The sequence below is a fragment of the Musa acuminata genome, chromosome BXJ1-7, assembly GCF_036884655.1.
Source record: "Musa acuminata AAA Group cultivar baxijiao chromosome BXJ1-7, Cavendish_Baxijiao_AAA, whole genome shotgun sequence".
Lineage (NCBI taxonomy): Eukaryota > Viridiplantae > Streptophyta > Magnoliopsida > Zingiberales > Musaceae > Musa > Musa acuminata.
The window spans coordinates 28,492,042-28,564,130 of NC_088333.1; the positions used below are offsets into that span (position 1 = coordinate 28,492,042).

General features: G+C 36.5%; 1 protein-coding gene across 2 annotated transcripts; it reads left to right on the forward strand.

Moving 5' to 3' along the window:
- Positions 1 to 20,750: 20,750 nt before the first annotated feature.
- Positions 20,751 to 53,624, forward strand: LOC135679006 (phospholipid-transporting ATPase 3-like). 2 transcript variants are annotated; one of them, XM_065192334.1, is made up of 27 exons: positions 20,751 to 21,281; positions 24,527 to 24,592; positions 24,727 to 24,788; positions 24,982 to 25,063; positions 25,151 to 25,261; positions 27,479 to 27,556; positions 27,694 to 27,790; positions 29,787 to 29,893; positions 34,741 to 34,806; positions 34,927 to 35,048; positions 37,872 to 37,956; positions 38,037 to 38,114; positions 38,207 to 38,323; positions 41,707 to 41,856; positions 41,964 to 42,077; positions 45,318 to 45,460; positions 45,709 to 45,810; positions 45,883 to 45,946; positions 46,036 to 46,248; positions 47,012 to 47,177; positions 47,383 to 47,462; positions 51,085 to 51,321; positions 51,770 to 51,991; positions 52,068 to 52,235; positions 52,344 to 52,706; positions 52,778 to 52,884; positions 53,142 to 53,624. In XM_065192334.1, exons 1-27 carry the CDS (start codon positions 21,069 to 21,071, stop codon positions 53,440 to 53,442), a joined length of 3,714 nt encoding a protein of 1,237 aa, XP_065048406.1. In that variant the 5' UTR covers positions 20,751 to 21,068; the 3' UTR covers positions 53,443 to 53,624. The 2 variants fall into 2 exon arrangements, with proteins under 2 accessions (XP_065048406.1, XP_065048407.1); XM_065192335.1 differs by having other exon boundaries at positions 21,225 to 21,281; positions 24,514 to 24,592.
- Positions 53,625 to 72,089: the final 18,465 nt, after the last annotated feature.

Consider the following 72,089-nt stretch of genomic DNA (forward strand, 5'->3'; position numbering starts at 1 on the left):
CTGCAATAGCCAATAGAATTCTGATGGATTTTAGCATTGCTACGGGTGAGAAAGTTTCGTCGTAGTCAACACCTTGCCTTTGACGATACCCCTTAGCCACTAGCCTTGCTTTATAGGTCTCTACCTTTTCATCTACTCCGATCTTTTTCTTAAAGATCCACTTGCAACCGATGGGTATAATACCTTCGGGTGCATCAACTAGGTTCCAAACCTTATTGGAGTACATAGAATCCATCTCAGAATTCATGGCTTCTTTCCACTTCCCAGAGTCTATACTCATAATAGCCTCCTCGTAGGTCTGAGGATCAATATCCTCTACATCCTCTGCTCTAATATGTCCCACATATCTCTCAGGAGGATGGGATACTCTATCAGACCTGCGTAAAGTTGAAACTTGTGTATTAGATACCTGAACAGACTCGGGCTGTAGAGTGGTGCTTGAGCTTGGTTCTCCAACCTCGCTCAATTATATCATTCTCCCACTGTCTCCGTCAAGAATGTGTTCCTTCTCAAGGAACACTGCTCTCTTAGCTACAAAGACCTTTTGGTCCTCGAGATGATAGAAGTAATACCCACAAGTTTCCTTGAGGTATCCCACAAATTTACATCGCCCTGTCCTTGATTCTAACTTATCGGGGTTGTGTCTTTTAACATGGGCAGAGCAGCCCCAAATCTTAACAACCTTAAGATCAGGCTTCTTCCCTTTCCATATCTCATATGGTGTAGACACCACCGACTTAGTTGGAACTCTGTTCAGAAGGTAAGCTGCGGTTTCTAGGGCATATCCCCAGAATGAGATGGGTAGGTCAGCGAAACTCATCATGGACCGTACCATATCTAATAACGTACGATTTCTCCTTTCAGAGACACCATTGAGCTGAGGTGTGTAAGGAGGTGTCCATTGGGATAATATCTCATGGTCCTTGAGGAACTGAGTAAACTCTGTACTTAAGTACTCACCTCCTCGATCTGATCGTAGAGTTTTAATACTCTTTCCAGTCTGGTTCTCCACCTCATTCTTATACTCTCTGAATTTCTCAAAGGCCTCGGACTTGTACTTCATTAAGTACACATATCCATACCTTGAGAAATCATCAGTAAATGTAATGAAGTAGGAGTAACCTCCAATGGCATGAGTTGACATGGGTCCACATACATCACTATGTATGAGTTCCAACAACTCAGTGGCTCTCTCTCCAGTTCCACTAAATGGAGAGTTGATCAGTTTTCCACGAATGCAAGGCTCACAAGTTGCATATGACACATAGTCGAATGGATCTAGATATCCATCATTTAGCAACTTTTGAATCCTTCTTTCATGGATGTGACCTAGCCTACAATGCCACAGGTATGCACTGTTCAACTCATCTCGTTTCCTTTTGGACACATTTATATTCATGATATGTGGAGTGGTGTCTAACATAAATAAACCATTATGCAATGTTCCTTTCGTGTCTAACATAAATAAACCATTATGCAATGTTCCTTTCGTGATGATCTTATCATCTAATAATATTGAACAACCATTGTTCTCAAAAACAAATTTATATCCACTAACTGTTAAACATGAAATGGAGATAATGTTTTTGATAATAGAAGGAACAAAATAACATGCATCTAATGCAATAAAAGCTCCACTAGGCAGATGTAGGGTGACCTCGCCAACAGCTAATACAGCAACTTTTGCTCTATTACCCATCTTGAGGTCCATCTCGCCTCTCTCTAGTCTCCTAGGCCTTGCCAGAACCTGCAATGAATTGCATATATGATAAGCACTACTGGTATCTAATACCCATGTGTTATCATAAGAGTCTGACAAATTGAGACTGATCATGAATGTACCTGAAGCTTCATCAAGCTTTTGTTTCGCCCTTTCTGCAAGGTACTCTTTGCAGTTTCTCTTCCAGTGCCCATCTTTACCACAGTGGAAGCACTGGCCTTTGTCCTTTGTTGGGTCTTTCTTAGCAACCTTTGCTTTACCTTGTTTGCCCTTGCCCTTTCCCTTCTTAAGGGACCTTTCTGCTTTCCTTTTCTTTCTGGTCTCACCAGTGTAGAGAACTGGCTTCTCTTTCTTAATAGTACTCTCTGCCTCCCTCAACATATTGAGGAGCTCTGGGAGAGTCACCTCAAGCTTGTTCATATTAAAATTCATTATGAACTGTGAAAAGGAATCTGGTAGGGACTGAAGCACAATGTCCACACACAAGTTATCCTCTAGGACCATTCCTAGACCTGTGAGTTTCTCTATCCACTCAATCATCTTTAGGACATGGTTCTGAACCGGTGTCCCCTCAGTCATCCTAGCGCGGAAAAGGCTCTTGGATATCTCATATCGTTGAGTCCTTCCCTGTTCCTCAAACAATTTACGGACATGTAGGAGAATGGATCTGGCATCCATCTTTTCATGTTGTCTCTGTAACTCTGGAGTCATAGAGCCCAACATATAGCACTGAGCAAGAGTGGAGTCATCAATGTACTTCACGTAGCGAGCGATCTCATCCTCGCTTGCCCCTTCTTCGGGCGTAGGCATCACTGTATCAAGGACGTACACGATTTTCTCCACTGTGAGAACAATTCTCAAGTTACGGAGCCAATCCGTATAATTTGGACCAGTGAGGCGGTTGACATCAAGTATGCCACGTAAGGGATTTGAAAGCGACATTTTCTGAAAATAAAGATGTAGCAAAAATGAATAACATGCAGATTTTGCAAGAAATAAACTATCAAGATATGGACTTCTATCTTAATATGCTCCCACTATTTTACTAACAAGTCACGCGACACCCTCAACACGTGAAACGGAAGTCTCCGGCAGACTTCTAGTGGGGATCAGGATCCAATCAGCGTCTTAGTGTAACCTCGAGGGACTCGACCAATCACACTAAGCCTAAAAGGTAGACAACTCTTGCCGATCACAACTCCTTGTGATTCCCGTCCTGTTCGGCCTCCGAATCACCATGGCCTCGAGGAACTCGACCAACCATGATGCTCGGTTAAGTCAACACCTTCGTTACAAGATGAGTCTGATTTGATGATATACCCTCGAGGGACTCGACCAAGCATATCATGCCCTCAGGTCACCGGTGACATCTCTATGTCGTAAGCAAGATAGCGAATCGCGATATAGGTGAGTCTCGAGGGACTCGACCAACTCAACCTACACCGGGATTCGGTTCCTACTCATAACGATGGAAGGCCACGTGGGTCAATCTAATTGCCTCACGTTTACCGACTTAATATTATCGAGAGATGTTTCTATGATTTGGTCTCCTAATATGACATGTCACACATATGCATATTTAATATATATCTACATCGCATGCAAATATATATACATATCTAGTATGTGTATAAGTAATCACACCAGATAATCATGGACCACAACCTAATATGATTAGGCCCAAGCCAGTAGGCCTAATCACTCACATCAAGATCTATGTGTGCAACGGTGCATCTCCATGCCTTGTGATCGTCCATCTCGTCCTCGTCGGTTCCGTCGACATCTTGATGCATCTCCATGCATCACGATCGTCCGTCTCGTGGGTCCCGCTATGGCATCCACGCTCCCGCTGCGCCTCCTCATGTGATTACAACTTAATCATAGGCACGCAGGCCCGACAATAAACGAGAAATATAATGGAGGTTCGCAGACCTCAATAATAATAATCACAAGTACACACATCACACGGTCCATGATCATCCGTCCACTCATCATACATCACATGTATAAATAATCATCATCATGTAGGACTACTAGATAATAATAAAAATAATAATCAACTAAACCTTTTAATTAATTAATATTTTCTGAAATCAGGGATATATAGGGAATTTCTCAATTCCTAAGGGTATTTTCGTAATTTGGACAAAAGACAGAAACTGGAATTTCTCAAATTCCGAGGGGCAAAACTGTCTTTTGATCAGAAAACCCTAATGCCCTTTCTCCTTTCGCTGTTGCCGCCGCCGCCACCCTACCGGCGGCGGCCTATGCGGCGGGGCGAGGGCGCTGGGGGGTTTTTGCCAGTGGGAGCAGCGGCCACAGGCGCCGCTGCCCTGCGGTGCCTCAGCCCTCGCTGCTGCCCCGCGGCGCCTCTGCCCGCGGGCTCAGCGGCTGCAGGCGCCTCTACCCGCGGGCTGCCAGCCCCGCCGGCCGCAAGCCTGCTGCAAGCAGGCCGCCGGCCGGCTGCTGCAGGCACAGCGCTTGCGCATGCGCCGGCGCTGTGCTGCCTGGCTGCGGCTGCGGATGCCGCTGCAGGTGGCTGCAGGCATGCAGATCGAGGGCAGCAACTGTTGCTGCCCTTCCTCGCTTTTGCGTCAACTATTTTGACGTCAAAATTCTTCCTAAACACAATACACGCAGTTCAAAACCAATCATTCGCACGATCAACCTGGCTCTGATACCACTGTTGGGAAATCATAGGGGGGGCGACATCATATGCGCAGCGGAAGAACAAGAAAACAAAAATCCCCGATTCCCAAAAAGATGTTCATCGTCGTGCGAAGATTGGTGCGCAAAATCCGCAAAAACACAAAACTGCGTATAGAGATTGTGTTACCTAGGGAGATCGTATATCCCTGTTTCCTTGCAGATCCTTAGGAGAGGGTGAAGGAGGTCAAGCGTCCTCCTCTCTAGCGGTGATCCACACAGCAGGGTTGCGACGACGCTCCTCAAAACTCCAGGCCTACTCTGAGGTGGAGAGGGAGAGGAGAATAGGAAGGGCAAGCAAAGACTCTAGCCTATGAGGCTGTGAATCCCTCCTATTTATAGAGATCCCGTGTCAAAACCCTAATGGGTCCTTTCCCTAGTGGGTATTGGATCTGCATCCAATAAGACAAGGGCTCCGTCGGATATCTCATATCCGAACCTCTACTCATCGCAATGCCTACCATATGTGTGTGACCCTCTAGGCCCAATATTGAGCTGGCCGTGAGTCATACCTGTCAGAACTCCTTCTAACTCAGTGAATTATTATCTCTGTAATAATTCACTCGACTCATCGACTACGGAAGTACTAGGCCACTACGCCGTAGTCCCCAGACGATACAGGGGAATCCAATCCATTGGACCTGTCTGTCCTCAGTTACCATGTACCTATAGTCCCTCATCCATCTAATATCCCAGAGACCGTATATCGAGCATGGTGCTGTCAGACCCATACGGTTTCTACTCGAGTCTCGCTCTAATCGGATTCTCCCGGAGAACTCTTTCTCTCTCAACCCGAATGACCCTGGCCAGGGATTTGTCTGAGCAAGAACACATAGGATATTCCTCTCATGATACCGAGAGTGGATGATCCTCTATCGACACTCAATAGCCCTCGTAAGGTCGACTACCACTCCCAATGACCAGCTGTACTAGATCTGGGAACAGCCAAACCTATAAGTCTGGTATCAAAGAGTGGAGCACTCATACAGGACATCCTTGGTGTCTCAAGTCTAAGAACCAGATACACCACTAGGACTGCGGAATCGTTGTCTGACAATAAGGCATCATCAACCATCCAGCATTCCGTAAGCGGATCAATCAGTGAACTCATTCTCCAATGAGCACCTGTACTGTATCCCTAGTGTCCCTACACGAGCAGCTATGAGACCAGCTGCATCCATCATATGGACGGGTATACAGCACACCAGTCTATCCGGTTATCACGATGTCCCTCTCGAGTAACCTATGACCGGGATTATTTAGGATATGTGTTTAAAGGTGAATCGATCTCATTATCGTGATCTCATCACGATCCGATTCCCATTGCACAAATCCAAGGACATCACAATATATATGCATTTATGCAATAGTTATAAAGTGATATACGCCAAAATATAATAAGCAAAAAGATTCTGTATCAAGTCACACGTGCCATCACTCACGTGATTGGCTTGCTGGGCACTTATGACTAGCACCACCGCCTAGCCTGGGCGGTACCACTTCCCAGAAATCCTGGGGTGTTGTTCCTTAGGCGGTGCCACCGCCAGCTAGGGTTTTAACACCTTAGTTAGGCCTTGAATCCGGCCCAAACCAATCCAACTTTGGACCCAGTTGGCCCCTAACAGAGTTGATGGGATTATCTCCTAATCACAACTCTAATTATGTGCTAACTATGATATCTGAGACATAATCTAAGCAAGATAAGTTTGGTTTCTTCCGAGCTTCCGACGATCTCTCGGCAATGTTCCGACGGACTCCCGGTAAGCTCCTGGACTTCACGACGATCTTCTTGGCGAGTTTCGATGAGCTTCTTTAGCAAACTCCAAGACTTCTCGGCCAATTCCGGCAGAACTTTCGACAAACTCTCGAACTCCCAACGAAATCACATCCTTACTCCGGGACTTCATTTTGCTTCATGCCTTGCTATCATAGTTAATCCTGCATATGTAAAACACACTTCGATCTAGATAATTAATACTAAGCATTAATCATGTTGTCCAGCATGTTATTGGTCCCTCGACGCTTCGTCTGATTCTTCGGCCCATCGTCCTCTTTTGCGGCCTATTGCCCAATCGGCCTGTTGACTCCATAACTCTAATATCCTTAGCGCAATATCTGCTCTTCTTGGCCTGATGCCCGAATGCATGGCCCGAAGTCTTTTGTCGATATGTCGACCAATCCTCCAACTCGACGTCCAATCTTCTGACATATTTTCCTCCAGCACAACATGATTCTTCCTGCTTTAATTATCTCATCATGATCGAAGCATCCTACATCACTCAAAACATAAATTAAAATATAAATACTTTTATCATCAAAATTTGATATTCAACAAAAACATGATTAAGTTGTCAATGAAAAACATGATATTTTCATATTGTGGCTTAATTACTAGGCTAATATATGCACATGACATAGTCATTCTACTAAATAAAAAAATTATGAAACTAGACAGATTCAACATTATCAATAGAAACTTATTAAGAAGATTAAAATACAGAGTAATGAACCATGTTTGGACTAGATTACTTAGGAGAACTGATCCTCCCCCACTTAAGCTAGAACCAAAAATACCTATACATATGGGAAGTCAATCTCTCCCTACTAGTCCCTTTGAGATAGCACCCTCCTCATCTGCTGATTCCAATAACAACTCGACTGGATCGAATTGAACTTTGTTAGGATTCAATTTTAACTGAGATACAACACATTCATGCTCAGTTTAATATGTTATTTAGGCATTTTAGATTATCACTACCTAAGTAGCTTATATATTTCTCCTTTTTGTTGATGACAAAGGGGGAGACGTCGATTGTTTCTTAATGTGTTCATTGTTTTACATTCTTTGGTCTTGTACTCTTTGATGTTATAATGTACCTTTTAATGTCTTGCACTCCGTGATGTTATAATGTACTTTTTAATGTTTTGCACTCTTTGATATTATGATGTACTTCTTGATAATATTATGATGATATATATATAATACTTTTGATATTATGTTGATGCAATGCATATAAAGTATAAAATGATGAATTTTATAAATAAAATGATTAAAATTATTTCGACTTGAATTCTAAAGTTATCATTTTCTGAATTCAAGTTTGTATTATCTCAATATGGCATATAGATAAGGAGAGTTAAGTTAACTTCATCATCAATTGGTTATCAACATCAAAAAGTGGGAGATTGTTGAATCTCATATTTTGATAATGAAATCAATTGATGAATTTACAATCTAATCCATGTTTTGAGAAAAGTAAAAGTAATGCGAGACTAACTACGATATGAAAAGGTAAAATAATTAAAGCAAAAGAATCAAAAGTTGGGTTGGAGTTAAAGGTTGGGCATCGGGTTGAAAGAATCAAATGTTGCAAAGAATCAAATGTTGCATCAAGATCAGACGTCGCAGGAGTCAACATATCAACATGTTAATGGATTGGGCGATACACCAAAGGTTCGAGCGATGCACTGGAAGTTCGTCGGGAGCTCGAATGAACAAATGATAAGCCGGACAACTTAGATTTACTATTTTATAATTGTTTGTCTTAATCATCATAGTTAGGTCTTAATTTGAGGTAGGATTAGGTGTAAGTCTACTAACTCAATTAGGGACCAATTAGACCTGAATTAGGATTGAATTGGACCTGCTATTTGACCCAGTTAGTGACTTGGAGCTACGTCAGGCAGTGGCACTACTAGGGCTGGCGGTGGAACTAGTTGAGGCTCGGCCTCCTAGAACTTGTGCGGGCGATGGTACTGTCAATAGTTAATGTTGTCAGGTGGTCGTACCGCATTGTTAGGTATGGTACCGCTAGAGCCCAGTCTCCAAGGCTCTATCAAGCGGTTATACCGCTCAAACTAGAGGTAGTACCGTTAGTTGTCAGAGGAGCAGGCGATTGTACTGCCTAGTACTAGCGATGGTACCGCTAGTATCCCGAAAACCCGAGATGAGACACTTTTTTGCTCTATTTTTGAAATTATTTTGGACCTATAAATATCGTAATCTTTTATGCTTATTAAGTATAAAAAAGTGAATAAAAGTTGAGATTCATAGTTGTAAAAGTCTTGAAAAAGTGCTAAGTGTCCTTTTCCTAAACCTATGAAAAGAAAAAAGAATTATAAGAGGGTAGTTGGTCTTCGCCCATTGAAAGAAGATTATTAGTGAACATTGATGGCCTCGATAGAAGAGGAATCGAGAGTAGACATAGGTCACGACGAAAGAACCACTATAAACTCGGTTTGTATTTCTGTTTATTGTTTTATGCTATTACTTTCTGAGTTAATTTCTTAGTTTACTTACTTTAAGTCATTCACATTTTCGAAAAACTTAGTCAAAAATGAAAAATAACACATAGTTCACAAGTTGAGTATTTTATAAAAATATCAAAAAAAATTAAAATGAAAACCAATGACATATATTCATTTGGGTCAATTTAAGTCTTTTCTAAAATTTTCATCTATTATAGTCCTTCTATTCAATTTACTATTTTGGATTTTGGGTAAAATTTGCATTGCATTTTATGAAATATTTTCTATGACCCAAATTTTTATTAGGTATTTTGGACTAATTTAGAAGCTCAAATATCAAAAAATATTATATGAATCCATGATATTTTTGCGGAAATGAAAAAAAGAGTGGTAAAAAAAAATGACACATAGCTCACAAGTTGAATAATTCATAAAAATATCATTTCTTAACATAAAAAACCAGTGATATATGCCCATTTGCATTTATTTAAGTTTTTTTTAATTTTCAGGTCTATTGGACCAATCCTTCTATTTTATCCCATTATTTTTTATTTTGAGAAAAAATAATACATCGTATATCAGAAAATATTTTCTCTAGCCCAAATTTTTACCAAATGTTTTGGACTAATTTAGAAGCTTAAATGTCAAAAACAACATTGCATGGGTCCATGATATTTTTGTGGAAATAGAAAAAAATTGACTAAAAATAAAAAATGATGTATAACTCACAAGCTGAATAATTGTAAAAGAAAAAAAAAATCTAAAATAGAAAAGTAGTGTCATATATCCATTTGGGTCCAATTTAAGCTTTTCATAAAAAAGAAATTAGATATATTGGTCCAGTCCTTTTATTATGTGATAGATTACTTTTGGATTATGGGCAAAACTAGTATCACATATTAAGGAAATATTTTCTCAATCCCAAATCTTTACCAAATATTTTGAACCAATTTAGAAGCTTAAATATTAAAAAACATTGCATAGATCCATGATATTTTTATGAAAATTAAAAAAAGGTCAAAAATAAAAAAAATGACACATAGTTCTCAAGTTGAATAATTCATAAAAATATCAAAAAAATTTCTAAAATAGAAAACCAGTGACATATGCCATTTGGAGACAATGCAAACCTTTTCTAAAATTTTTTAAGTCTATTAGACCAGCCCTTCTACGCAATGCACTATTTTTGGATGTTGGAAAAAACTAGTGCATCATATATTAGGAATTATTTTCTCTCACCCAATTTTTTATCATATATTTTGGACCAATTTAGAAGATTAAATGTCCAAAAATATTGTATGGATCCATGTTATTTATGTAGAAATGAGAAAAAATTGATCAATAATTGAAAATGATAAATAGTTCACAAGCTGAATAATTTATAAAAATATCAAAAAAATTCCTAAATGGAAAACCAATGAAAATATCAAAAACAAATCTAAAATAGAAAAACACTAGAATATGTCCATGTGGATTCAGTGTAAAGATATCCTGAAATTTGAAATTTTTTGACAACTCATGCTATGTGATGCATTATTTTTTTATTTTGGCCAAACATCTCATATAAGGAAATATTTTTTGAGGGCCAAATTTTTACTCAGTGTATGTGACCTAATTAGAAGCTCGAATAATAAAAAAATATTACATAAGTGCATGAATTTTTTATAAATATTTTAAAAAACTAAAATAGAAAATGCACACTTATATAAGAACTGAATAATTTATAAAAATATTAAAAAAAATAAATAGAAAAAAAATCCAACAGTATCCTCTATGTTTCAAGATATTTTTTCAAATCTTACTATAATGCACTAATTTTGGGTTTTGGTCAAAAATAGTGCATCACATATTAGGAAATATTTTTTTATGATGAAATTTTTATCAAGTGTTTGAGATATAATTAGGATGTCAAATGTCATAAACTATTACATAAGTGCATGATATTTGACTATAAATAAGCAATGAATTATTACTCAATTTACTCTTTCAAATAGAAATGACACGCTCAAATGTTCTGTTTTCAACAATATTTACTCAAGCATAGTGTCATGCACATTAAAAAATACTTTTTACTATCTTTAAATACTGAAATATATCCATGGTTTGCAAATTCTATCTGCATAGTGTGATATACATTATAGAAATGCTCTTTACATTATCAAAACTTTAATTATTTGTATAATTTTAAAATAAAAAAAAATTGGAGAATCGTATACTCCACAAAATTGAACCTGTATAATGACATATTGTATAAGATTTATAAGGTCATCTGTACAATTTTGACAGAAGATATCGACAAAATTGAACTTTGCAATTTACAATCAAAACCACTTTAAATGCCGAGAAAAATGACACAAGATATCCAAACAGTAAATGGTCGATATATTTTATAAGGAATATAGAATAATCATTCTTGGAATATATAAAAGTTATTAATTAGTTAATTAATCAATGATAAACTATTTATGATATTTCATAATATTTATAGTAACTTACAATACAACTTGGTTTGGACAGACTATGTTTTTTGTCTGACCATCCCTTTGATTTGATGATTGGCATAATTCTATGATGTAATAATTTTATATTTATATCACTCGTATTATCAAATGATATTATTGATATTATTGTATTAACTATTTTCGAATGCAATGTGAGAATAGACCATGTTTACAATCTTAAAGAACGATATGTGCTCACAAAACCATCCCTATCAAATATCAAATACATGTTAGGATAAAATCATATTATACAAAAAAAATATGATATAATAATTTATAAATGATATACCTAATGTAAGTTACCTGCAATACTGATAGGTAACCTTTTAAATAACCAACTGTTGGAATCTTATTTCTTTTGAATCTCCATATTCTCTCTATCACTATTAGAATCATCTCAAAAAGAAATGAATGAACTATTGTTAGTCAATTATACTTATTTAAATTTTTTAAATCATCAATGGTTGATAGTAAGAACCACTGCAATCTGTAGTTGCTTTAACAAAATAATATATAGATAAAAATATATAACATATACATCTTACAAAAGTTTATCTTTGATTCCTTATCATCACTTATATGTAAATTTATCATCAATATTTCTAAATCCCTATAGGTTAGTCCTTCAAATAAAAAGTACTTGTGATCTATAAACCTTTAAATCAATGACTTTCTCCGGTATTTGGTAGATTAAATAGAAGAGATATATTAGAAACAAAAAGATAGTGCTACTCCATTTGTTAGGAACTTATTATTCTCATACCATCATTCTATAATTGCTAATATTAATCTACGAAATACAAAAATATCAAGGATATTCTGATCAAATATAATAATCTTTATAATATCCAAGTGATAGTGCCTTGATATAATGAGACTAATTTTACTTGACTATATTTAGTAGGTTCCACAAGGAAGTGACGAAAATGACCTATAAAGCTTTATCCTAAAACTATCCAACCAAAATGGTTTCTTATCCATCTTCATCATCAGAATGACCTGATCATGACCTGATCTTTAAGTACCATTAAATGAAACTACCAAGATAAATTTAAAAATTATCAATAATAATTAAACAAAAATTAAATAGAACTTTATAAAAATAAAAACATATCTATGCTTAAATTAATATTCTTGCTAATTGGTTTTAGACATTCTATGCATATAATAAATGTTTAATGACATGATTATTTCTTGTTTAAAGCTAAGAGGGATTTGAGTTAATAATTCATAAAAAATTATCTAACTAGAGAAAACATGGAGAAAATTAAAAAACTGACACACTATTCAGATACTAAAAAATTCATAAACATATCAAAACAAATTAAAATAAAATATCAGTAACATATGTCCACAAGTGTCCTATTGAAAGCTATTTTAAAATTTTCAGATCATTTTGAATAGTTCATCTATGTGATGCATTATTTTTTATTTTTTCTAAAAAATAATGCAATACTTATTATAATTTTTTTTAGACCAAATTGTTTACATATATCGTTGATCTATTTAAAATCTCAAATGTGAAAAAAGTATTACATAAATGGATTATAATTTATTAGAAATATAAAAAAATGACAACTATTCAAATGCTAAAAAATCTATACCAAAAAAATAGAAAACTAATTATATATATATATATATATATATATGTGTGTGTGTGTGTGTGTGTGTGTGTGTATATACATATATATATATACATATATATATATACATATATATATATATATATATATATATATATATATATATATGTATATATATATGTATATATGTATATATGTATATATATATGTATATATGTATATATATTATATATACATATATACATATATATATACATATATACATACATATATACATATATATACATATATACATACATATATACATATATACATACATATATACATACATATATACATATATACATACATATATACATACATATATACATATATATATATATATATATATACATATATATATATATATACATATATATATATACATATATATATATATATATATATGTGTGTCCTATTTAGAGTATTTTCTAAAAATTTTATATCATTTTGAATAGGGCATTGAGGAGATACACTATTTTTTATTTTTCTTCAAAAACAGTGCATTACCTATTAGATTTTTTTTAGATCAAAATTTTTATATATATTGTTGACCTATTTAGAAGCTCAAATGTGATAAATACATTATAATTTGTTAGAAATATAAAAAAATAAAAAATAAAAAATGACACATTGTTTAGATGCTTAAAAATTTATAAAAATGTCAAAAAAAATCTTTAAAATAGAAAATTAGGGACATATGTTTATAAGTATCCTTTTCAAAGCTGTCCTAAAAAATTAAAATAATTTTGAATAGTATATCTATTCAATTCACTATTTTTAAATTTTTTAAAAATAATGCATCACCTATTAAAAAAAAATTTCTCTAAATAAAATTTTCTATATATATTGTGGACCTCTTTAAAAGCTTAAATGTGAAAAAACATTATATGGATAAATAATAATTTGTTAAAAATAAAATAAAAAAATAAATATAGCACACTATTCTAGATTAAAAAAATTATTTTTATTAAAATACTAAAAATATTGATAGTAAAACAATAAGTTTTCATAATATTGTTTAGAATAGTAAAGACCCATACAACCTTAGAACCCTAGCTAAATAATAAACTAAATTTTGAATTTTTTAGTAAATATTTATACAGAAATAAAAACATACATTAAAGAACCCTCGAAGCTCTATTGCAAATAACATTGGTCGGCATTGTAATCTTGGAACCCTAGAAACTAGAAATGTTCGAACCCTAGAACTCTTCCTGTGGCAAAGACGGAATAAAAGTTTAAAGGAATCAATGTCGTCAACAATGAAACTATAATGTATAATGTTTGGAGGCTATAACGTATACCGAGACAATTATAATGAAATAAGAAGTGATTAAAGATGAAAGATTATATAGCATAAGTTGCATCGATTAGTAAATGTAAAATAAGGATATATAGTGTATGAGAAAAACATTCATTCAAATTAAATTAATTTTTTTATCTGATTTAATCTTGTTAGTTTGGCAAGTCTCATAGTCCCACATCAGAAAAATCAGGCTTGTTATCTCCTATTGGAACTATAAATAAGGGTTTGGGCCTTAAAGTCAGATACACCACAATGCACTATAAGAAAACCTAATTGTTTGTTTTAGGCTTTTCTTGTTCAGTATTTTCGGGTGTTTTATGGCATAGGAATATCTTCCTAAGTCATTTGTAATAGTCTCTCTTTTATAGTAGTGATTTGTTCCTCCTTCGTCCATGGATGTAGGTCAATAACTGGTATCAGAGCCTGGTTTCGGGATCTTTTGGCAACAATGACAATAACAAAGATCGTTGTTGAGAAACTCGACAGAAATGTCAACTTCCGCATGTGGCAACTCAAGATGGAGGCCATTCCGATTCAAAACGGAGTTGAGAACATTCCAGATGGCACTACAGGGAGCTGAGAACATTCTAGATGGTACGTTAAAGGAAGATCTTGTGGGTATGGATAAGAAGGCCTCTCTTTGATGAGGTTTTACGGGAGGTAGCTACGGAGATTACGACTAAGAGTATGTGGGACAAGCTTAAAGCCTTGTATATGAAGAGGACAATAGAGAATCGTCTCTATTTAAAGCAGAGTTTATATATGCTTCGGATGACTGAAGGTACATCTATACTCTCACATCTTAATAAATTTGATTCCTTGGTTATGGATTTGGAGAATATAGATGCAAAATTTGATGATGAGGATAAAGCTCTGTTATTTTTGTGTTCTCTTCCCTAATCTTTTAAGCATTTCCGTGATATTATGATTTATGAAAAAAAAATAATTTCGTATCAGGATCTGCACTAAAATCTAAGGAGCAGATAGATAGAGATATCACTGAGGAAAGTAGAGAGAATCAGGTTGAGGGTCTAGTTGTCAGGGCTAGAATAGATAAAAGAGAGCTAGAATAGATAAAAGAGAATTTGACAGTAGAAGATTTAAATCTAGATCTAAATCCAGACATAGAATTTTGGAATGCAGATATTATCATAAAATGGGGCACATTAAGGCTGATTGCTTTAAATTGAAAAATAAATTAAAGCAAAAGGAAAAAATTATTGAGAAAACTATTGAATCCGTTGAAGCTAGTGCAGCAACTGATGAGAATGTTGGAAATATTTTCTCTGCTATTGATGACAGGATGAGGTCTAAAAATGAATGGATTTTAGATTTAGGTTGTTCTTATCACATGTGTCCCAATAGAGATTTGTTTTCCACATATGAATCTTGTAATTTTGGAATTATTTTGATGGGCAATAATGCAGCATGTGATGTTGTTGGTAGAGGAATAATCCGAATTAAAATACATGATGGTATTATGAGGATGCTCACTAATGTTAGATATGTTCCTGATTTAAAAAAGAATCTCATCTCTTTAGGCATTTTAGAGGCCCTTGGGTGTAAATACATAGCTGAAGGTGGAGTTATAAAAGTTTCTAGAAATGCCCTTTGTTGTTATGAAAGCTTGTAGGTCTGGTAGCTTGTATATTTTGCAGGGAACTACTATCACAGGCTCGGTTGTAGTCTCGTCATCATCATTATCTAATTCTGACATCACCAAATTATGGCATATGCGTTTAGGTTATATGAGTGAAAAAGGTTTGAGCATATTAAGCAAAAGGGGTCTACTTTGCGGATAGAGTACTGGGCCATTGAATTTTTGTGAACATTACATTTTTGGAAAGCAAAAAAGAGTCAGCTTCAATTCTTTGGCAGTTCACAAAACGAAAGGTACTCTTGACTATATTTATTCAGACCTTTGGGGTCTAACTCATATTCAGTCTAAGGGTGGTGCCAGATATATGTTGACTTTCATTGACGATAATTCCAGAAAAGTTTAGGTTTATTTTCTAAAGCATAAAAATGATGTTTTTCTAACATTTAAACAATGGAAGGCTTTGATTGAGAAGCAAACAGGTAAACATATTTAGCGGCTTCGAACAGATAATGGCATGAAATTTTGTGAAGGTGACTTTAATGAATTTTGCAAAAATGAAGGAATCGTTCGGCATCGCACTGTTAGGATGACGCATCAACAAAATGGTGTGGCTGAACGTATGAATAGAACACTTTTGGAGAGAGCAAGGTGTATGATCTCAAATGCAGGGTTGAAAAAGGACTTTTGGGCAAAGGCGATTAATATGGCTTGTTACATTGTCAACTGTACTCCTTCTGCAGCACTTAACTTTAAAACTCCAGAGGAAGTTTGGTCAGGTACTCCTGCTGATTACTCTAATTTAAAAATTTTTGGGTGTCGAGCATACATGCATATAAATGAAGGAAAATTAGAGCCTCGAGCTAAAAAATGTATTTTCCTTGGGTATGCTTCTAGGGTGAAAGGATATAGATTATGGTGTTCTGATCCCAAATCCTCAAAATTTGTAATCAGTAGAGATGTTACTTTTGATGACTTGACTATGTTATCTTCCAAAGAGGATTCTACTAGTTGTACAAATGATAGTGTGCAGAAACAGTTGGAGCTTGAGATTGGTAGTTCAGACTCTTTTAAGTTAAACTCTTATACTTAAAGAATGCCAATAGGTGGTCCTGAGTCTACTGACGCAGATGATCCAAAGAAAGAGCAATATTCCATAGCTAAGGATAGACCATGGAGAGATATTCGACCGCCACAAAGATATGCAAATTTGGTTGCATATGCTTTGTCTGTTGCAGAAGAAACAAGTGAAGTTGGTGAGCCTACTTCCTACTCAAATGCAGTTTCTTGTAATAATTCCACTAAGTGGTTGATCGTGATGAATGAAGAAATTGAATCTCTCCATCGGAATAGAACTTGGGATCTTGTGAAGCCACATTCGAGTAAGAAAATTGTTGGGTGCAAATGAGATACTATTGCTGAGGGAAAGGTCTTTGTTCAGAAAATTCATACGAAGGACAATCCAACTGATATGTTTACGAAGCCTCTTCCGATTTACAAGTTCAAACAGTGCTTGGACTTGGTCGGTGTTCATTATTGGTGATTGTTTGTTAGGGCTTTTATGAAGAAAGTGGAGCAAGTTTTATTGGGACATGCCAAGGTGGAGATTTGTTAGTTTGGTAAGTCCCATAGTCCCACATCGAGAAAATCAGGCTTATTATCTCCTATTGGAACTATAAATAAGGGTCTGAGCTTTGAAGTCAAATGCATCATAAATTCTTCCGCTTTATTGTCTTTGTTGGGTTGTCAAAATTACCCTTTGGTAAATTTTCTGGGGCTAGCTCTAACAAATCTTACGTGAACCTAAACGATTTTTCAATATTAATATTATCTTTAAAAAAAATAAGAGCATTGGTTATATATTTTTTAAAATAAGAATAATCTACGAGACAAAGCCAAACTTAAAAGAATTTTTCAAAAATTTACTTATATATAATAATAATAAAATAAATAAATAAAATAAATAATAAATAAATAAATAAATAATAAATTGACTGACAAATTATGTCAAGAATTTGGTTTTCCAAAACTTTCCTGATGATGTGGACATCCTCAACTGCGTCTCCGACCTTTTGCCTTGCTTCCATACTTGGCGTGGTCAGAAAATGATTATTGTAATTAAAAGTCCAAACAGAAGCTGAGATGCCGTGCTACAATCGAAGTGCCGAGGTAGAATTTAATTATTAAGGTGGAGCTCCTGAATAACTTACAGTGAAAGACGATGTAAGCTTATGTGAGTGGTCTGATAGTCCAGAAAGAGAAGAAAGAAAAGAATTTATTCTTTATAGTTAGAAACTTTATAATCAATTAAAAGAATATATATTTTATAATCGAACTTTCTTAACCATAAAACATTATCCGATTCAACAAATCTTATTGTTGCTTATCACATTGATGTTCACATGTTGAGTTTTGAATGATAGTTATGTTCCGTAATTGGAAAAGAGAGCTGATGCAAATAAATTGGTGGCAATCCAAACTGGCTGGAAATTGGAAATTGAGTTTGATGATGAATTTTCTGTTAAGATTTTGTATATAGGAGTATATGGAGTGACTGGTACGTGCATTACGGTGGCAATAAATCAAATAACATGAGATCAATCAAATGTCTATACATGTCGATCAAATTATTACTAGTTACTAAATTTCCTCTACTGCAATTTAATGCTTATGGAATTGATTTCCCAAGAAAGGTAATCTTTAGTTAGCAAGAATTAAATCATTCTTTCTTAATTCTATTACTTCTTTGGATTGACATGATTGCAAAGCTATTTTCTTTGGATTAGCACTGTTAGATTGATACTTATGCAAATCGAAATAGGGAAAAGAAAATTTTTCATTTTCTTGCATAAAATTTACATGTGTTATCCTTTTTGGAGGTTGATTCTCTATCACTTGAGTTCCTTTATCTTGGCCGGTTCATAGCATCATATGTTGTCAGTGCAAACAACCCAAGAATGTGGAATTTGATTGCATGTCCAAATTCTTTTTTATTGCATTGCCCAGGAATTCATTTCTCATGCCACAGTTTCCTCACTATGCCAGGTTGTATGCATCGGTGGCCAGCAGAGAGAGCAGATGCAACAACTCACAAGATGGTGGAGGAAACATTGCTGGACCAAACAGAGTGGATGATTTGTCATGCTTGGTCCTCATGTACTTCAATCCATACGGTTTGCAGTATTTCCAATGGTATTAGAATAGATATATTTATGTGAGAATTCATTTTTCACTATAATTGATCATCTGTTTTTCATATGAACTTTATCTTGCACGAATTTTCCAAAAAAATTCAACATTTTAGTTTTTTTTTCAGAAAATACTATTTATTTTTAGAATTCTCTAACACCATCTTTTTTTTCTTATCTAATGCTTGAAATACCCCTAGACAGCACCAATTTTTTTTTCCTCCTTTTTCATATGGACTAATCTATAGGAAACTAATCTTGTTATAATGTTTTTACGCCATGTTATAGTGTTTTTAACAATATTAGAAAAAAACACTGTAGCATATTACAAAAATGTTATAATATTTTTTACAGCGTTGCTTTAGTTTCTTTGTATTACTGAAAATATTATAATATAATATAAAATATATAAACATATTATTTTTATAAAATTTATATAAAAATATTATGTTATAGTATTTTTCAATAATAATAGAAAAATATTGTAACACAATACGAAAATCCTATGTCATTTTTTATAATATTACACATTTTCCTAGCATTACTGAAACCATTGTAATACAATGTAAAAACACTATAGATCTATTCGCCCTATGTTTTTATAATAATTCTACTATTACTAAAAATATTATAACATAATATAAATATACTATTATTATCTCTATTCATCCTATGGATTGATCATACTTTAATTCAATAATAGTATGATTTTGCAGACAATATTTGAACGAAACTTTCTGTAACTTCTAATCCAACTTACTTTTGAACTGCATCTGATCTGGTCGACTTAGAGCCAATAATGGAACAATGCATTCAAACGAAAACAGTAAAAACTCGAACACCACTTGCAGAATCATTTGCTGACGCAAAACAAGAATTGATTTTGATCAAATCAAACTGCATGGGTTTGCTTGTGGAACCGCTCACTCCTCTCCTCTTACATGGTTTTATACTAGTCACTATCAACCAAAATTCATCAATGAAAACTAAAACTAGGGATTCATCTCAAACAGAAGGAGACTCTACTTAATAGGAAAAGGAAGGAAGAATGATATTTCAGCTATTAAGCATAAAAAGGTATCATTAAGGAATTATGAAAATAGAAGTGTGCCTCTGGAAAAAAAATAAAAAAAAACTTTTTCAAAAATTTATCCAATTATTTTTATATAAGATTGAGTTATCCTTTTTTATTATATGATACAAGAGGGAATTCAACTTATCATGGTGGAATCTGATTTTTAAAGTTTTGATAGATATTTTGAGTAGAAAATGTGCCCCCTTCTTAGTTTTGATAGATATTTATAGTTTGCTATTAAACATGCTCATAAAAAGGGTAACCTATTGATTAACTCTGATCTTCTGCTGTCGACTTCTATTGTTTTGGTAAGTAATACATTGTGAGATGAGTAATGCATAGCGATAAAATAAAGGAGCAACTATAAACGAAGCGTTCGCATGCGCGTGCGATGCGAACTGCGTCCAACTTGGGCGGATATGCGTATTCTCGCCGTCCTAGTCTCTTCTCGCACAACTAACGGCGCCACCACGCCGTTATTTTTATTAATATTTTCTACCCTTTTAGTTTCACCCGTTTATATACCTGTCTTTCCATTGGAAATGACGTGGCTCCACACACAATCAGATCTTTCAAGTCACAGGGTGGCGGCGAATGGTCAGTTGGCATGGTCGTACCAGACGACCCGCCGACTACCCAAATTCCACGAGACCACCATCATCATCATCATCTACCGGTCACGAGTAATCAGACGGCTCCAGTTCCACGCGGTTCTCGCAGGTTAACGCGTTACACGATTTAATCCTCAAGTACCGTTGTGGCAACGGAACACCCCCGCCCACAAACCCGCAGACCCACCGCCCATTTCCTTCGCCCTTTATCACTTTCTTGGCGTAATATTTACCCCCAGACGACCTTTCTCTTCAACAGAACGATCTTGTATTATATTATTACAACGGAGGGGAAGATCGCCACATACCTCGGCATCGAATCCCCAAATCTCCTCCTCCTAGCGAATAGGTGATAGAATGAGATCGGAGAAGTAGAGTAGACTGTTCGGAGATATCTTCTTGATCCTTTCTTCGGCTGCTGTGTTTCATCAATCAGAGAAGGGGAAGACGAAAGGAGATTAGGGTTTGTATTTTGGGAGGTGGAGGGAAGGATGGGCGGAAGGGGTTGGGAGAGGATGCAGACGGTGCGGCTGGGTGGCGCTGGGGCGGCGTCAGCGGGGGAGGCGTCGAGGAGGAGAGAGGCGGCGGAGCTCCGGCAAGTGTCGTCGCAGACCGTGCGGCTCGGCCGGGTGCAGCCCCAGGCTCCCAGCCACCGCACCATCTACTGCAACGACCGCGAGGCCAATAACATCGCCAGATTCAAGGTCAGAGGATCCTTCCCCGGGATCTAGTTCATCTTTTTGCGTTTTTTGGTTCTCATGTTTCTGCCTTTGATCGGACTCACGCTGTAGGAAGCATGGACTATTTTGATGTCTTGTTGGTGTTTTTTAGTCGACAAGAATTTTGGGCTTGGACGATGAACTGAATCCCAACTTCTAACTTCAGTGTTAGATGCAGGGAATTTGAATTTAATAGTGTTATGTTCTCATGGTTTTCATTGAGAAAAATATCAATGCTGATTTGGGCCTTATATCTGTGGGATTCAGAGCAGATTATATGCCCAACTGGAGCTTGCTCCGTGCAAAATTAGAAGGTAGGTCTAGGTATGTAATTACTGCGGAGACTTAAAAGATCATATTATTTCCTGCTGGTGAGAGAAAACGAAGATTCTTGAGTTATAGTTAAGCAGTAGAATTACTGCTGAACTCTCATTTAGTTGAAATTAGAACCTGGCTCACAATCTAGTTCAACTTTGCTCAAGTCTCAAGAAGGAAAAATCTAACTATTCATTTTTGGTCCTCTATCTTAGGTTAGCGTCTTCATGTAAGGCCCACAAAAGCTATGCAAGCCACCAGACAACAAAAAGGTGTTCTTCTAACATGAGTCCTATGGTAGCTGCTCCTTTATAATTTCTATAGCATAACCAGCTTTCTTGTCTAAAGGAGTGTTAGAAGTGCTCCAATTCCTAAGAGTGGCTTGACTGTGATGACTCTGGGAGAAATCATAGGCTTGTTGTAAATTTTATATTTTTGGTCTAATTAAGGAGCCTTGGCTTTATCAGAATAAGTGGCTGGTTAATTCCTACGGAGTGTTGACATTAGTTAACTTAATGAAAAATATTTCTTTGGATGGTTGACCAAATTATTTCTTTATTAGATTTCCTTTTTGTCTCTTCCTAGGTTGTTGGGATTGAGATCCTGTTCGTATCCGTGAGTTATCTTATTTTTGGAGTGGAATGGACCGGGTCATATCTCACTACTTTATGGTTGTAATAGAACCAATATAGGACATGAAATTCTGGGAATAGTGAATAAAATAAGAAATATATGTTGATGAACTGATGATCTTTAGAAAATAATAGTTGAAATCTGTAAGTAGAATGCCTTTTTTTTATACAAGTGTTACTTCTGCGAGGCAAGATTCAACGAGGAAATTAAAAAAAATTGTTCACTAAGTGAAGTACTTATGCTAAATTTAATGAAGATCTTGTTGTTGGTTGCTATTTTCAGTGATTGTATGTCTCCTTCTTTGGGGAGTAAAAAGTTGCTGACATAAGAGGATTTGCCTGATTGAAGGAGCTAAGGGGTCCTTGGCATGATGTCAATGAGCAACTTGATGAAAGTGGGTCAAACAGGCTGCTTAAGAAAGGGAAAAGTGGAGATGTAGGAGGCCTAAATTGAGATGATTGTGTGAGATGGATAGATTTTAGCCTTAAACTAATGTTAAATAGATAGGTACTGTTAGATGTACATTTAGTAGGAGGCCTAAATTGTGATGATTGTGTGAGATGGATAGATTTTAACCTTTAACTAATGTTAAATAGATAGGTGCTGTTAGATGTACATTTAGGATAATGTTAAATGAATCAAAATAATTGTGCTTAGGATGTTGATATTGTCATCAGCCAATTGAATGCTTTATATATATATATATATATATATATATATATATATATATATATATATATATATATATACATAAATACATACATACATACATACATATATACATATATACATATGTGTATATATACAAGGTTCGCATTTTTCTATCATACTGGCTTACCGAGCCTTGCTTGATACGGTATGTAACGAGGCGTACTAAGCGGCATGCCTAAAATAGGCATAAAACGCTCCAAAAATACTTGAAAAATAGAAAAAAAAATTTGGATAGAGTTTTTAAGTTAGAAATAAATATACATTTAGTATAATTTTAGCAAATCTAATTTAAATTAGGTAAGAATAGTGTAACATCTTTTTCGGGCTTTGAGTTTAGGAGAGTGGATCCAATCCACAAATTGTTGCTTTGTTGAGTTTAAGAGAGTGAAATTGTAAGAATAAGAGAGAGATTGTGAGTAAAAATAAGTTTATGTAAGTGTGAGAATGAAATGAATCGAAAGAGGGAGGAAGAAAGGGTTTAAAAACCCTTTAGGATGCCTCCAATGGTTAAATTGACCATTTGAAAATAGATATAAAATGGTAACAGTCGGTTTCGATCGTTATCGCTTGGTACAGGCCAGTAAAGGTTGAAATCGATCGGTACTGCCCGGTACAGGTCGGTAACGATCGAAATTGCGACCGATAGAGTCTTGTATCGCTAGATATGGGGCCAAAAAATTGGTACCGCTCGGTAGCGGGCGGACCGTGTGTCGAAGGGCTATCGAACTGGTACATATTGGGCGGTATGAAATTATAATCCTTGATATATATATATATATATATATATATATATATATTTTTTTTTTTTTAGATGGATGTCCAGGGAACTGAAGGAACACAAACCTTATATGTATAGGTGTAACAGGATGCATGCAAAGTACACACTAAAAAGATTTGTACTTTGGCTGCCACTAATCCTAGAAGTTTGGGCTTTTATAAGGAGCCCAATCTATAATTATGACATTTGTACTCACCGTAATCTGGATTGGGGTTGACATGTGAACCTGAACCCACGTGCAAGATGGTGAAATCTAAAAGAAGACTAATGATAGAAAAACTATTTATTACACCTCAAATAATAGGGGGGTGTAATGCCTAGGAGTAACTCATGACCTTCTCCGATGCCATGATAAATTTGTAAATTGAGTGACCACTAATCTTATAATGTTAAGCTTTTCAGAAAGGGCATAATATACTTAAAACTCTTAACACTTAGATCACAAAAGTATTATGTTCTGTTATGTTTCGTCTAAGTTCTTTTGGTTTTTGTACTTAAATGTTGTATAATAATGTGAAACTCATTTTGAACATGGGTGTCTGATAATGCGAAACTCATTTTGTACTAAAATGTACTTTATGTTAAGTGCTATCTGAAACTAGGGTGGCTACCTTCATTCTCTATTGCTATTCCTAGATTAATTTGTAGTTCCATTAATTTTCATAGCTTTATCATGTCAATTCTTTTTTTAGCATATTTTTTAGCTGAAAAAGGGTTTGACTATGATAATTGATGATCTCTTTTTGCTATTATGATTGTAAGACAATGATCTTCCTGAAGTGTTGTTTTTCAGGGTAATTCCATATCAACAACAAAATACAATGTTTTAACCTTCCTACCCAAGGGGTTATTCGAACAGGTACTTTGGTCATTAGTGTTTGTGGAACTAGCTATGTTCCTTTACCAAAATTATTTAAAATGTTCATGTTCTTTTACATATTACATCAATTTTTTGTCTTATATCCTAAAACAATTCTATGATAAAACTTACAGTTCAGGCGGGTTGCTAATTTGTACTTTCTCATGATTTCAATCCTATCTACTACACCGATCAGGTAATCTTCTTGAGAGTTTGATATAATGTATTATGATTTATGTTGGGCATTGAGTGTACAACTAACAGCTTATCCTTTAACTTGTTCTTGAAAGTTTGGATAACTGTTGTGTACTTTTAATATATCAAGTGATATTAGCCTCTAAAATGTATATATATTATCCACTGTACTAAGCTGTGTACTGTTCTTGCAGTCCAGTGTCTCCTGTAACAAATGTTGTTCCTCTCAGTTTAGTTCTTTTGGTTTCTCTTGTTAAGGAAGCATTTGAAGATTGGGTTAGTAAAACACGTAGACCCTAATTGTCTCTTTTTTATGGTTCTTTTGTCTCTGTACTCCTAATCTTTTTCCTTGTCTCTCTGCAGAAGCGTTTCCAGAATGATACAGCCATCAACAGTACTCCTGTTGATGTGTTGCAAGGTCAAAGGTGGGAAAGTATTTCTTGGAGAAAGCTACAAGTTGGAGACATTGTGAGGGTAGGATTCAGAGTCTTCTATTTACTGTATAGATGACTATATGACACATGAGAGTTTGTGGCCAATGATTCTTGGTTATTATTTTTATTGGAATGTTCTTTAAGTTTTGGGTTGTATGCTTTTTAGCACAACAATCAAGTTTTATCAAAAAGAGAACTTGTGCATAACAATATGTCCATGACCAAGTAGTGAAATATATTTCTTAATTCTTATGTTAGTAATTTGACTTGGTAAGCATTTTATTTAACCATTTTATTCATATTTTTATTTTGTATTTGGTGGATTAGACTTTTGATGATTATTTAATTTTAAAATTTAGCTAGTTTTTAGTTATTCAGTTTATCTTTGTGATTACTTCTTCATGTTTAGATATTTTTAATGATTATTTTTAATTTTAATATTTCAAAGTTAAAATTCTAATATTTACATAAACATATTTGTGAAATAAATTTTAAAATATTTTACATAAGTTGATGTGATATCATCTGTTCTACATAAATGTTAAATAATAGGATTGGATGTTTGATTTGCTACTTCCCAAATGGAAGTAGGAAATGATCTGTATGGGGTTTGGGTTCGATGATCTGTCGATTAATACCACCTCTTGGATGGAAGTTTTGGCAGAGAAGAAAGACTCAAATGAAAGAGTGATAAAATAAAAAGCGATAAAAGACTCGAATGAAACCGTTAAAACATAGGTTGTCTTTGGACAATCCTTGGGTGCTCTTGGCAGGTTGAAGATCACTGTCAATTTCGATCTCTCCTCCTTTCTTGCTACTGAAACCTCCTTTTGAGGTTTGGACAGCGAACAACAGGGATTCTAGACTTCTTACAATAGTTGGATGAAACTTTAATGCAGGGCTTTGGCTATTGGAACTTGAGGAAGAAAGAAATGCGGTTGGAGGGCAGAATCCTTTTCTGAACTCTTATTTTGGTTCTCGATGTAAGTTGGAATTAGGGCCAGTTGTGGGACTTCTTACTACTACCTTGGGATCTTTTGAAGGGTGCTGCGCCTCCTTGGTTTTATAGGTATAGGGACGCCCAAGAGTCCTACTCCTTTTAGGACTTGGAGAATGCCCTTAGGATTAGGAGAGTCCTAATGCCCTTAGGGACTTGGAGAGTCCTATTGCCTTTTGGACTTGGAGTTGGACCTAATTTGGTCAGACCTATCCTCTTTGGATTCGATTGAGCTCAAGTTCTATTTAGCCACATTGGATTTCAATCAGAGTTTGAGTTGAAGTTGGGTTGAGCTAAATTGGAATTCGACTGGAATTCAATTTAAGCCAAATTTCAGTGAGGCTTGAGCTGATTTGAATTCAGTCTTTGAGTTCAGAGTCCAGCTTGATCTTGGTTTGGTTTAATCAGGATTGAATTGGAGTATGACTAGAACTCTAGTTGAGCCAAATTGGAGTTTGGCTTGAACTCTGCTAGATCATCCCTGATCATGGCTTCCCCAATTAGATGATTCAACTCCTGATTAATCTTTCTTTGAGGTTTCTTGTCTCTTGGTTTTGTTTTGGTCTGTTGATGTGAGGGCCATGAGTTTTCGATACGCGTATACTTTCTTTTTGTCTGGCTAGCGGATGTCAAGTCTTCTGTCAAACCCCATATGGATCAGGAAATGACTGTTTGATTTAGTTTGATAATCCTACAAGCTACTCTTCTGATTTATACTATGTTTCCAACTCTGGTAAAATTGGTATTTTGGTGAATGAGCAGATGAAGTGCACCTTGTCTAAATTTTGCACAAATGGGTGAAGTGGCCCTGGCCCATCTTGACCCTGGTTGGAATTTAGCTTGTCACTTCTTCTGAATCAAATGTTCCCCTGTGCAATATCCAGTAGCAAGTGTTACTGCCTGTTTGAGTTTAGAAATAAGAAGATTCTTCTCTTTGCTGGTTATACAAAAAAAAGGAAAAAAGAAAGAGAAAGAAAAATCTAAAGCAAAAAAGTTGTATTTTTTTTCAAAGTCAAACAATTTGTTTTACTCTTGCTCAGTTGTTGGAAAACACCTAAGATCTAAGCTTATCCTCTAAGAAAACATTTTTCCACTTGATCTCAGTATGACAACCCACCACTCAAATACTATCACTTGTGGTTTGCATCTGATATTTTTAGTTATGAGTTTGATGTATTTAGATCAGATATTCCTTTTAGGATTTCTGGTTTAAAGCCGTACATGTTATTGAGCTTATGGTTGTGTGTTGACTTGGAGCAGGTCAAGCAAGATGGGTTTTTTCCGGCTGATTTACTGTTTCTCGCTAGTACAAATGCTGACGGAATCTGCTACATTGAGGTTTTCTTTTAGCCTTTAGGATTTGAATACTTGAATACTGTGTTTTGTATGTAAAAATGATTTTAACAACTAAAATGATTTGAATTACGATACCTGATTTCATCTAATAGTTTAGCATTTTTTATTTGTGATTTCAGACTGCAAATCTAGATGGGGAAACAAATTTGAAGATTAGAAAAGCATTAGAGAGGACATGGGATTACTCACTTCCTGAGAAAGCTGCTGAATTTAAAGGTTTGGTTGGTTCATTGATGACTTCCAACTAATTGCTTTTCCAGTGAACTGTTATTGGTTGAGTCAGAAGGAAAGGAACCTTACAGTTGATCCCTAATGGTTGAGATGCGAGGCTTCAACTAATATGATACCTGACTGAAATATTAGGTTTTTATGTTCTATATTTTTTGTGGATTCAGCAGCATTGAACATCTGTGTAATTATTTTATCATCAGACATGTTTCCTTCATTAGGTGTCAACCATTATCTGGTGCATGCATTTGGCTAATATTTGTAGAATGATCTAGTTGTTGGTTAAAAGAGCAAGATAAATTATTATTATCCTTGAAAAGTTTCATTTCTTGCTTGCTTTTAGTTTGTTCTCTATGCTTAATGGTCTAAGATCTTCATATCCATAGATCTTGTGTTACTCTAATTTGAACTTCTTCTACATCATGAAATCATAGTGATTCTTTTAATGAAACGTTCCATTTTCTACAAAACATGCTTGAGTTTCTGAAATTGTATCAACTAAATTTAGTTTCTTAAATCCTGTAACTACTTCCTCGGATGTTTTGTTGGTTAATTTCTTTTAAACACTCTTCTATGTAATCCATTTGCTATTGTAAGTCTCATGGGATTTGTTATTTGTCTTATAACTTCGTAGGAATGCCTCCTTAACAATGACTAGAAGCATGGTTGCCAACTTTTTCTGTTAAGCTATAAGCATAGTTTACATTTGGGTTTAAACTTGCTTTTAAACAATCAGTTAAGGTTCAGGTCTTGGCTATGTTGATCTGATCCTAATCTGGCTTATGTGATTTAATTTTACTATGATGTTCAATAAGGATGGAAGGTGAATGTGAGTGAGTTAATGGCAGAGAAGATGACTGATAACAAGGTGAAAACAGGAGTCAACATAGTTAAGTAAAGAAGTATTTTGATAATGGAAGAGGAGATAATGATAAACAGGGTGAAAACAGGACAGCCAACAGAGTCAAGTTAAAGGGTACAGTTGGGCCACGGAAGAAATAGAACATAGATTTAGACTTGGGATAGTGAGGAGTGTGGATAGTCCTCTCATGTGATTTAATGAGGGGGTTTTTCTTTGCTGAAAGTGCTAACTATTGTCACTTACCAGAGTAGAGGCAGAAGATTCCTATGCATTTTTAGGATCATGAGATTTGCATAGTAATTCCTTGAAGGGAACTAGATTTAAACCAATTCCCATATATTTGTGATAGGAATAAAATTTGGGTAAGAATCATTTTATATTATTACCAAACCAAGACTGGAACAATCTAACATAATGAGACATTAGACCAGGTGCGCTTAAGCTGTTAAAAACTCTGGCTTAACCACTTATGGTTATAGGTATTCTTGCCATTGTTTTGCATACTACTGAGTAGTGATGTAAGCAGAGACAGGATGTACTAACATAATATTGATTAATGAGACTAATCATCCAAATTTTGTACAGAAGAATGAGGTTATTAAAACTCAAATAATGGATCAAGCTACTCAGTTTAATGCAACCAAGAATATTAATATGGAGCCAAAATAGATTCAATTATATGATGGCTTTCGAAAGTTATAGCTATATCAAAATAGGGAAGTATGTCAAGTCAATTTTATCCTCTGTGATCCTGTACTGCATACTTTATGATGTAGTTGCATTTGATTGGATGCATTTGAAATCTCACATTTTTTTAGTTTTGATCATGGATTTTTGGCTTTTTTATGCAGCCTCTGCACTTACTGTTGTTCAAAAGCTAACTGATTAATAGAATTTGTCTTAACACTTTACATGTTTCCACACAATACATCTGATTGGATGCAATTGCAATCTCACATTTGTTTAGTTTCAATCATGGATTTTTGGCTTTTTTATTAAGCCTCTTCACTGACCATTGTTAGTAAATTAACTAATTAATGGAATTTGTGCTAATACTTCACATGTAAAATTTACCTGATCTCCAACTAATGCTTTGACACACTACCTTTAATGCATCTACAGGGGAAATACAGTGTGAACAGCCAAACAATTCTCTGTACACATTTACTGGAAATCTTGTCATTGAAAGTCAAACTTTACCTCTTTCACCAAATCAAATTCTACTTAGAGTGAGTTCAAGCCTTGCATTTCCATGAATTTTCTCCAAAATACTTGATAATGTATACCCTCTTGTATGTCTTAGTTGTAGTCATACTTATTGTATTTTAAAAAATCACGTGCTTGTTTACTTTGATAATTTGTTGCCTTTTTACTTATTATTACTATGGACTTGTCATTTTGAAATTTGCTGATTGAACAATATTTCTTCTATCCAATGTGTTTTGATATGTGTTGTTTTTATGTTTTGTGAGCTTGTAGTTGTTTAAAGGGAAGCTCATTGCATGTGACTGTTGCCAATGTGGGGTTTGGGACAATATAGTAATTCGGTTTATATGGTAGGGATAAAATTTTCCTGTTGGCTTTCATATACCATGCCAATGGGTAATCCAATATAATGTCAAGGAAGCCTTGACAGTGAGTGCACTGCCTCATCTAAATCACCGTGCCACAGGAAAACTAGCAGTATGTTCTGGAAAGACTTGGATAAGGTCTCAGATCTCGACCATAGTAATGGATATGGCCTAGTAAATACTGGATGACAAAGTATTGCCATCAAACATATAGCTCAATAATGGTATAATTTTATTTATTTTATTATTGTATTCAATAATATGGGATGATATAAATCAATATACCATCTTGTCACTAACTTAATTGGAATTGCCTAAGTTATGGGGCACCCATGCATTATTCAACTACAAAGGATCAACCTAGTTATAACCTTGCGTAGGTCTCAAAGGACTTATAAAAGAGTAAATTGATTAGTACTAGCGATTTAAAAAGGCGCTCGGGCGCTCGCCTAGGCGCTCGGGCGAGGCGAGGCGAGGCCCGAGCGCCTCGCTAATCTCCCAGGCGGCGCGCTTCAAACAGGCGTCGCTTGGGAGCTCGCCCGAGCCCAGGCGCTGGGCGCTTCGGGCGAGCGCCTGGGTTAACCAAGGCGACCGAACCAGGATTTTAGCTCTGGTTCGGTCCTGGTTCGGTCTCCGATGGTTAGTTGGTTCAATCGAACCAACTAAAACTGCTATAAGTGACAACCGAACCCTAACCCACGCCGCTGCTGCTCTCGATCCCGCTGCTCGTCGATGTCGCTGCTCGCAAATGCTACCGCTATCGCCGTTGTCGCTGCTCGCAAACGCTGTCGTCGCTCGCGCCTCCCGCTGCTCGCCGCTCCTGCTCCCGCTCTCGCTCTTGCTCCTGCTGCCGCTGCTCGTCGCTGTCGCTGCTCGCAAACGCTGCCGCTGTCGCCGCTCGCGCCTCCCGCCGCTCGCTGCTCGCGCCTCCCGCCGCTCGCTGCTCGCCGCTCCCGCCTCCCGCCGCTCGCCGCTCCCGCTGCTCGCCGCTGTTGTTGCCGTTGTCGCCGCTGTCGCTGTCGCCACTGCCTCCTTACACTCCGCTGCCGCTGCCGCTTCCTCTTTTCTCAATCAGCAGGCTCAGCACCCCCTTACACTTCCTTCTTCTCCTTTTGTTAATAGTATATAGTATACTGTTAATATTGTTAGGTTTATTTGAAATTATTAATTTTCAATACTGTTAATAGATTTTCTTAATTTAATAGCATATTTTAATTTAAAATTTTAAATAATTATATTTATTAATTATATTATATTTTTTTTCTATTTTAGCGTCTCGTTTCGCTCGGGCGAGCGCCTAGCGTCTCGGGCGTTTTTGGACCTTGGCGCCTTTTGGCGCCTAGCGCTTTTTAAATCACTGATTAGTACAAATAATGAACGACAAATAAGTCCTAATGTCTCACAAAGAGGGTAGCTTTACAAGCAATTCAACATGCACTTAGTGTGCAAGAGAGAAAAGAGAGAAAGGAGGAAACAAGGACTTTGGAAAACAAAGTCCCTTAAGCTTTACATGCCAACTTTACCCAGTGGTTCTAGGGTACTGAGATGGCTGACGTTTCACACTGCACCGCAACCTGCAGAATACAAACCATGACACATGAAAATTGGGCTATTTTGAGGTAGTTTTGCCCATTCTAGTGAGCGGTTACTCTATAGCCTTACTTGCTCATTGTTTTCAAGCAAAAAAAAGAAAGGGCAAAACACGTTGCCAAATTGAAGTACCCATGTACAAGTAGACAATAGCGACGAATGGTCCGTTGACGAAGGTGTTGCAGGTGCGCAATGGCCATCTATGACAGTCCGGGCATATTAGTACCATATTGGTCTCATAGGTTGTTGAAACTGGAATTGGATCAAGTTTTAATTCCTAGGACATGGGTAGTTCAGTAAGGCATGCCATGGTTATACTAGTTCAGTAAGGCATATACAAGTTCATTAGTCTCTCAGTCATCAATGTCACTGTACATTTTTGAAAGTTATCATAATGAATTTTTAAGACATTATATTTTGTAATTGTGTAGATTGAACTGATTCAGATGAACAGTCTACATGATTATTTATAATATAAGTATAGGCGCATCGAAACCATTGTGTGTGTGTGTGTGTGTGTGTGTGTGTGTGTGTATGTATATATATATGTGTATATATATATACACACATATATATATACATATATAGACACACATATATGTATGTATAGGTATGTATGTAGAACCGTGTTTGCCAAGGGAAATATGACAGATACATGCACAAGGTTAGCTTAGCTTTTTACAAGATTATATCTCATATTTGCTGCCCATATCCTGTAAGATAAAATTTTATTTTTCTCTGTAGGATGATGAAACATCCTGTATAAAATTAATTTATATTTCCTTTAACGTGCTATATATGTTGGTCTCGGAAGATTGACATTGTTGGCACATGCAATCCTTGCTCTACATATACGCAATGTCTTGCTGAGACTCTGATGCACTCATGTGCCATTGGCATGCCACAAGGTTCACATGTGCTAGCACAATGGGCCTGTTCTTTTACTTAATTGTGTAGTCTCCTGTCTGTTTATGACTGTCTCTATCCATATATAATGTTGAAATTATAAATTTCATTAAGATTTCATCAATGTTCTTCGCTGATCAATTGATTCATTTATTTTCTTGGTTGATCAACTCATATTGGTTATTCTTTTACCCTGTAAGCGTAGAAGTTTTTGAGTATAGTGCATCACTAGTCCTTGAACTTTCGGACAAATTTCAGTGGTTTTCTATGTTTTTCTGTTAACTGTCTGCCCAAACGTCAATTATTGACTAAATCAAATCCCATTATCAGCTTTTGTTTATAAACCTTGACTGACAGCTGATCAGGCTATACAGTTGAACTTGACTTGCCAACTTGTTCATTAGTGTGAGCAAGAAAAGTTATTTGGTCTAACCAGTAAGAGACAAGTTTTCAGCTACAAACAAATAAAGGAGCAATACAAAGGATTAATGAAAGGAGAAAAATTAAGAGGAATCTCCACTTTTGAACACTGTATGGACTATGGAGTATGGACTGGATTGCTTGGACAGACCCACATTCAGGCAAAGTTGGATTATATCAATTGTCCATATATTTATGTTTAAAAAAATAGTATACTAATATAACAAAGCTTATGCTTGGGGATCTTAGTATTGATTAATGTTGAATGACAGAAGCAATTGTGATACTTGCAAATATTCAAGGTTTTGTTTTCTTAGGTATTCTAGAAGTTGTAGGAGAGAACCATGTTGTAGACCTTTATAAATCAAGTTTTACAGATCACGATTAAATTAGGAATTGATGCTAGAATATTTGATTTGGATCAGACCTTGGCTGATATTGTTAGATACTTTAATGGGGCCATTTTTTTCTGAAATTGACCACACCATCTGCAATTTCCTTAAGCAATGAAAGATTACCTAGATTAGGTTGAAAGTTGGTAGTAGTTATTGGCTAAAGATAGACCAGCAACTGGCTGGAATTGTCAGGAGCCACTAGGACTGACAGGAATCAACTCTCGACTGACACATGGCTGAGTTTTACTGACTTTGGTCATGTCCATCTGAACTTACTGTTTTTATTTTGTCTCATCATCTGTAAATGATTCAGTTCTGGATTGATGAATCTTATGAATCATATTGGTATATTCAAGGAATGCACTTTCGAATAATACCGTCCGGTACAGGTGGTACGTATCGGTTCGTCAGCTTATTGGTACACGGACCGTCCGTTACCGGACGGAACGATATATATATATATATATATATATATATATATATATATATATATATATATATATATATATATATATATATATATATATATTATAAAAGGCGACGTTGCGTCGTCGTTGTCGACGACGTCGTCGAGGCGACGCGATGTCGCCTTATATATATATATATATATATATATATATATATATATATATAAACGAGGCGACGTCACGTCGCCTCGGCGACGTTGCCCCGTGTGGGAGTAGGAAAAGGCCACGTCGCCAAGGCGATATGACGTCGCCTTTTAAAAAAAATATATAAATATATATATATATATACCTCTCGATATGCAATTTCGTACCGTACCGAGCGAACGTCGAAACTCTGGTACGATACGAAATTGCATACCTTGGGTATATTGTTGAGAATGTATGAAGCTCCAAACTTTTGGATATATCATGTTAATGTTCTTGATTTTAATGTGGATTTTCCTTTATTGTATTTCATTTTGTTGTTGTCTCACCAAACTATTGCTGTTTATGTTTAATTATATGAAGGTTTGCATGTGAAATTTGGTGCCAATGTGAATCAGTGCATGTGCATGCTTGCTTGTGTGTGTTGTATTTAATTATACCATGCAGGTATATATCATTATATGTATACGTGAAATATGTATCTGAAGTTCTGAACCCATGGAGTACTTTCACTTTTATTTAGAATGTTTCTTTCTGAAATTGTGATATTCTCTTTTTATATAACTGTAAAAATGTAATACAGGGTTGCAGCCTTCGGAACACGGAATACGTTGTTGGGGCAGTTATTTTTACTGGCCATGAAACAAAAGTTTGTGTTCTTAAGCCCCCATTCTAAACAATTCCTTTTCTTCTTTTGGTTGTCTTGTTCTCTAAAGAGTTAGGTTAACTGTTCTGCATATTAGTTATGGCTTCTACCTTCACATGACAGGTTATGATGAATTCTATGAGTGTTCCTTCTAAAAGAAGCACATTGGAAAGGAAATTGGATAAACTTATACTTACCCTTTTTGGTGGATTGTTCTTGATGTGTCTGATTGGAGCCATTGGAAGGTGATGTTAGACTTTTACTTAAGCTGCTTTATTGCTCTCTGCTATGTTATCATATGGCATCAAGTATCTCGAACGTATTAATATGATCCATAAACAAAACTAGAGTGATAATTTAAATGACATTACACTTGCTGGTGGTCAAATGATAAATGAATCTCATTTCTGAGCAAAAGTTTGTTGCAGTACATATTGTAATACTTGTAAGCAAAATGTTAAAAGGCATTTCGTAGAGCCTTTTGCCAACAGTCAGTAATTGACTACTTAAGTAGGTCATATATCACCACAAAAAGAACCCATCACTTCGTGGGTATTTTATAGGTGGAATATTCTTTCTAAGCAATACTAATCTGTTGGGTTAAGTGTAAATCTAATAAATAGATTAGAAAGCTATGGTGTGGATTATGGAATATCCATCTTGACAAGCTATTTAATAGACATATATTTGTTAAGATGTCTATGACAAGGGCTATAGGTTAGTTGGTAGAGTATCTCGTTTACACATGCACCAATGCTTTTCAAGGGAGCCCATAATGCAATGGACATAATTGATCATATATGGAGAAATCGATGTCTTACTCCATAGGTTTTAGGGAACAAGAGAACAATAGCCTGAGAAATATTTGGTTTGGTTTGATTCAATTGCCAAATCAAATAGAACCTGCCATTGATTTCATAGTTGATACGGTAAATCAGTGATTTAAAAAGGCGCTCGGGCGAGGTGAGGCCCGAGCGCCTCGCTTCACTTCCAGGTGGCACGCTTCAAAGAGGCACCGCTTGGGAGCTCGCCCGAGCCCAGGCGCTAGGCACTTCGGGCGAGCGCCTGGGTTAAACCAGGCGACCGAACCAGGATTTTAGGTCTGGTTCGGTCTCTGGTGGTTAGTTGGTTCAATCGAACCAACTAAAATCGATATCAGCTATCGCTGCCCAACCCTAACCCTGCTCGTTGCCGCTCCCGTTGCTCGCAGTGATTTAAAAAGCACTAGGCGTCAAAAGGCGCCAAGGTCCAAACACGCCCGAGGCGCTAGGCGCTCGCCTGAGCGAAGCGAGGCGCTAAAATATAAAAATATATAATATAATTAATAAATATAATTATTTAAAATTTTAAATAAAAATATGCTATTAAATTAAGAAAGTCATTTTAAAATTCAAATAAACTTAATATTAAGAGTATACTGTGACGGAGAAACGAGGAAGCAGCGGCGAGTGGCAGCAGTGGCGAGCGGGAAAGGGAAAGGGAGCAGGAGGCGCGAGCAACGGGAGGGCTCGCGGGAGGCGCGAGCAGCGGGAGGGCTCGCGGGAGTCGCGAGCAACGGGAGGGCTCGCGCGAAGCAACGGCGAGTGGCGGCAGCGGCAGCGAGAAAGGGAGCGGGAGGCGCGAGTAGCGGGAGGGCTCGCGGGAGGCGCGAGCAGCGGGAAGGCTCGCGGGAGTCGCGAGCAGCGGGAAGGCTCGCAGGAGGGCTCGTGAGAGGTGCGAGCAGCGGGAGGGCTCGCGGGAGGTGCGAGCAACGGGAGGCGCGAGCAGCGGGAGGGCTCGCGGGAGGCGCGAGCAACGACAGCGGCAAGCAGCGGCAGCGGGAGCAGGAGCGACGAGCAGCGAGATCGGGATCGAGAGCGGCAACGACTTTTTACGTTGTGTTGTCGAGTTAAGAAAACAATACAAAAAGTTTGTGTTGTCGAGATGATAATGTTGAGATGGATATGTGGTGTTGCTAGGAAAGATAGAAAATAAATACTTTTATTCGTGAGCAACTAAGTATCTATTCAGTAGAGGATAAGATGAGAAAAAATAGTTTAAAATGGTATGGGCATGCGTTGAGGAGATCTCCAGATGCGATAATCGGAAAAGGTGAAATAATTAATCTTAGTGATACAAGGAGTGAAAGAAGAAGACCTAAAATGACTTTAATAGAAACTATAAATAAAGATTTAACTATCCTGAATTTAATTAAGTATATGACTTTTTACGGATCTCAATGGTAGCAAAAGATTCATATAATCGACCTCAAATAGTTTGGACTTATGGTTTTGTTGTTATTGTTGTTGTGTAATCATATGTTTAGATATATACTTTATTTATTAGCCTACTTTTTTGTTAAATAAATAATTTAATAGCAATTTTTTGTATATACCAGCTATTTGTCAACTTATTATGAACCTTCACTTACAAGTCTACAAGAAGCTTGTTCATGAGCCTGGAAGTGATTTTATTCATGAGTTTATGAGCGGGAGGTAGCTAGAGCCATTTAAACCATTTTCAAGCTTGACTACTTGAAAAATTGAGCCCTTGAATTAGTCTCAAGCTTAGTTCTTTAACCTTGAGCTTGAGCCTAATTCATAAGCTTGGCTGCTTGCATACAAGGTCAAGTGAACCTTTCAAGAGCCGAGTACTTAGCTGCTTGCAAAGAACTGACTCGTTTGCAACCTTATAGCTATGGTCCTTGGATTAATAAAAGAAACTTATGCAACACTAGAACTTCTTATCTATTGATCTTCATTTTATTTCTTTGGCCTTTATTGTGATCAAGAATGAGTGGCATAGGTGAGAAGTTTTAACAATTTTTTGCTAAAATACAATTATTCACAGTATTTATATAATAACTGAAATATATTGCTTTCAGGCAATTTTTGATCGTTTAGATTGCAAGAGAAATAAGATGCTACCAGAAAAAAAAAAAAAGAAACACAGATAGCATGATCAGACTTTAGTTTTGGCCATCCACATGTTGTTGTTAGGTTGGAAGTTGAACTTTGATTAGAGTGCAGTATTTAAATATCTGTTTATTTATGACTATTGACAGATTTTAATTGTCTGATGTGTTTTAGCGGAATTTTTATCAATCGCAAATACTACTACCTTGGGCTTTTTGGAGACGTGGAGGATCAATTTAATCCTAACAATAGATTCGTGGTAACTGCCTGAAAGAATTTAAGCACAATAAATGTTCTATATGATAAATTGTTGCAGTGAATCTTTTATCCTTTTTGTAGGTTGCTATTCTGACAATGTTCACATTAATAACATTATACTCAACTATCATCCCTATTTCTCTCTATGTCTCAATTGAGGTGGGATCTCCTTTTTTACTGCAATCAGCATTTGAGAATATTTATATTACCTAATATAACTAGCTTTTTCATGTGATTTTTTTCATTTTCAGATGATTAAGTTCATTCAATGTACTCAGTTTATCAATAAAGATTTGCATATGTATCATGCTGAAAGTAACACCCCTGCATTAGCACGGACATCCAATCTGAATGAGGAACTTGGGCAGGTATGCTTACATTGTTTTATTGTTGTTTGGTTTATCTAGCTAATATTTATTTGTTATTTCGTAACCTGATATAGATATATTTAGATGAGCTTGGATACATGAACATTGATGAACTTTAAAGTTTTATATCAAGTATGAAATAATTATACTCCATGTATCACTTTCAATTAATTATAATCCATCATCATATTTACAATGAGCAGTGATGCGCATTATGTTATTACTCACGTGGCATTAGCATTGATGCAACTGTGTTACCACTTTTGGTACACTAATTTGTTTTCAGGTACATAAAGTTTGGTATGTCTACCTTAGATGTTTTAGTAGGTGATGTAAGTTGCGGTCAGTCAGGCCATGCTTTTGTTAACAGCCTAGGCCTTCGTATTTTTGATTCGTTATGTAAGAACATGAACAGAAAAGGGTTTATCACAATCATGGCCACAAAATTATATGTGAATAAGTTATATTGCAGTTGGGTCTATATTGTCATAAAAAACAGCAGTGTACTGTTATGACTTGTGACCTTCAAAAAGTGTAGTACAATTGTTGTTTGTCTGCCATAACATAATAAAGCAGGGAAGGGGAGGTAGAAGGCTAAGGAATTTGAGGTAAAAGAACAAGGATTTCTTTTATTTAATTATTAAGTCATGCAGCACTCTGTTTTGACAGCGGATATGGACTTTTATAGTTCAGTTTTTTCTGACTCTGGAATTGAATGAAATATAAGTTACCCATATTTTCAGTCAGATTAATTACTTACTCTTGATACTCCTGTAGTAACTAGTGATCTTTGAATAGCCACAAAATTTATGATGTGAATGTTCTCAAAACACCTGCCTAGAATCTTGATTCAACCATTCCTTTCTCAGATTGAACACAATTGAACTTAGCTGTTCTGTTCTGAATGTAAATCACATTAGTTCCTTTCTGTAGTGCAATTTGCTTTCTTATGATTTATGACAATCTAGTGTTCATCCTCTAGTGATGAATGCCAATGCTTGATCTTAGAACAATTAGTTTTTTGTAACCTGTTACTTCACTAACATTATCTTCGCTGTCAATATTGATGATGACTGATATTGAAAACTGATCTGCACAGTTTGATGGTGAATGTCATCCTTTCTTGCAAAACTTGGTTAATATTAAAATTTTTCTTGTAACCCAGACTGATTTGGAACTTCCTGTGATTGCTCATAATTAGGCACGAGAATTGCAATTCAATGCAATTCAAACAATAATAGAGATGCTTCAGGGAGACAATCACAGTTGTTCATGACATGGGATGTCTGTTAAATCATTCCAAAGAGTTTTGAGATTGTTTGGTCTTCAAACATGGACGACACTGCTGCTGCATTATTAGTTTTAGTAAAACATAAGAGCAAGGTTCTGAATACCGTACCATCAATCGGTGTACCGATCAGTTGTCGGTATGGTACGTACCGAGTTGTACCGAGCATGCCAACACATGAGACACTAAGGTGTAGCGATGTACCACCCATACTGGTCCTCTATCGGATTGGTATGTACCACCCATACTGAGTGGTATGGTATGGTATTGCAAATCATGCATTTGAGTAACAGAGAGAGATAGAACAAGAAAGTCAGAGGAGATGAACAGAAGGGGCTAAAGCTATTTAATAGATCTAAAATTCTGTCTTTCTTAAGAAAATGCACTTTATTTATTACAACTGGACATATATTTCTTTAATATTTTCGGAATCTAAATAAATACTGAGAGGGGAAGGAAGTTACTTTTTTTTTTTAATAAGGGAAGGAAGTTTCCCTATTAAGCCACCCAAACATACCAGTTAACTTCCCCCTAATTGAGAAAGTGTGAGCGAATCTAGATACTTCTATGTAATTTTTCTAATTTCAGAATAACAAAATATATATATTTTATTATTCATACATCCATGCATTTCCCCTTTTGACTTCAATTTAATTTTGCAGCTGATCTTTATTTGGTTGAATTTCTTGGTAAATCAACTAATTCTGTTGTGCACTTAGCTTTATAATTGCTGCATGCTTTTCTTTAGAAAATTTTATATCTTGGTATTAGCGATGAGAGAGGAAAGAGAAGAAAAAACAAGACTTATCGAGATCAGGCAATCACAAATTCTGAACTCTCCTGGGATTCGATTTAGTTTGAATCATCAACTTGGATTGAAATTGCTGAAATTTCAAAACTGCTGAAGCTGCCAAACATGCTTGTAAATTTCAGTAAAACCATAGGAATTGCCAAAATGATCAAAAGTCAAAACTGTTCTATACCTTATCAACTCGAAATATAACTTTTGTTGACTAGTTGTTCAATAAAAGTAATGCTCTGGATTCGGATTAGCTAAATTTGTAAAAGCTGAATACAAGTTACTGAAAACCCTGACATAACAAGGCTTCTGCATGTTCCAAACTATGAAAATTAAAGATTTTATAAAGAGGCCAAAACCAATATCAAAATTGATATTGAACCATTTATCTTTTGCTTTTGCAGGCTGTTGACTTATCTTTTTTTTTTGCTTCCACTCTATAGATATTGGGTTTGTTATCTGCTTTTCATGTTTTAATATCTCTTGGCAATTATTTTTCATCATACTTGAGTATGGAAATAGCTTAAGTGGTTCTCAACCACTTGACTGTTGCACCTTTAAGCTATTGCCTAATATCTGTCTGACTGCTCCTTTGATTTAGGAGTTCAAGCTAAACTTTTATAATGTCTACTCTACAAGATGAGACAAGTTGAAGCATACACCATGGTAATTGGATCTTATGTAAGGGTAGTCACAGCAGACAGATTACTGCAAAAGAAAGAAATAACTGAAATTTAAAATGAGAACAGAAGGCACAGGAAGGAAAAATGAGGGGAAACAACTGGCAATCATGCTAGATCCACCAAACCTTTTGCTTTCTGCTTATGTCCAGCATTGTCGAATAAAGAGATAAACGAGACTCCAACCTGCCTTTTCTTTTATTACTGCTTGAATAGATCACTGAAATGTAGGATGCAATTCTTACTTTAGATCTTCTATTATTAGCAACTGAAACAGAAATAACTAAAGTAGAACTAATATTTACCTGGTTCATTTATATCAAATTCGTATCTTTCCCTGATAAACATTATGGAAAATGAAGAGAACATACTCTGATTGGAATTTCCATGTCCTTTATGGATAGTTAGAACATAGGAAATTTTGCCTTGGTATGCAATGAAAGTCGAGATGCACCAGAATAAGCATAGCTAAATCATAATTATATTATAGCATTTAAATCATGTTGGTGAACACACAACAATATTTGACATACAAACAAACTTTCATTGCATTTTTATCCTATTCATTAGCTTCTTGACTGTTTATGATGCTAAATCTAAGTGATTTGTGGTGTAGGTGGAATACATATTTTCCGACAAAACAGGAACATTAACTAGAAACCTGATGGAGTTCTTCAAGTGTTCAATCGGTGGAGAGGCATATGGAACTGGTATTACCGAGATTGAAAAAGGACAAGCACAACGCACTGGAAAAAAAATGAATGAGGTATGTGTATGTCATTCTTGCGAGATGGCACTAGTAGCAATTACTTTGAAGCATTTAGAGTTCTAATTCAAGTTACTGATGCATATTTTCTTTATTTCTGCTTATAGGTTAATAGGTCAGAGTCGTCAGACACAGCAGTTCATGAGAAAGGTTTTAACTTTGATGATGCCAGGATTATGTGTGGTGCTTGGAGGAATGAGCGTGATCCTGAGATCTGCAAGGTAGATTCAAGGATCTTTACAAAGTTGTTCTTTTGGTATTTGGTTACAGAGAATTATTTTGATTGATTTTGTAAACCAAGTTCTGTTACATGAATGAGTTGTAGAATTTCTTGTCACATTAAAGTGGCCACTTCTTTACTTTTCCCATATGTATGATTCATCATTAAGGTTCTTTTTGTTTACCTTTATCTTTCTATTTTTGTGTACCCAGACCTTATTCACCATTAAGGATCTTTTTGTTAGTAATGTGTACCTATATCGGGGTATTTATTTTCCACCATCATCCAAATTTAGATTTTTGTGTATGATTAGTTTATTCAATAATATAAGTTAATCATTCTAACAATTGGTTGGAACATACTTTTGTACCTCTACTTCAAGCTAGTTCATATAATAAATTTTGTTTCCCTATTTGGATGGTAGTTCCCTTCTAATGTATTACGGATGCTTATTTAGTTTGATTTATTTGCAATGGAAAGTTGAACTTGGTGATTATTATATGACATGCTTTGACTTAGCTGTGGACATAAATCAGTTCTTGTGCTTTCATGTGTGGCAGTGTTGTTAGGATGAGTCTAAATACTAACATTTGATGCCTCTTAAAGAACAATTGAACTATCGAAGTGCAAACATCTAAAACCACGGTTCTAACTACTGTGGCAAATTGGCACATGTACCAGTCTTTTTCTGGCAGTTTCGTCCATTTCAGCCTTCTTTTCATTTAGGGTTCTCACTCATGGCCTCTCTATTTTTATTTATCGCCTGTGGCCTCCCTCCCTCCCTCCCTTCCTCTCTCTCCCTCTCTCTCTTGTTCAGCTTCCACCCTTCAATGCCGTACCACTTGCCACTGTTGGCCCTGGTACTCCTCTCCTCTAATCCACCTTTTCCCTCTATCTTCTCTTCATATCTAAAACCTTGGTTATGTGAATTGTCAGAATTGTAGGAAGGAGTAGATTCCTAACATATCCTAATTTGAAAGATTTTTCTGGTGATTCGGATTTTAATGGGTATATATGATCACAAAATTGGTACATTTTATATCAAATCCAAGATAAATATGGTTGGTGTAAGAAGGTCATCTGTCCAGCAAGCCTCTCTTCCCTCTGATATCTTGTATCTTGTAGCTAGCATCTTGGTGTGAATACATACGGAGACGTGCACAGAGAACAAGGAAAACAGGCATGGGGCAATTGGAAAAAACCAACTTAGGTGATAAAAAAAATATTTATATACTGTTGTTTTAATCATCACCTCACAAACAATTTCTAGCATCTGAAGATTATTTTGGGTTCATGGTGTGGGGATGATGTTTAAGGGGATTCTTAATTTGGGACGGTTTCAAGATCATCCCATATAGTGATGATTGGTAAGACTGATTAGTTGGATTACTGTCTAGTTGCCCTTTCAATGAGAAAAATAACATGGGAAGAAAAAAAAGAAAATCACTATAACAAATCAATAAAAAAAAGAATCCATAAAAAATATTTATAGAACTAGTTGAGACCATTTGGAACCTCATCAAAACCAGTGTTTTTAAAAGCGCCTAGGCACTAAAAGATGCTAAGGTCTCAAAACACTCGAGGTGCTAGGTGCTCGCCTTAGTGAAGCGAGATGCTCTAGAATATTAAAATATAAAAAAATATATTAACTAGTGCTAAACAGTTCCAAACAAGGATTAACCACTCTAAATAGCTTTAAAGAGGGACTAAGAACAGTTCTAAAGAGGGATTAACCAGTGCTAAACAACTCTAAAGAGGCATTGAGAAGAGGAGTAATTGGCTTGTAGAGGAAGGTGGGGAAGGAGAGGGCAACGACAGTGGAGGAAACTTCAAACGAAGGTGGCGGCGGCAAAGGAAGCTTCATACGAAGGCGATGTAGGTGGATGGAGCTTCGGATGAAGGCGTTGGTGGCAGAGGGAGCTTCAAATGAAGGCATCGGCAGTGGAGGGAGTTGTGCTGAAGGCAGCGACAGCAGAGGGAGCTTTGGATGAAGGCATCGGTGATGGAGGGAGATGTGTGCGAAGGCAGCGACAGCGGGGGGAGCTTTGAATGAAGGCGTTGGTGGTGGAGGGAGTTAAGGCAGTGGCGACGGAGGGAGTTGCGCACGAAAGCAGCGGTGGCGGACATAGGGTTTAGGGTTTCGAAGCTGATTTGAGTGTGCGGGGGGGGGGGGGGGGGGGGGGCGAGGAGGGGGCGTGGTTTATTGTTAGGGCTCTTCTCTTTAGTAGTTTTAGTTTCAGGAATCAGAGCCCTACTGGTCCTAGCTTGGATTGGTATAAGTTCGAGTTGTAGTAAGTGGGGAAGAGCCACAATAGGACGAGCAATCCTCATTGTGCTCAGGATGCACAACTATCGACATAGGACCAATATAGTTTCAAGTTATACCAACATACTATGCGTTGATATCTTGGTACATATCGTGCTCCAGATAAGACTGAGCACGAAATTACTGCTTGTATTTAACTGTATTGGATTGTATTGCAAACCTTGGTTTGAATTTTGCACGATTTTGCAAAGGATGCCTATGGTTTTAAAATACAACCTTAATTCTTCATGCTTATGTTGTTGGCATTTAGACGCTTATTTAATAATGTGCAACTCTTGATTAGAAAGTTGAAGTTGATCTTTGCATTAAATTAAGCCAAATATACCTAGTTTAGATCTGCCATGAATTTAGCCTGGATCTAGTTGGATTTTGGTTGGGACCTAGGTTGGTGGTTGCTAATTTGATGCAAATTTGGGCAGATTGGGTCAAGGTCCATGTAAACCGAGCTAGATTTATATTGATTTGTCCAAGATCTATGAAGAACTAGGCTAGGTTCAGGTGATCCCAGACTTGATTCTCATATATCTAGGCAAGTTCCATGCAGATTTGGATTAGACCCATGTAAATCTGGCTTGGATCTATATTTATTTGATCTATATCAACACTACAGGGATTTAAGGTCTGTAGGATTAACTAATGATATTTCTCTCAACAAATCTCAATGTTGCAGATGAATTTATATGGCCCGCAGCAAATCATTATGATATTTTTGTTTTTCATTAATTTTTGTGTATATCAACCTCTTCTCAAGTATAAATAATTATATAAAAATGTGGGAAATATGTGTAGCCTAATGCTGTTTTATGAGCATTTCTTTCTTTTTAGGTGAATAAAATTAGACTATATCTTTGGACTTGATCATTACATTTAGTTTACTACTACACTGTTTTGAAGTTGATCCTATTTCATGTGTAGGAATTTTTCAGATGTCTTGCTTTATGTCATACCGTTCTTCCAGAAGGTGATGAATCACCAGAAAAGATCACATATCAAGCTGCATCACCAGATGAGGCTGCTCTTGTAACTGCTGCAAAGAATTTTGGTTTCTTCTTTTGTAGGTAATATTAAGATTGTGTTTTTGTTTGGTTTTCCATCTTGGGTATAACATATTTAGCCTTTTGTCCCTTTTTAAAGTTAAAAAGTTTTAAAAACTAGTTCTTGTACCCATTCTGGAACCTATAACCTTATAGGACTGTACCAATATTGAAAATATTAAAAAACAATGTCAGTACTGGTCCATATATTCAGCATTCATTGGATTTAAATCCATGTTTAATTTTTTTTCTTTTTTGTTCTATTTCGACAGGCGTACACCAACTACCGTCATGGTACGTGAATCACATGTTGAAAGGATGGGAAATATACAGGATGTGTCCTATGAGATCCTAAATGTTCTTGAATTTAACAGGTAAGTTTAAGTTCAAGTTCTGACCTGAGTTATATCAAGGCATTTGCTATATATGCTTTTGGTTTTTGATAGCATGAGGAAGCGCCAATCGGTTGTGTGTCGCTATCCTAATGGAAGACTTGTCCTCTATTGTAAGGTAAGATTTTGGTCTTAAGACTTCTAGGCATACTATTGTACAAAGTTAATCCTAAGATAGTTAACTCTTAAGTTATAAATTATTCACAGGGTGCTGATACTGTTATATATGAAAGATTGGCCGATGCAAATCAAGATATTAAAAGATTAACCAGGGAGCACTTGGAGCAGTTTGGTTCTGCAGGTCTACGTACACTTTGCCTTGCCTATCGGGAATTAACAAATGACTTGTATGAAAAGTGGAATGAGAAATTTATTCAAGCCAAATCGTCTCTGAGAGATCGTGAGAAGAAACTTGATGAGGTGTGCTGGGTTGTGACTGTTCTCTTAAAACTGTGTTTGTGGACCAATTGTAGTTCTATGCTCCTTAGTATGTGTTTGTTGTGTTATACACATATTTCATTCATTGCACATCTGAATATCTGTTGTGTTATACACATAATTCATACATTGCACAAATCTGAATGCCTTTTCTCTTACTCATATTTAAGCTATTTGATTATATTGATAGCAGGAACAGTACTTTTTGAACAATAAACTTAACTATCTTAATTTGAAGTGTTTGTCCTGTTTTATTTTATTTGCTTGCCCTTGACTTTCCCTTTTATTTTATTTTATTTACCTGTATTATAGAGTTTTGTGTCTGTAAATTATGCAAGTTGAAAGGCACAAGAGAAAACACAAGTTTGACCCTTAAAAATAGAAATTTATTAAAACGTGTAAAAAGCTTACAACCAGCAACAGTTGCTGACAAAAGAGAGCTAGGAGTGAGGAAGACAAGGATATTCACCATGAATTCTGCACATGGAGTGACCCACTATTTGCCTGTTCTCTTGAATACTACCTGTTCATAGATGCTGAGATGGTTTATGATGTAATTTGACTTTCCAACGTTCCTTCTTAATTGCTTTTACCATGTTATAATGTCAGCATATTGGTGATATTTTGCCAAACACTTGGTATGATTGACTTAAGTGATATCTGCAACTGGATTTATTTGTTGGGAAGCTGAGTGGGTAAATGTATTCTGCAGCCAATGTGTAACTTTTCAATTTCTTTGTTATAGGTGGCAGAGCTGATTGAAATGGGTCTCATACTAATAGGATGCACTGCTATAGAAGATAAACTTCAAGATGGAGTTCCGGCTTGTATAGAAACTTTGTCTCAAGCTGGAATAAAAATCTGGGTGTTGACAGGAGATAAGATGGAGACTGCAATAAACATAGCATATGGTATGTCAAATATTATGTCATATAGGTCTGTGATTGCTTCACATCAAGAACTAGAGTGCTAAAAAATAATTGTAGCATCTTGTCGTATAGCTATTGATATTTCCATGTGAATGTATCATTGATTCTATTCTCAAGTTGAAAGCTTATTGAGTGATGCTATTCTCAAGTTGAAAGCTTATTGAGTGATGCCTATACTTGTGTGCAGCTTGCAATCTGATCAATAATGACATGAAGCAATTCATTATCACTTCGGAAACTGATGCAATTAGGGAGGCCGAGGACAAGGTACGATGAACTGGCCTGGATTCTTATAATACACTAACTTGAATAGTGTGCTATAAAAGCAGATTGTTGCTGATAGCCTCTAGCTCATGCATCAGGGCTACATAAACCAACTACTAAAGTTTCCCTTGAGTATAATTTATTTCTATACCTTTTCTTTAAGGTATATTTGTCTTAGGTACTTTGCAACTTCAAAGGCAAAAAAGTTGCTTTTGCTTTGGGGAAGTACTTAAGAACTCCTTATATAGGGTTAGATGCTCCTTACTACTCATGATAGAACTAATGATAAAACCATTGATGACATCAACACATTGACTATTACAATTTTGCCATCACCGCCACTTTTACCACTGCCTCCAGATATTAATCATCATTGTTGCTGCCACTGCCACTGGTGGCTATCAACACTGCCATCAGTAGCCATTGCCAATACCAACCACCACCATTTGGTCATAGCCACCATGGCTACTACTATTGCTATCACATTTTCCGTAGCCACCACCGTCACCATGATCACATCATTGCCAGTATTTCCACAATTATCATTATCACTACTACCATTATTGCTAGTATCCTACTGCTCTGTATCATCAGAACGATTAGTCTCCGAAAAAAATGACCATCACTGTACTATTAGTAGCAATAGGATCCTCGATAATATGGTGGCTACGAATATGACAAGCTCCGGTCTCTGTCTACATCGTAGAGGTTCTGTCACATCTGCTTGAAGTTATAAACTGCCTTCCCTTTCCCTTGTTTCTTGCGAGTATAAACGTTACGCATGGTTCCTCGAGTGATCTATATCTTGGATGGCATGCGTAAAATGCTTAGTCTATGTCTCACCATGAGGTTGAGTAGATGGAACCATTGATTTGTTGGCATGGATGCTAGCATCAGTCGAGGCATTACCGTCGACATTGTTGCTATCTCTACAAACCTTGTGAAGTGCTGACTGCAATGGAGAAGGTATCTCATCATCGGACTGAAATTGTTGCTCATTGATTCTTTCTAAGGGATCGATTGATGCTACTTCCTTTCCCTTTCCCTTCCCCTTCCCCTTCCCCTATGCACAATTGTGATTGTTTGGTGCTATGACCTCGACTAGATTGACTTGAGGTTGTCTGACCACCACGTTCTAAACGAGGGGATCTTCCTCCTTTTGCGAATATTATTCCTTTTCTTCTATAACCTCAGTGATAAAACGAGATGGATATGGGAACCTCCTACCTCATAAAGCAATGGAACTCTTAGGTTTTTGTTGCTTCAACCCATTCCAGCATCGATTGAGAATTTTCATTGTAGAATTGGATGTCAAAAGGATTGATCTTTGGCTCCTCTAGCTCTTTATCAAGCTCGACACCCCATAACCTTAGACGCATATTGTAGTGCACTTATGCCAGCTTCTCTAGGCGTATATATGATTGTCTAATTGCTACTAAAATTAAGATAAACACACTAATAATATAAAAAACACATCCAATTGGCCCTAGTTGGTTCTAAATATGCGGTGATTAGGTATAATTACCACTAAATAGACTCTAATAGTGAGGTAATGGCCCTAATGGTCCCTATAATATAAAGAATGCCACTAATCAACCTTAACATGGTTTCATTAGGCCTAATTACCCCTAAATTGACCGTAAAAGTAAGGTTATGACCCTAGTTGGCCTTAGATTTTGAAGAATGATACTAATCACCATTAACTAGTTAAAATTGGGAAAAAGAGTGCTAATATAAAGAGAAATACACTAATCACCCCTTTATATGCTGTGGTTTAGCCTAATTACCCCTAAATTGCTCCTAAAACTAAGGTAATGACACTAATTGGCACTGAATTATATAATGACACCAATCACCTTATTAGGCCCTAATTGCTCCTAATTTTCCCTCAAAAGTCAGACAATGGCCCTAATCGGCCCTAAAGGATTGCATTAATCAACATTAAATATCTATAATTAGGAAAAAAATATCTCTAATATCAAGAAAGATACACTAATCAAACCCTAACTACTCATACAAAGATATAAGTAAAGTCTAAACATGTCAAACTCTAACTAAAACATTGATGATAAATACCTTCAGTAGAAGAGATCTTCCACCAAATGTCAAGTTTGAACACTTAATCCCTCCAATTGAAGCTCTAAGCCTTCTAATCTCCGATTTGGAAGCTCAATTGAGAAAAAGAGCAAGGAAGAGTGAGAGAGAGGGGGAAACTTGTGTGAGTGAGAGGGAGTGAAAGAGGGGAGGGAGGAAGGTTAATCTTTGAACCAGGTCAAAATTTTCTGGCCCTAGATGTGTATCGATCGAGATCCAACCATTAATGACCGAAACATGTCAGTAATGGTCATTTTTCGACTGTTTTGCCCAGTTTTTGGGGTGTACTGCCCAGTACGCCCCTTGCCTCCTTTTTTCTGCATGAAATGGGGCGGTGCATGTGCCGATTGCCCATTGGACCGATACATACCACCTGTACTATACTGTATCGGGCGAAAAGTCAATCCTTGACTATCACCACCACCATGTTAGCCCATTGTTGTTGCCACAAGCATCTCTACTGCCATTGAAATACCAGTTCATCACCTTTGCTGTCATCATCACCATTGTCACCACTACCAACATAACCACCATTGCTATCACCACCATATCATTTCCATGGTTGCCACCATCTCGCCACTGAGCAATGTCATGACCACTATGACCAACATCAGCACCATCATCACTGCCACTGGATGCTATCACTATCAGGCCGCCAGTAAAAGCCATCACCAATGTTGATCGCTATTACCATCTACCACTGTCATTGTTATTACTAGTCCACAACAACTATCTGCCACTATTGCCACCTTTTTTGTCACCACCAAAACTAAACTACTATTTTCACCGCCATGGCTGCTACTTTTTTGTTATTGTAGCTGACACCACCTTTGCCACCACCATCGACAATCACCACCACTGTCATTTCATTGTCACCACCACAACAGGCCACCACCATTGGCGCCACCACATTGGTCAGTTCCATCAGAATCTTTGGCTTTCACTACTGCTATCAACTTACTGCAGCCCCCACCACTACATGCTGACATTGTCAACCCACTACCATCACCTCCCGAGAAGTTACTTTGTTATAACGACAACGACAAAGCCATAAGTCGGTCGACCACATGAATCTTTTACTGTCATTGAAATCTGTAAAATGTTATATGTTTAGTTAAGTTAAGAATATTTAAATTCTTATTTATAGTTTCTATTAAAGTTTTTTTAGGCTTTCCTCTATCTTTCTTTGTACCACTAATGATAATCATTTCATCACTTTTAACTACCTCATCCATAGGTTGATTCTCTCTCATTTTATCGTCTATAAAAGTGATACCTAATTATTCATGAATAAAAATATATATGGTAGCACAAAAGCAACTTACATAAAATATTTGTTTACTTGTATAAAATACTTTTAAAGCTAAAAAACTTTTATAACCAAATGTATATGGAAGCACAAAAGAAAAAGCCAGTTTTAAAGGGAGCATATGGCAGTACCATTATACCCATTCAGTTCTTTTCACTTAATCAAATGAAGTATGTTTCTGTTCCAAAAAATTGATTTAATTATACATATTGCTACTGCCAGGGTGACCCTGTGGAGATTGCACATATTATTAAAGACTCAGTGAATCATGATCTGAAACGATGCCTTGAAGAGGCTCAGCAGTACCTTCATATTTCTGGGCAGAAGTTGGCACTTATAATTGATGGCAAATGTTTAATGTATGCGCTGGATCCAAATTTACGTGTTAATCTGCTCAACTTAAGCTTGAATTGTAGTTCAGTAGTGTGCTGTCGTGTTTCTCCTCTTCAAAAGGCACAGGTAAAGTTTGGAAGTGTTCTTCTCATTTATGTTAAAACATTCTTTGCTGTTGACTTTTGTTGTTGGCAATAACAAGGGTAGTGCTAATTAATCATAAGGCCATGTATACATCACGAATGTTAAGTCCATTTTGCTCAGAATTTCAGTACTCCTTATATGTTAGGACTTAGGACTGGGTTGTTTCGTTTTCTGGACCATTTTTTGTTAAATTCCACTGCATTAGTTTGATATTGCTTCTGGTTGTAATCCCATTCTTTGTAATCCTCTTTTCAAATATCTAATTGAATCATTTCTTATCAGTCTTTTTTTGCTTTTCTAGTGTCTGAATCATTTTTTGCTTTTCAAATATCTAATTGAATCATTTTTTGCTTTTCTAGTGTCTGGACTTTGAATATTATCATATGTTTTATTTGGTTCAAAACCCAATTGTGCACATTTGTGGTGCTAGGTTACTAGCCTGGTAAAGAAAGGTGCCCGAAAAATTACCCTAAGTATAGGTGATGGTGCGAATGATGTAAGTATGATCCAGGCTGCTCATGTTGGTGTTGGCATAAGTGGTCTGGAAGGAATGCAAGCTGTAATGGCCAGTGATTTTGCCATTGCTCAGTTTCGTTTCCTTACTGATCTTCTTCTTGTACATGGAAGATGGTCGTATACCAGGTTATGTAAGGTTGGTTTTATTTCCTTGGTTCTACCCAAGCTGTTAAGGCTAATAAATCTCGAGTCTTATAGACTTCTCCTTGCAGGTTATCACATACTTTTTTTACAAGAATCTTACCTTTACATTGACCCAGTTTTGGTTCACCTTTCAAACTGGGTTCTCTGGTCAGAGATTTTATGATGACTGGTTTCAGTCATTATACAATGTCATTTTTACAGCACTTCCTGTGATCATCGTTGGACTGTTTGACAAGGTACTTGTGGCCTACCATGTGCTCTTTATAATCTTTTATCATTCTAGACATTGTCATGCCAAGTGAATCTATATGCAGTCTTTTAAACCGAGGTTTGCTACTGTCCAGGATGTGAGTGCTTCCTTGTCAAAGAAGTATCCAGAGCTCTACAAGGAAGGAATTAGAAACATGTTCTTCAAATGGAGAGTCGTGGCAGTATGGGCATTTTTTGCCTTGTACCATTCTTTGATCTTCTATTACTTCACGACTGCTGCAAGTCAGAATGGTCATAATTCTTCAGGGAAGATATTTGGTCTTTGGGATGTTAGTACTATGGCCTTCACTTGCGTTGTGGTGACTGTCAACTTGCGTCTTCTCATGGCATGCAATTCAATTACCAGGTGGCACCATCTGAGTATTTCAGGGAGCATTTTAGCCTGGTTTGTATTCATCTTCATATACTCTGGAGTAATGACCCCCTATGATAGACAAGTAAGTTCTCAGTCATCTTTCTTCACTAGCACTTGTTTATTTTGACTCTTATTAATTTGTTCATGTCACAGGAAAATATCTTCTTTGTCATATATGTGCTGATGAGTACATTTTTCTTCTATCTCACGCTTTTGCTTGTCCCCATTGTTGCACTTCTTGGTGATTTCTTATATCTGGGGTAAGACTTGTTTTATTAATTGCTATATATAGATATTGTTGTTAGAACACAAGTTCCTCAAAACAATTTCAGATTTTTTTTTAAAGGTAATTTCAATGATGAACTTTAAATTTAAATCGACTTGTAATTTTGTCCCGAATCTTCTCGGGCTATGATTCACATACGAAACACTGTCACAAGCCTCCAAATGTTTGCTTCTAGTTTCTACTGTTATTTATGTTCAATATGATTTTTATTAATTTAGACTACATTTTCAGAATCCAGAGATGGTTTTTCCCCTACAATTATCAAATTGTCCAAGAGATTCACAGACACGAGTTAGAAGGTACTAGCAGGACGGAGTTACTGGAAATTGGAAATCATCTAACACCAGATGAAGCAAGAAGCTACGCTATATCACGGCTTCCGAGAGAAAAGTCCAAGCACACTGGTTTTGCTTTTGACTCGCCCGGTTACGAGTCATTTTTCGCGTCACAGCAGGGTGTTTTTGCACCACAAAAGCCATGGGATGTAGCCCGTCGAGCCAGTACAAGGTCCAAAAGAACATCTCAAAGATAATTCTTTTTGTTTCATCCAATGTAGATTTGTTTGTCATCACTAGTTAAGAATGTAAATTAGCTGTGGGTTGTAGCTTTTTCATATTTCTTTTCACGGTTTTATTTCTCATTATCTATTTTCTCATACATCATTTTGTCTGGAAAACAAACATATATCCAATCGATTGCTTGTTCGAGGCTGAAGGATGTTAGGTTGACATATTTTCCCCCGGTATAGAATTCATATCATAATCATTTGATGGTAATGCACATTTGAGTGCTTTTTGTGCTGCTTTCTACTCGTAACCCTTTCTTTGATGCTGATCTACAATTTGATTTTGGTGGTGGAGAATCAAGATCGTTCGCCTCCAGCGGGTCGGGTTTGAGCTCTGGCTTCCGAGTCGGACGCTTCCTGGGACTAATCGCCTGCTCCTCGGGCTTCGGTTCCTGCACATAGGTCGGGGTCGAGAAGGGGCTCCCAACCTTGACTCCTCCGAAGATCTTGTTAGTGTTGAGTGGCCAGAGAGGGACCTCCTACCGAAAGTCCCCTTGAGGGGTTTTTATCTTCCCCTCGCAGGAATTGATTATACTTGGGTTGTTTATTATCATCGGTGATGTACCTGGTTGGCGTCATCTCGATTTTTGGGGGATGGTACTATGCACGGTTGGCACCATCCCGGCCTTTGAGGGACGACGTTGTGCGCGGTCAGCGTCGTCACGGCCTTTGCGGGACGGTGATGTGTACGGTCGGCGTCGTGTATGGCCGATGCTTGCCATCCCGGTCTTTGTAAGGTGGCGTCATGCTTGGCGGGTGTTGTGTTCGGTTGGCACCGTCCCGACCTTTGTGGGTCGGGATTGTGCCGACCCAGCCCTTGCGGGACGGCATTGTGCCGACTCGGCCCTTGCGGGTCGGCTTGGTATTCGCTCGGTGTCGTCCCGACCACTTTGGGACGGTGCTGTGCTTCGTTAGTGCCACCCTACCTTCGCGGGAATAGTGTTGACTGAGGCGTGTTATCCTAGGTGTTGAGGTGGTTGTGAGTGATGGTAGGTTCCCGAGATGTCTCCTATCATTCTCTCCCCAATACCCCCCCCCCCCCCGGTCGGTATGCATCTTGATTTGGGGCTTCGGGGGGTTGATGCGGTAGGGAGTCTTGACTCCAACGCAACTCCTACTACATGTCTTACTTCTATCGTAGTTAATCCTGCACATGTAAAACAAAACTTCGATCGAGACAATTAATCCTAAGCAATTAACCAAGTTGTCCGGCATGTCATTGGTCCCTCGACGCTTCGTCCGATTATTCGGCACATCATCGTCTCCTGCGGCCTATTGCCCAATCGGCCAGTTGACTCCGCAACTCCGATATCCTTGGCACAATACTCGCTCTTCTTGGGCCGATGCCCGAGTCCACAACCCGAAGCCTTCTGTCGATACGTCGACCGATCCATCGGCCCGACGTCCAATCTTCTGATATGTTCCTCCGGCACAACATGATTTTTTTTGCTTTAATTGTCTCATCCTGATCGAAGAATCCTGCATCACTCAAAACGCAGATTAAAACATAAATACAATTATCAATTGGTTTCATCATCAAAATACGAGATTCTAATAATTTTAAGTTATTTCAAATGGAAGTTAAAAAGTGCTTTTCTTAATGGCTTTATTTTCGAAAAAGTTTATGTTGAACAACCACCCGGATTTGAGAATATCATTTTTACTAAATCATGTTTTTAAGTTGTCTAAGGCTCTCTATGGTTTGAAACAAGCCTCAAGGGCTTGGTATGAAAGACTTAGTTCCTTTCTAATTAAGAATAATTTTATGAAAGGCAAGGTCGATACTATATTGTTTATTAAATATTTTAAAAATAATTTTCTTATTGTTCATATTTATGTTGATGATATCATTTTTGGATCTTCAAATAAGTCTTTATGTGAATCTTTTGCCAATAGTATGAGCCATTAATTCAAAATGAGTTTAATGAGATAGTTAACCATTTTCCTAAGCTTACAAATCAAACAACTTAGTGATAGAATTTTTGTTAGTCAAACTAAGTGTGTGTTAGATCTTTTAAAACGATTTAATATGGATAGTGCTAAGGTTATAAATACACCAATGAGCACTTCTACAAAATTAGATATAAACATCAATGGAGAAAGTTTTGATCAAAAGACTTATAGGGATATGATAGGTAGTTTATTATACCTCATAGTAACTAGACCTGATATTATGTTTAATGTTGGACTATGTGCAAAATTTTAGTCAAATCCCAAGTAATCTCACTTAAAAGTTGTTAAAAGAATTTTTATATACCTAAAAGGAACTCTTAATTTAGGATTATGGTATCTAAAAACTAAAAATCTCGAATTGATTGCTTCTGTCGATGCTGATTTTGCTGGTTGTCAAATAGATAGAAAAAGTATATATAGAACATGTCAACTCTTATATCATAAACTTGTCTCTTGATCTTCTAAGAAACAAAACTTGGTTATATTATCTACAACTGAAGCTGAGTATATAGCAGCAAGTGCATGTTGTGCATAAGTTATATGGATGAAAGACACTTTAGAAGATTATGTAATTCACTTAAAAAATATACATATAAAATGTGATAACACTAATGCAATATGTTTAATAAAAAATCTCATTCAACACTCTAAAACTAAACATATTAATATTAGGCATCATTTTATAAGAGATCATATTAATAACCATGATATATCACTAGAATTTATTGATACAAAATATCAATTAATTGATATTTTTATAAAATCATTGAATAAGGAACAATTAAATTTTATTAGAAGAGAATTAGGTATGTTAAATCTTTATGATGCATGAGTTCCTCTTTTATATTTTTCGGATTTGTCGACTTTTGAAAATTGAGTTTTCTTTTTCGAGATCGTTTACTATCATTCCTTCTCTTTGCAATTCACAAAAGAAGAGATCTGATTCATGGATCATTGGAATATTTGATCTTTTATGAGACGGTCATTTCCATATGAATCCTTTCTCTTTTTATTTACAAAAGTAGAACTTTGTTTCATGGAATGACTTGTTATGATATTTACGCAAATGAGTGTTTACACCACATAATGATTGTGATCTTGCTTGTCTTAAAAGAAAAGGAGGCAAGAGTACTTGCTTGCTGCATCTAAAAATAAAAGCAAAAATGTTGAACAAAGAAAACCAACAGTGATAACTTGAGCAAAACAGTGTACCGACTGTGGGATCGCTAGACTAGTGGTAGCACCACTAGTATGCCCTGCTTATAGGTGATAGCACTGACCAATTGGTGGTACCATCATCCACAACCCTACCCTATAAAAAATAAAGTTAGGGTCGACGGTAGAACCTCCTCCAACCCTCTCTACACTCCTCTAAAACTACTCCACACCCTTCATTCCTCTTACTCTCCCTCTAGAAACTCAAGAAAATCACTATCCTTTTTTATAATCCAAATTCATCTATCATTCCAAAAAGTTATGAATATTTGCTACGTTTCAACATAAAATTGCTTCATCATATCATTATAAGTATTCTACTTTCAAAACAATACCATCATGTTGAAGTTAGTCAAATGAAATTAGGAATAATGTATTTGATCATGGTAGGACATGATAACTATTTTGGATATATGATATGATAAAACATGATTGAACTATCAACAAAAGATATAAAGTTGGATATATGCTTCTATATGGTGGCTTGATTACTAGACTAATGTATGCACATGACATAGTCATTCTACCATATGAAGAAACCTTGAAACTAGATATATTTAATATCATAAATAGAAACCTATTAAGAAGATTAAGATGTATAGTAAGAAATGAGGTTTGGACTAGATTACCTAGGAGGACTGATCCTCCCTCACCTAGACCAGAACTAGAAATACTTAGGGAAAGTCAATCTCCTCATATTAGTCCCTTTGAGGTAACATCTCCAACAAAACAAGCACCCTCCTCATCTACCGATGTCATAGTGACTCGATTGGATCGAATTGAACTATGTCAAGATCGAATCTTAATCGAGATGCAGCAAATTTATTGACAGCTTAATACTCTGTTTAAGTATTTCAATTTACCATCACCTGAATAGCTTATGTATATCTTCTTTTTGTTGATGACAAAGGGGGAGAAGTCGACGGATTCTTCCATATACTCTTTAATGTTACCATGCATGATGTTTTGCACACTTTGATATGATGCAATGGATTCTTCCATGTACTCTTTAATGTTACCATGTAACGATGAATGCTTTAGTATCATGTATGTTACGACTAAAGTAATATTGATTTATGTTTGTATTATGTATGAAGTGATGAGTTATAATTTTTTGACATTGTGCATGTTACATTTTGATAATTTGAAACTATAATGATGCATAATTTTGATATGATATATCACATTGATCACTATGATCAAAATATTTTTATTTAAATTCAAAGGTTGTGATTTCTTTTGAATTCAAATTAGCCTTATCTCAATATGACATATAGATAGGGGAAGTTAAAGTTAACTCCAATATTAATTGGTTGTGATCATCAAAAAGAGAGAGATTGTTGAATTTTGAATTTTGATGGTGAAATCAATTGGTGAATTAATGATCTAATCTATATGTTGAGATAAGTGATGCAGGACTAAATATGATCATGAGATAAGCAAAATAATTAAAGAAGAATCAAATGTTGGGCCGGAGTCAATTATTAGGGATTGAGCCAGATGAATTGGGTGATACACCAAAGGATCTGACAAGATAGTGAAAGCTTATCGGAAGTTTGCCGAAAGCTCGCTGGAAGTTTGCCAAGAGTTAGCCGGAAGATCGCCGGGAGTTCACCGGAAGTTCACAGAGAGTTCGATTGAACAATTGACATGCTAGACAACTTATATTCCTTGTATCATAATTGTTTTAGCCTTAATTATTATAGTTATGGTTTCAATTTATGTTAGTTTTAGGAGAAATTCTACTAACTTAATTAGGGGCCAACTCGGCTCGAATTAGAACTGAATTCGGCCTGTTGTTTGGCCCATTTAGTGATCCTTAGCTAGCCTAAGTAGTGGCACCACTTGAGGCTCAGCCTCCTAGGTGGTCTGGGTGGTGGTACTACCCAGACTAGGTGATGGTACTGCCTAGACTAGGCGGTGGTACCGTCGGCAGTTAATGCTGCCAAGTGGTGGTACCATCCTATTAGGCAATGATACTACCCTATTAGGCAGTAATACCACCAGAACTCGATCTCTAAGGCTTTGTCAAGTGATCATACCACCTAGTGTCAATCTGTAGGCGGTGGTACAACCCAATAATGGCGGTGGTATTGCTAGTATCCTGGAAACCTGGGATAAGACACTTTTTGGCTCCATTTTTAAAGCCATTGGGGCCTGTAAATACCCCATTATTTCCTACATTATAAAGCATAAAAGGTTGAACAAAAATATTGAGATTTTGTGTTATAAAATTGTTAAGAGTCCTCCTCCTTCCTTTCTAGTTTTATGATCATTCAAGAGTGGTATGAGGCTTGTAAAAGGTTGTCCCCTAAACTTATAAAAGGGAGAAAGTGTTGTAAGAGGATTGTTGGTCTTCGCCCATTGAAAGAAGACCATTAATGGATGCTGGTGGCCTCAATGAAGGAGAAATCAGATGTGAATGTAGGTCACGACAACCGAACCACTATAAATTCGATGTACTTTCTTTCTGTGTCATTTCTTTCATGTTTTTTATTCTCATCACTCACTGATTTACTTGCTTACTACCCTCAATCACTTACGAACATTTTCAAGCTTAAATGCTTTTTTGGATACAAGCTTTATCGAATAAATCTTTGAATCAATGTCGATTTTATTAAAAGTACTAACTCACCCCCCCCCCCTCTTAGTGCCAACTTGATCCTAACACATGCTTCTCTTACTAGTGAGTTTGAAAAATTAAAAAATGAGTATGATAATTGCATGATAACTTTTGCACTAAGTGTGAAGAGTTAAATTCACTTAAGAAGAAAACTGTTTTACTACAAGAAATATTAAAAATATTTAAATTTAGTAACAAATCTTTAAACATGATCATTGCTAACAAAGGTCATGTTCAAATAAAAGTAAGAATCAACTTGGTGAGTAGTAACACTCAACAAAAGCAAACTATATTTATTAAAGGATCCACATTACATGTTTATCTGAAAATAAATTTAATTTTTATAATAGATTCGGACATTATGACTATAGAAATTTATTTAAAAAATATAATTCACACAAATTAATTTGGGTTCCTAAAGGAACTATAAATAACGCAATGCCAATAGTCAAGATAAGTAGGTCTATTCAAGATGGACCCAAAGTTAAATGGGTACCTAAAAGTAAATCCCCTTTCTTGTAGATATGTTTACAATAAAAAAACTAGGAGCAAGAGATGATATCTCGATAGTGGATGCTCAAGGCACATGACCGAAGATCCAATATATTTCTCTAAGCTCACTAGCCAAGATAAAGGATATGTCACCTTCAGAGACAACAACAAAAGAAAATTTTTTGGCAAAGGAACCATAAGTAATAAGTCAAACCTCTTGATTGAAGATGTGTTATTAGTAGATGATTTAAAACATAATCTACTAAGCATTAGTCAATTATGTGATAAAGAATATATCATCAAATTTGAATCTAAAGCTTGCATAATAGAAATACTACACAAAAAGAGATTTGTGATTGTCATAAAAGATAACAATGTATATATTATTGATATTAATGATTTTTGTGATGAAACATGTTTTTCAGATTTAAACGATGATGCATGGCTTTGGCATAGGAGACTAGGTCATGCTAGTATGAAACTAATCTCACAAATTTCAACTAGAGAACTCGTAAGAGGAATACCTAGCATCAAATTTGTCAAAGATAAAATTTGTCATGCATGCCAACTAAGTAAACAAATAAAAAGTAGTTTAAATCAAAAAATCAAAAAATCAAATAAGCACCTCTAGACCACTACAATTAATCCATATGGATTTATTTGGACCAATTGATACACCAAGTTTAGGAGATAGTGAATACACGTTTGTAATTGTTGATGATTATAATAGATATATTTGGACGTACTTCTTGGTACACAAAAGTGATTGTTTTAAATATTTTTTAAAATTTTATAAACTTATTCAAAATAAAAAGGGTTTTATTCGTAGTGATCATGGTGGTGAGTTTCAAAATCATGATTTTTAAGATTTTTTGAGTCAAATGGGTACTATTAAATTTTGGATTTTGATAATAAAATCAATTGACGAAGTTATGATCTAATGTGTGTTTAAGTGATGTAGGACTATCTTCGATCAGAAAAGGTAAATTGATTGAAGTAGGAAGAATCAGATATTGGGCTGGATTGAACATGTTAGAAGATTGGACGTTGGGTCAGAGGATCAGTCGACATATTGATAGAAGGAGTTCGAGCCATGAGTTTGGGCATCGAGCTGAAAGATCGGACATTGCGTCAAGGAGATCATATGTTGTGAAAGGTTAACATGCTGATTGGGCAATAGACCGAAGGAGAGGACGATGTACTAAAGGATCGGACGAAGCGTCAGATAGACCAATGATATTCCGAACAACATAAGATTCATGCTTATAATCATTTATCTAGATCGAAGTAATTTAGGGGGCTAATTGAGTTATTTTTAGTGTAATCATGCTAACTCAATCAGGAAAAAATTGTGCCTAAATTATGACTATTTTGGGCCAAGAGGAAGGCTCATCAAGTCACCCAAAAGTTGGGTCAAGTGGTGGCACCGCCAAATTGGCGATAGAACCGCCTATGAGCTAGAAAAGTCAAAAGCCCAAACTCTGAGGCTATCAGGCGGTGGTACCGCTAGACTAGGCGATAATATCGCCTAGTGTTAGTGTGTCAGGTTGTGGTACTACCAAACTGGTTGATGATACCACCTCGTGTCAGATTAACAAGGAATGATACCACCCAGTACTGGCGTTAGTATTGTCAGTACCTTAAAAACCTAGGATTTTAAATTTTAGCTCTAATTTTTGAAGTTGTTTGGGGTCTATAAATACCCCACAAATTCTTGTTTGGGTAAAGCAAGAAATTGGAACAAAAACTCTGTGCTTCTAAGGTTATAAACTCTTTTAAAGTATAGAGTCCCACCTTATAGTACTTAGAGATAGTCCTAAGGGAGGTGTGTGAGGGAATACTTATAAAAGAGGGGTGTAAAGGTTCTCTCCTGAGCTTATGAAAAGGAGAAAAAATTGTAAGGGTAGATGATCTTTGCATGTTAGAAAGAAGATTAGTAGTGGAAGCCGATGGCCTCGATTGAAGAAGAATCAGGAGTGAATATAGGCCACGACAACCGAACTACTATAAAATTGGTGTGCCTTCTCTTCTTTGCCTTTTTCTTGATATTGCTTACTAATTTGGCTGCTCACTCCACTTCACACTTTCTTTAAGTTCAAATGCATTTCCGATACGATTTTATCGAATGAAGTTTTCAAATCACTAATGTTTTTACATAAGCACTAATTCACCCCCCCTCTTAGTGTCGGTTTCGGTCCTAACAATTAGTATCAGAGTTAAGTTTTTCTCAATTGGTTTAACACCCAAGAGAAACTAAATGACTTTTCTCGACATTCAACAGGGTTACTCTATCATTTGTCCTCCTATGTTCAATGGAACAAACTACACGCATTGGAAAACATGAATGCGAGTTTTCTTGCTTTCTGTAGAATTTAATTTATCGAATATCATTGAAAATAATTTTCAAAAGTCTTCTAAGCCAATGAACGAATGAAATGATTTGAAGAAGACTTTTTCTTTGAATGCTAAAGCAATGAACACTTTGTTTTGTGCTTTAGACAAAAATAAATTTAATCATGTTTCTATATGCTAAACTGCACATGATATTTGACACATACTCGAAGTCACACACGAAGGCACAAGCAGAGTTAAAGAGTCTAAAATTAATCTTTTGGTACATAATTATTGCTAGTCATATGTGCCCAGCAAGCCAATCACGTGAGTGATGGCACGTGTGACTTGATACAGAATCTTTTTGCTTATTATATTTTGGCGTATATCACTTTATAACTATTGCATAAATGCATATATATATTGTGATGTCCTTGGATTTGTGCAATGGGAATCGGATCGTGATGAGATCACGATAATGAGATCGATTCACCTTCAAAAACATATCCTAAATAATCCCGGTCATAGGTTACTCGAGAGGGTCATCGTGATAACCGGATAGACTGGTGTGCTGTATACCCGTCCATATGATGGATGCAGCTGGTCTCATAGCTGCTCGTGTAGGGACACTAGGGATACAGTACAGGTGCTCATTGGAGAATGAGTTCACTGATTGATTCGCTTACGGAATGCTAGATGGTTGATGATGCCTTATTATCAGACAGCGATTCCGTAGTCCTAGTGGTGTATCTGGTCCTTAGACTTGAGACACCAAGGATGTCCTGTATGAGTGCTCCACTCTTTGATACCAGACTTATAGGTTTGACTGTCCCAGATCTAGTACAGTTGGTCATTGGGAGTGGTAGTCGACCTTACGAGGGCTATTGAGTGTCGACAGAGGATCATCCACTCTCGACGTCATGAGAGGAATATCCTATGTGTTCTTGCTCAGACAAATCCCTGGCCAGGGCAATTCGGGTTGAGAGAGAAAGAGTTATCCGGGAGAATCCGATTAGAGCGAGACTTGAGTAGAAACAGTATGGGTCTGACAGCACCATGCTCGATATACGGTCTCTGGGATATTAGATGGATGAGGGACTATAGGTACATGGTAACTGAGGACAGACAGGTCCAATGGATTGGATTCCCCTATATCGTTTGGGGACTACGGCGTAGTGGCCTAGTACGTCCGTAGTCGATGAGTCGAGTGAATTATTACAGAGATAATAATTCACTGAGTTAGAAGGAGTTCTGATAGGTATGACTCACGGCCAGCTCGATATTGGGCCTAGAGGGTCACACACATATGGTAGGCATTGCGATGAGTAGAGGTTCGGATATGAGATATCCGACGGAGCCCTTGTCTTATTGGATGCAGATCCAATACCCACTAGGGAAGGACCCATTAGGGTTTGACATGGGATCTCTATAAATATAAGGGATTCACAGCCTCATAGGCTAGAGTCTTTGCTTGCCTTTCCTATTCTCCTCTTCCTCTCCACCTCAAAGCAGGCCTGGAGTTTTGAGGAGCGTCGTCGCAACCCTGCTGTGTGGATCACCGCTAGAGAGGAGGACGCTTGACCTCCTTCACCCTCTCCTAAGGATCTGCAAGGAAACAAGGATATACGATCTCCCTAGGTAACACAATCTCTATACGTAGTTTTGTGTTTTGTGGATTTTTTGCGCACCAATCTTCGCACGACGACGAACATCTTTTTGGGAATCGGGGATTTTTGTTTTCTTGTTCTTCCGCTGCGCATATGATGTCGCCCCCCGATGATTTCCCAACAATTATAAGTTTTTTCGAATAAAACTAAGTGAAACCATTAAAGACATTAACACCCATTTTACATATATCGTTAGCAATTTTAAAGCACTTGATAAAAGTTTTTCTAACCTTGAACTTATAAATATAATACTAAGATCCCTTCCAAAATGTTAGGATCAATAAGTAACAATAATACAAGAAAAGAACTTGAACAATTTTTCGCTTGAAGAACTTATCAGGTCTTTAATGTCTTATGAAATGACATATTTAGCATATGATAAACATGAGGATAATCTTCTAAAGAATATGAAGATTATTGCACTTAGAACTAAAGAAGACCACTCAAGCGAGAGCTCAAGTGAAGATGACATAGAACTCCTCATAAAAAAATTTAAAAAGTTCATAAAAAGAATAAGGCTAAATTAAAATAAGAATCTAAAAGTGAACTAAAAAAGGACATAATCACTTGCTATGAACACAAGAAGCCACGACACTCTAAAGATGAGTATATAAAACTGAAGAAGAAGAAGAAATTATTGAAGGTGACATGGGATGAATCGAGTATATCCGAAGACGATGAGCAAACCAATAAAGGCGAGGTAGTGAACTATGCTTTAATAGCTCTCAACGACGAGGTAAGTGACTCAAACGAATCTTATTTACCTTATAGTAAATTACTTAATGCCTTTCATGATTTGTTTGATGAATCTAAATTAGTTGGTACAAAATATAAATTATTAAAAAGGATCATACTTCTCTTTCTAATAAATTTAAAATTTTAAAAATGAGTATGATAAATACTTATTAACCCCTTGCATTAAGTATGAAGAATTAGATTCACTTAAGAAAGAAAATGTAATATTACAAAAAATATTAGAAAATTTTAAAATTGGTAGCAAATCATTGCCAATAAGGGTCATATTCGTAGAAAGAAAGGAATCGGTTTTGTGAGTAGCAACACTCAACAAAAATTGACTTTATTTGTTAAAGAACTCACATTGCATATTACCCCTAAGGTTAAGTGTAGTTTTTTAGTAGATATGATCATTTTACATATAAATGTCTATTCAAAAAGTATGGCTCACATAAATTAGTTTGGGTTCATAAGTGCTTTGATTATGTCTTAGTTACTATAGTTAGACAATAGATTGAGTTTGAATTGGGAGGTAATCTCACTAACTTAATTAGGGGCCAATTGGGCCCTTAAAAAGGTTGAATTGGGCTGGATTGAACAGCCCATTCAGCCCCTGAAAACAGGGCTGACGGTGGCACCACTTGGGAGACCTATTCTCCCAAGTGGTTTGGGCGATGGTACCGTTGGTAGTTAATGCTGCTAGTGGTGGTACCACCCCTATCAAGTAGTGGTACCGCCAAAGCTCGATCTCCAAGCTCTATCTGGTGGTGGTACCGCCCAGAGTCAAACTGTAAGCGGTAGTACCACCCAGTAATGGCGGTGGTACCGCCAGTACCATGAAATCTAGGGATGTGATATTTTTTGGCTCCAATTTTAAAGCCATTGGGGCCTATAAAAACTCCACCCTTTTCTGCATGAAAGGGTACAAAAAGTATTGGCATAATATTGAGTCTTTAAAGTATTAAAGAGTTGTAAAAGTGCTAAAGTCCTCCTCCCTTTCTAAGTGTTGAGATCATTCAAGAGAGGTGTGAGACTTGTAAGGGTTGTCTCCTAATCCCGTGAAAAGGAGAAAGCATAGTAAAAGGTAGTTGGTATTTGCCTATTGAAGGAAGGCCTTTAGTGGATGCCGGTGACCTCGACGGAGGAGGAATCCGAAAGTGGATGTATGTCATAACGACCGAACCACTCTAAATTATGGTTTGCTTTTTATTTATGCAATTTACATTACTTTAAACCTCTTTAATCCTCTCTTTGTACTTTTACGAAAGCTTTCAAATTTAATCTCTTTCTGAAATGGATTGAATCGAAACGAATATTTTTCGGAATTAGGTTTAATCGGAAAAGTTTTCCACTGCACTAATTCAAACCCCCCCCCCCTTCTTAGTGCGCTCTTGATCGTAACACTTGAGTCGTCCCATGTTGCTTTAAAAGCCTTCTTCTTCTTTGGTTGTTTCTTCTTTGCTTGAGGACATTCGCTTTTGAAATGTCCCGACTTCTTGCATTCGCAGCATATGACTTATTCTTTCTTGGTTTCAAATTTATTTTTAGTGTCATTTCTAATTTTATTCCTTTTTATGAATTTTTTGAACTTTCTTGTCAAGAGTACCAAGTCATCATCATAGTCCTCATCACTTGAATTTTCTTTCAAGTGGTCTTCTTGAGTTCTTAGTGTCATATCCTTCCTGTCCTTTGGAAGGTTGTACTCAAGCTCTTCATGAGCATTACAAGTCATCTCATAGGTCATTAGTAACTCGATTAATTCTTCAAGAGGAAAGTTATTTAAATCCTTGGCCTCTTGAATGTTCGTTAATTTAGGGTCCCAACTCTTTGCAATGGATATTAAAATTTTATTAATAAGTTCAAAATCCGATAAACTTTTACCAAGTCCTTTTAGACCATTGACAATATTCATAAATCGGGTGTACATGTCTCCACTTGTCTCACTCGGTTTCATCTGAAACAACTTATAAATATGGACTGAAAGATTAATTTTCGACTCCTTTACTCTATTAGTGTCTTCGTGAGTAACTTCGAGTGTGTGCCAAATATCATAAGTTGTTTCACAAATAGACACTCGATTGAACTCATTTTTACCTGAAGCACAAAACAAGACATTCATAGCCTTGGCATTTAAAGCGAAAATCTTCTTCTCCAACTCATTTCAATCGTTCATTGGAAGAGAAGACTTTTGCAAACCATTTTTGATAATGTTCCGTAGCTCAAAATCCATAGAAATCAAAAAAATCCTCATTCTAATATTCCAATATATGTAATCCGTTTCATTGAATATGGGCAGATATGTAATTGAGTAACCCTGTTGGTTGTTGGCAAATGTCATCTCTCTTGGGTTTTAAACTAAACGAGAGTGACCTTGCTCTGATACCAATTGTTGGGATCAAGAGCAGCACTAAGAGGGGGGGCTGGGTGGGGGGGGGGGGGGGGTGAATTAGTGTAGTGAAAAAAGCATTGATTCTGAAAAATATTCATTTCGATTCAATCTGTTTCATAAAGATATTGAACTTGAAAGCTTTCGCAAGAGTGCAAAGAGAAGGTTAAGAAAGTTTGTAGTAATGTAAATTGTAAAAATAGAAAAGCAAACTAAAATTTAGAGTGGTTCGGTCATTGTGACCTACATCCACTTCTAATTCCTTCTCTGTCAAGATCACCGGCGTCCACTAATGGTCTTCCTTCAATAGGCGAAGACCAACCAACTCTTTACAATGTTTTCTCCTTTTCGTGGGTTTAGAAGATAACTCTTACAAGTCTCACACCTCTCTTGAATGATCTTAATACTTAGAAAGGGAGGAGGAGGACTCTCGTACTTTTACAATACTTTAACACTTTAAAGATTCAAAATTATGGCAACATTTTTGTGCCCTTTCATACAGAAAAGGGTGGGGTATTTATAGGCCATAATGGCTTCAGAATTGGAGCCAAAATATGTCACATCCCTAGATTTCGGGGTACTAGTGGTACTACCACCATTACTGGGCAGTACTATCGCTTACAGTCTGACACTAGGGGGTGAATTATGTAGTGAAAAAAGCATCGATTCTGAAAAATATTCATTTCGATTCAATTCGTTTCATAAAGATATTGAACTTGAAAGCTTTCGCAAGAGTGCAAATAGAAGGTTAAGAAAGTTTGTAGTAATGTAAATTGCATAAATAGAAAAGCAAACCAAAATTTAGAGTGGTTCGATCATTGTGACCTACATCTACTTCTAATTCCTCCTCTGTCAAGGTCACCAGCGTCCAGTAATGGTCTTCCTTCAATAGGCGAAGACCAACCAACTCTTTACAACGTTTTCTCCTTTTCATGGGTTTAGGAGATAACTCTTACAAGTCTCACACCTCTCTTGAATGATCTCAACATTTAGAAAGGGAGGAGGAGGACTCTAGTACTTTTATAACACTTTAACACTTCAAAGATTCAAAATTATGCCAACATTTTCGTGCCCTTTCATGCAGAAAAGGGTGGGGTATTTATAGGCCCCAATGGCTTTAGAATTGGAGCCAAAATATGTCACATCCCTAGATTTCGGGGTACTAGTGGTACTACCGCCATTACTAGGCATTACTATCGCTTACAGTCTGACACTATGTCACGGACAAACTTCTAAACAGGATATTTGATGTAATGCTTATATATGTTCGTGTCTTTTGGTATGTTCATGCTTTGTACAGAATATAGAGGGACGACGAAAGGCTTAATAGTCCCATTTTAGTTAGGTTGGTGGCCACTTTAGGCTTGTAAATAAAGGTTGTGTCATGTGGACACATGTGAGAGATTTTCGATCTATAATGGACCATTTTACCTTTTGTTGTGTAACTGTTCATAGCTTGTAAAATCTGTTTGTAATTTACATTGTCTATGAAGTGTTTTACGGAAATGTTTGCTTGTGGATCCCAAATGAGGCGTTCTCTCTAACCCGTTCTCTCTTTTGTTGGTCCTAAGGGACAATGGGAGGCTTCGGGGAGGTTGACCTTTGCAGACGGACACGCATGGGTACCGCACGACTTAGGCAAAACTAGCTAAGTCCGTGACAACTAAGCGGTACCACCGCCTGACAAAGCTCAGAGACCGAGTTCTGACAGTACCACCGCCTGATAGGGGCGGTACCACCACTTGACAGCATTAACTATCAGCGATACCATCGCCCAGACCACCTGGGAGACTGGGTCACTAGGCAGTGCCACCATCGACCATAGTTTTAGGTGCTGACTGGGCTATTCAATCAGGCCTAATTCAGCCCTGTTAAGGGCCCAGTTGGCCCCTGACTGAATTAGTGGAATTACCTCCTGATCCTAATTCAACTAATGTTCTAACTAAGATTAAGGCAATCAATTAGTCTGGTATGTCGACTATTCTTTTAGTGAGCCTTTGGCGAACTTCTCGGCAAGTCTTCCAGTGAGTTTCCAGCGAACTCCTGACAAACTCTCGATAATCTTCCGACAAACTCTTAGTGATCCTCCAATAAGCTTTCAGCGAGCTCCCTGTACATTGTTCAAATCTTCGACTCTGGCCCATCATCTGCTTTATGTTACCGCTATCGTAGTTAATTCTGCACACTTATCTCAACACATACATTAGGTTAAATAATTTACCAATTGATTTCATTATCAAAATCTAAGATTCAACATGAAATACTCATGAGATGTTATGATCGTGCATGATAGGATGTAATGTAATTTGACATTTTAATACTATCATGATTTGAAATATTTATGATTTGGAATGGTGCATGCAATACTATGATTTGTTGTTAAAATGATGTATCATGAATGCTTGAGTATCATATATAATATGCCCATAGTAATGATTGATTTATTTTTAGTATCATGCATAAAGTAAAGATGATATGTAAGGTTTTGAAATTGTGCATGTTTTAATTTGAAACTATAATGATGTACAAACATATTGAAATAAGATTGATACTTTACCTTCGTCACAATTTAAAAATTATCATAAAGAAAAAAATAATTATAAAATTATATTCTTCCTTTATTTTTACCGGTGACAAAGGAGGAGAAAGAATAGCTAGTGTGCACATCTCAAAAGAGAAAGACTTGCTAGCTTGCACAATTCAAGAAGATGCAAAAATATGCTAGCTTGCTCATTTTAAAAGAGAAGCAAAGATTACTAACTTGCATATTTCAAGAAGCAAAAGTTGATTTCTTGAACATCTCAAATATTGCTAGCTTATATTTTCTAAAATGATGTAAAAATTTGCTAGATTGCATGATGTAAAACTTGTTAGAATTGCTAGCTTGAACATTGCAAAGGAAGCAAAAATTGCACTTCCCATAAGAAAAGAAAGAATTTGCTATCTTGAATATCACCAAAACTTGCTAGCTTGCTTATCTTAAGAAACAAAAGTACAAACTTGTAAAATTTACAATCTTGCACATCTTTAAAATTAATGATGATTTGGTAATTTGGCATGTTGTAAAGTGATATAAAATTTGCTAGCTTGTATGTTATAAAACTTGTATATCTCTAAAACTTGCCAGATGCACTTCTCCTTTTTGTTGATGACAAAGGGGGAGAAGTTATGTTGATGATCATGCATGGAATGATGTATTAAAAATTTGATTATGCATGATATTATGTTGCATATATTCATGATGAAATATTACTTTGACTTTAATTCAATTTAAATTCAAGGTTATATCAATATAGCATATTGATGGGGGGAGTTTATTTAAACTCCGTCATCAATTGTTGTCATCATAAAAAAGGGAGAGATTATTGAATCTCGGATTTTGATGATAAAACTAATTGATAATATTTATCTGATGTGTATTTAAGTGACGCAAGACTAGCTTTGATCAGAAGAGGCAAATCAATTAAAGCAAGAAGAATCAAACATTGGGTCGGAGCAAACATGTCAAAAGATTAGAAGTCGAGCCGGAGGATCGGTCGACGTATCGGCAAAAGGCTTTGATCTGTGAATTCGGGCATCGGGCCAAGAAGATCAGATATTATGCCAAGGAGATCATATGTTGCGAGAAGACAATATGCTGATTGGGCAATATGCCGAAGGAGAGGACGATGCGCCGAAGGATCGAACGAAACACCGGAAGAACCAATGACATGCCAGACAACATAGGATTCACTTGTAATTGATTATGTCTAGATCAAGTTAGTTTAGAGTCTAATTAAGTTGGTTTAGAGTTTAGATCAAGTCCAACTCAATTAGGGGCCAACCAGGCCCAAGTTTGGGCTGTGTTGGGCCAAGTGAAAGGCCCAAATAGTGACCCAACATGTGAAACCGTCGTGGCACAGTCTCTTAGATTGCCAAGCGGTGGTACCGCTTAGACATAGTCTCCGAGAGATTATCAGGCGGTGGTACTGCCAATATAGGTGGTGGTACCGCCCAATGTCAGGCTGTAGGCAGTGGTATCGGTCGTACCCCAAAATCTCAGGGATTTGAATTTTGGCTCCAAGGTTTGAAGTCATTTGGGGTCTATAAATACCCCAACTATTCCTGCATGGAGTAGCAAGAAAAGTTTTGAAGTCATTTTAGGTCTATAAATACCCCAGTTATTCTTGCATGGAGTATTAAGAAAAGTGAACAAAAACTCTGTGTTTCTAATATTAAAAACCCTTGTAAAGTGTAGAGTCCCTCCTCTAAAGTTTAGAGACCATTCTAAGGAGGAATGTGAGGGAAGCTTTGTAAAAAGGTGGTGTAAAGGTTTCCTGAACTTGTCAAAAGGAGAATCAATGTGTAAAAGGATAGTTGGTCTTCACCCATTGAAGGAAGACTAGTAGTGAAAGCCAGTGGCCTCGAGTGAAGAGGAATCAGGAGTGGATGTAGGTCATGACAATCGAACCACTGTAAAATCAGTTTGCTGCCTTTACTTTGCTATTTACCTTTGCTACAAATAATTTTACTTGCTCACTGCTCTACTTCCTCATTACAAGCTTACGAAAGTGTTTTTAAGTTAACATCTTTCCGATCGATTTTCAACGAACAAATATTTTTTGAAATTGACGACTTTTATCCGCTGCACTAATTCACCCTCCCAACCCCCCCCCTCTCTTAGTGCCAACTTGCTCCTAACACAATCATCCTAGTATGGAAAATGCTCTTGGATATTATCGCTGAGTCCTTCCTTGTTCCTCAAATAGTTTGTGGACATGTAGGAGAATGGATCTAGCATCCATCTTTTCATGCTGTCTCTGTAACTCGGGAGTCATGGAGCCTAACATGTAACACTGAGCAAGAGTGGAGTCATCTATATACTTCACATAGCGAGCGATTTCATCTTCGCTTGCCCATTCCTCGGGCGTAGGCATCACTGTATCAAGGACATACACAATTTTCTCTATTGTGAGAATAATTCTCAAGTTGCAGAGCCAATTCATATAATTCAAACTAGTGAGGCGATTGACATTACATATGCCATATAAGGGATTTGAAAGTGACATTTTCTGAAAATAAAGATGTAACAAAAATAAATCACATGTAGATTTTGAATAAAAATAAATAAATAAGATATGGACTTCTTGTTAGGATCAAGAGCACTAAGGGGGGGGGGGGTGAATTAGTGCAGCAGAAAATTTTCGACGATTAAAACTTCGTTCGTACGATA

Bases quoted from the DNA above. Each gene is read 5' to 3' on its own strand.
- LOC135679006 (XM_065192334.1), top strand. From the start codon at position 21,069: ATGGGCGGAAGGGGTTGGGAGAGGATGCAGACGGTGCGGCTGGGTGGC. The intron at 52,236-52,343 runs GTACTTGTGGCC...GCTACTGTCCAG, and splicing joins TCGTTGGACTGTTTGACAAG to GATGTGAGTGCTTCCTTGTC. The intron at 52,885-53,141 runs GTAAGACTTGTT...CTACATTTTCAG, and splicing joins GGTGATTTCTTATATCTGGG to AATCCAGAGATGGTTTTTCC.